Raw genomic sequence first — 63,343 nt, forward strand, 5'->3', positions numbered from 1 at the left:
ATACCTTTGTGTGCACTTATTTCCTGGGTAAAAATAGGATGGAGCACCAACCCCATTCCAGGAAGAGGTCCAGTCTGCCCCGGGTCAGAACCACTTCTATAGGTAAACGAGGTTGACAGTTGCATCGTGACACAGTTGTTTGCTGTGTATCTTTATTTTACATTTGTTTGTTTGTATAGCCTCCAATCACAGTGGGTAACATTGCCAGGAAGCAGAACAATTATACTTTTATACATTTCCAAATGACACCCACAACATCTGACATCTTAGTGAAGACAATACAAAAAACACCCACAAATATTTTTCAAAGATCAGATATTTTTTGTTGCATCCATTTCAAATGTTTACAAGGATTGTGCAGGAGTATGACAAAAGTGCTGTTGTCAGTTTAGAACCCAATGTATTGAAAAAACAGGAAGAGGATCGACATCCTTTTGTAAATATGACTGTCATGCATATATTAGGTATTTGAAAGTAATTATTCAACTGTCTTCTCACTGCAGCAACTACACAACTGTGTATGCACTTATCATTATTGATAGCCAGTCTGAGCCAGAAGACACAATGGAGCAAAGGTATAAATTGTTACTATTACCACTTAATTTTTCTATTCTATTCTGTAAATCTTATTACTAGCTTCATCATTTAATATTACAATACATCACTTTGTCTTTCCCAGCACAGAATACCTGACTGCGGCACACATTGTTGCAGAACTCTCTGCAAAAATAACAAATACATCTTGCAGCAGGTTCAATATTAATAGAGCCAGTGTGTGCGATGGAGCAATCCGCGGCTTCAAAGGTGCCTCATTCGATCCCTCTCATGAGATGTCAGTTAAGTTCACTGATGATGAGGGACACACTGAGGATGGAGGGGACAATGGTGGTCCCAAGCGTGAGTTCCTGACCCTCCTTATGGAATGCCTGAGAATGAAGAAAACATCACGTCAGCAACTGTTTGTGCCCCATGGCGGTGTGACTTTCCCAGCCGCTCACTGTCTCAAAATCTGATTCTAAATATATAATGTTCTCTATAAAGATAGAACTAATACACAATTATGAATGTATAATATAAGCTGTTTTGTGTATTTAATCATGCATTGGTCTACAATTTAATGATGGCTTCTACATATTTCACATAAACAGACAATGAAAAAATGTGTCCTTCATGCTGATAACTAGTGTATGCATCTGCCAATTCGTATTCTAAACAGAGTAGTGTGTTGAATCCTTATTTCTTGCATTTGAAACAGATACAATAAAAAAAGTGAACTTACTGTTGTGTTCAACTTCTGCCAAAAACTGTACATGTTTGCCACAGGAGCCACAGAACACTTGAACTGTCCCCAGATGCTGGCCACAGAAAGGACAAAACATGGCGGCCTGAAAAGACATACATTGATGTAGTAAATCCATTTAATCAAGTTAATCAAAAACACAGTCTAAATAGTGGTTAGCTAAATAAATAGAAAGATACATCATGTTTACCGTTGAATCTGTGTTCTCTCTCTCCTTGAATGTCTCTATATTTGTTCTTGAGCATGTCTAATGCACACTACTCTCCTGTCATTACTTTGTCCCTCTTCACATGTTGTCACATCTCTCTCAATTCAATAGCTTTATTAGCATGACCATAGTTACAGGTAATTGCTAAAGCTCTGTATAGTTGCAACATCTATACACAAATATATACATATAAACAAACTGCTAAGAATTCAAATGTCCTTTTTCCGCGGTACTCACTATGGCCCGTGTTATTTGCCTGCACTTGATTTGTCATCTCTTTTTTAAAAATGTTCTTCCCTCACTTTATCTTCTCTTCACGTGAAGCTCTCCTCTCCTCAGCTGGTGTAGTAGTTAGGCACGCTAACGCTAGCTATATAAATATGACGCTCTATGTATTAAAACAAAACGTACCTTCTTATATCTTTCTCCACTTAAATGAACTTTCTTTCCTCTCGATTTCCATCACTCTTGTTCGTTCCACGTAGCGCGCCCCCTAGAGGCCTGGAGCAATTCCGGAATGTTTTTTTTGTATGTGTTTTGGGATTTGTACGTGCTTTGGACTTTGCATATCATTTTGGTATTTGCAGCGTTTTTTTGTTGCGTTTGTTTTCGGGGTTTGTGTGTTGTATTTAGTTTGCAACATTTCTGTAAATGCAGCGTTTTTCTGTTGTATTTGTTTTCAGGGTTTGTTTGTTTTTCATTTCATTATTTGCAGCTGTTTCCTGCTTATGTATGCGTTTTGGGCCGTTGTTCCGCGTTTGCACCTGCCGGCCACCGTAAGAAAGCAATGCACGTTTACTCGCGTGCGCGGTGTGTTTGTTTTACAAAAAATGGCGAAGCAAATTAAGTTGTTTGACTGTGGGGTAAAAAGTTCTGCCAACCCGTCAACATCTCAAACGAATGTTCAAAGTGATTCAACAGATGAAGCGCAAGGTGAACCCGAACGAAAAGCAAAGAGGAATGTTGTCCATTCACTTCGGGTAAAAGTTCCTTCAAAATAAGAGTCCCAATCTTATTACTACCAAAATAAAAGTGCAAAACGAAACTTTACCATAGAAAATATTGGCACAAAATTATAATCACTTCTATAAAAAAGTAACACATTTTAAATATAGTTAGACATATTAAAGGTAATTTACACTATTAATAATTCTTAACTGTGAATGGTTTTCATTTATTTAACATTAGAAATGTATTAGTCTGGCCAATCCAAGACTTCAATGCTGAAGGGCCAATGGATCTATGGTGGGGGACAGCACAAAGGTCAAGAAAATCCACCTTTGAAGGGGAGACAACGGATGACCAAGAAACTAGTGACTTGCTCAATTCATTTGTGAGGGATCTGTGAAGAACATGACAGCAGCTGCACTATTGGTATTTTGTATACCAGCAATTGAAGGTGGACAAGTTTACTACCACTTAAGTTTCAAATAATTGTGTTCATTACTTATTGTAAAGCATTTGAACATTCTTTTGTATCACATGTTCATTATTAAGTTGATGTATAACTGTATAGTATCTTAATTATTTAAAATATAAGGTGTCTAAAAATGGCAACCATATTTTCAGTTTTGGCAACCAAAAGCTGATGCCTTGTTGCCAGCCTGGCAACCACTTTTAAAAGTTAGCGTTGAGCCCTGTGTCTGTATAGGCCGTTGTTGTGAGTGTGTACGGTCGGAGCATATACAACGTTAGCTTAGCCAATCTCCATTCAGAAAGCATGCATTTTAAAAGGTTTTTCGCCTGCCGTCTTGTCTGCAGACTTGTCAAAGCATTAATTCATGGTTTTTACTAACCGGTATCAGTATGTTGTTACTTCGGGCATAATTTTGAAACGCGTATTACAATTAAATCACGGTCAAATATGTTCATCTTGTTGTAGCCCCCTTGCCAGCGATTCTCTCTCTAGTTTAGCATACTCAGCCCGACTTAGCCTGGTTGTTGGCCCGGAAAGAACCTCGATTTTATGGGGCCAGAAAATCTGCAAATAGTACCCGCTAGCCGGTACTACACTAAGTGGAAACGCAACCAAAAACGGGCCCCACACGGCTCTGCACGCTTAAAGCGAGCCCCGCGCTGTAGTGGAAATGTGCCATTAGTGCCTCCTGCAGACATCCTGCTGAATACACGACCCAGTCTCACGGCATTTCGTGTAATAGTCACGAAATAAATGTAATCTATTGATTCGTGTTCACCAACACGATTTCCCCATTTTGTTCGTGTCACACAGAACGGTTATGAAAGAAATGTATTTCTATTGGTAGTAGCCTATGTTTCGTGCCTGCCTGAAATCGTGTTGGTGAACACGAATCAATAGATTCATTTCGTGACTATAAAACGACATGCCGTGAGACTGGGTTGGTTTTGCAAGACCAGAGATGTAGTTCATTGAGTGGTTTCACACAAAAAAAAAGTTACATCACAGTTTTTACGGCAACATTTTTTTTTATTACTTACATTTTCTTTTAAAATTGACGAACATCATATGTGTAATTCGTGGCACAATTCAAAAGGAATCGAAAGAAAATTCACACCATTGACTTCAATACATAATTTTTCCGAAATAAGGTCCCGTGGAGGTCCACCGGAAAGGGAGGGACTTCGGCTCTCTACAAGGCTACAATAGAGGGGTATGAGCAGTATAAGGCATGGCTACAATGGGTGATCTGTTTGGTATTTTAAGCAAAAAACTTCACAGACATGTTTTATATAGGTATGGCCCTACAATATATTTTTCAAATATAGCATAATAGGTCCACTTTAATAAAGTAAATACATTGAGACATTTTAAGATTTTTGGTAGCAACCAACATGCAGCCAAAGGATTTATATAAACAATAAGCTGAGGTCTGTTGTTTTAGTCCACTTCCTCAATAGTGGGGCCCTTGGAGTTGCCTCCTGCCCCGCTGCCGCAGCTTCCTGACGGTGCTGCTCCCTGGTACAACTTGGTGACAACTGGCTTGAACGCTTTCTCTAGTTCTTTCTGCTGATGCTCATACTCGTCTTTCTCTGCCATCTGGTTGTTCTCCAGCCAGGAGATTGCCTTGTTGCACTTGTCAATGACCATCTTTTTATCCTCCTCGCTAATCTTTCCTTTCACGTTCTCGTCCTCCACACTGTTCTTCATTTGGTAGGCGTATGACTCTAGTGAGTTCTTTGCTGTAACCCTCTCCCTCTGCATGTCGTCCTCAGCCTTGTACTTTTCTGAGTCTTGTACCATCCGCTCTATGTCCTCTTTGCTGAGGCGACCCTTGTCGTTGGTGATGGTAATTTTGTTTTCTTTCCCGGTGCTTTTGTCAACAGCTGACACATTCAAAATGCCATTTGCATCAATGTCAAAAGTCACCTCCACCTGTGGTACACCTCGTGGAGCGGGGGGGATACCTGTGAGCTCAAATTTGCCCAGGAGGTTGTTGTCCTTTGTCATGGCTCTCTCCCCTTCATACACCTGAATGAGCACACCTGGCTGATTGTCCGAAAAGGTGGAGAAGATCTGCGTCTGTTTGGAGGGGATGGTGGTGTTACGTTTGATGAGAGGTGTCATCACTCCACCTGCCGTCTCAATGCCCAGAGACAGGGGAGCCACGTCAAGCAGCAGCAGATCTTGGACGTTCTCTGATGTGTCGCCCATGAGGATAGCAGCCTGGACCGCTGCGCCGTACGCCACAGCTTCATCTGGGTTGATGCTCTTGTTCAGTTCTCTACCATTGAAAAAGTCTTGCAAGAGCTTCTGGATTTTGGGAATTCTTGTGGAGCCACCAACCAAGACGATTTCATGGATCTTGGACTTATCCAGCTTGGCATCTTGCAGGGCCTTCTCGACTGGGTCCAGTGTTCCCCTGAAGAGCTCAGAGTTAAGCTCCTCAAAGCGAGCCCTTGTGATAGAGGTGTAGAAGTCAATGCCCTCAAACAGAGAGTCGATCTCGATGCTGGCCTGGGTGCTGGAGGACAGGGTTCTCTTTGCCCTCTCACAAGCTGTGCGCAGTCTCCTCACCGCTCTCTTGTTTTGGCTAATGTCCTTCTTATTTTTCCTTTTAAATTCCTCCATAAAGTGGTTGACCATCCGGTTGTCGAAGTCTTCCCCGCCCAGGTGAGTGTCTCCTGCAGTGGATTTAACCTCAAAGATGCCGTCCTCAATGGTCAGGATGGACACGTCAAAGGTGCCTCCACCGAGATCAAAGATGAGGACATTGCGCTCTCCTCTTTTTCCTTTATCCAGACCATAGGCGATGGCTGCTGCTGTGGGCTCGTTGATGATCCTGAGGACATTCAGTCCAGAGATCGCACCGGCGTCCTTGGTGGCCTGCCTCTGAGAGTCGTTGAAATATGCTGGGACTGTGATGACTGCATTTGACACCTTCTGTCCCAGGTAGGCCTCTGAGATTTCCTTCATTTTAACCAGAACCATGGAGGAGATTTCCTCTGGGAAGAAGGACTTGGTCTCCCCTTTATACTCAACCTGGACCTTGGGCTTTCCGTTATCGCTGATCACCTTGAAAGGCCATAATTTCATGTCGGACTGGACAACAGAATCGTTAAACTTTCTCCCAATAAGACGTTTGGCATCAAAGACTGTGTTGACCGGGTTCATGGCAACCTGGTTTTTGGCAGCATCTCCAATGAGCCTCTCTGTGTCTGTAAAGGCCACGTAGCTGGGAGAGGTCCTGTTGCCCTGGTCGTTGGCGATGATCTCCACCTTGCCATGCTGGAACACCCCGACACACGAATAGGTGGTGCCCAGATCAATGCCAATAGATACTCCCTTAGGTGAGGACATTATGATTCTTGCTTAGAGTTCCTAGGATGAAAAAGGAGAACATTACATTTCATGTTCTAATGTTACACGAGAGCTCCGATTACTGCAACCTAATATTATTCAAAATTACTGGTTCACCAATGTATTGTTGTCTTTCTTGTTATAAGAGAGACCTACAGTATATTAAGCGAACAGTTAAAAATAGAAACTCTGACTAACATTATCATTAGTAATTCAATGCTAAGGGCACCATCCCATGGCACACTTCAAATCGAATCTCTTTGCTCTACAACAGAAGTAACAAATATATATCTTATAAATCGTATATATCAATGGAAAATATAATGATCAAAGTATTGCCTAAATATTTTCTAGTTTGAAATTGTCCCAAACCAAACTCAACATCATTACTAATGAAGAAATTGTAAGACATTTTCTAGAATCAACTGTTTCTCTGAACTGGGAAATTAACTTTTATTATACACGCATAAAAAAAAAAAACACAATACAGAGCAAAGTTGATGGGTTAGTAAAGCCGAATATGAATACATTATATAATAAGTAATGTACTACAAAAGTTGATCAAAAATAATGCCTGAGGAAAACCCCCTTAACCATCAGATGTTATAACATTAGATAGACAACAGTGAGGTTACCATTATATTAATTTAACCACAGATAATTTGCTACTTACTTTCAGCGATGAGCCTGTCGCGTCTTAAAGATTCTGAAGGATCTTAGCAGTCTCCTTAAAAAGTTCCCTTTGTAGCAACTTTTGCCTCGGTAGTCTTCTTAAACTAATGCCCAAACTGAGTCAGGCCTATTGCTTTTATAGTCGTAGCTACGTTTCCAGAAGCTACTAGTCCCCCTCCCTACTCCTCCAAGTTCAGTGAGTCATCTGGTAATATTAGCAGGTGGTGCAGCTGGCTGGTGCGAGAGAGCCGGTGAATGTTCCAGAGCGGGACAGCAGTGTGACGCTCGGCCAGCATGGCTGACAGCGGGGGAACACAATGTGGACACTGTAGCAGTAAGGCACATTGAAAGGAGGTATGTGGAAGTGTTAACAGGCATGAATACATCGAATTTATCCTCTAAAATAAATAAAAGTAGGTACTATACCTACCCAAACACTCATCTAAAGAGGCTTATTCTATTCAGTTTGCTTAGTATAAACACATGTTACTTTTTTCTGTTAAAAGAACTTGTTTTATTGCTGATTTAATGCATTCTTTTACATAGTATACACTTGTGCATTTTGATTACATGGAATTTTACGTATAGGTGATCCTGTTCAAATTAAGACAGCAACAATCATATGGCAAACATAAAAGTCTAATATTTTTCTCAACACGGCTTATACATAAGAGTGACAGTTAATACCAGAAGCAGTGGAAGGAAGACATTAAATGTGGTTTTACAAAGAGGAATGTTCATTTAATTAAGGTCAGTGCTGAGATTTAAGTGTTGTTAATGATTTAAAAAGGCACATTCATGCCATGGCCATTAAGGTATTATCCAGTCAAAACACTTTAGAACTGACCACGCTGCTCATGATTGAGACAGATCTCAGCTGGGCTTTGAGCGAATGGAAACTTAGAAGTAAATGTAGAAAGATAAACTGGTTTTAAAATGTTTCACTCCTCAACCTTCTCAATACTTCCTTTTTAGGAATACATACTGTTATCTTTATGAAAACATCCTAATCTGTTACATCAAACATCCCTTTGGTTTGAATGTACTGTGTTGGGTTGAGTGCCAACACCAAGAGTCAGGAATTCAAAAAGCACTTAATAAACTCTTATAATAAACCACAAGTGCTATAATTCATCACTGTATTTGTGGCTGTGACTGGATGATACCTTTTAGGGCATGTATGCAGATACCATTCAATGACATTATTAAAACACATGTAAAACAAACGTTTCTATAATAATGTACATAGAAACGCAGAGATTGTTTTTGGCTCAGTCCAAATCCTGGTTAGTGGAATGTACTAATAAAATCTTAATGTTATTGATGGACAAAACAAATCTGTATCTGTTGCATTCATACGGCCATCATTTGGCACTGTGCGTAAATAGGATAAACAAACAAATCAATAATCTAGAAACAGAAGCAGTAGCAACTAAATAAGTACATACACATTAAAGCATGCAAGCAGGCTTTTCCTTTAAACACCTGACAATACATATAAAATGGTAGTTGGTTATACATCGTATGTTTCCTACATGTCTTATTGTTTTAAATGTATTATATTAACACTATTTCTGAAGTGCTATTAATAAGTTACATTCAGCATAATTAAAATAATTCCTCCATTTTGTAGCAATTTAGAAAATAAAATAGATATCTCTGTGTATCCCAGGAGAACTATGTGTTGAGGGTCACAGCATCGGACACTGTCATTAATACCTGTGAACAAAAAAACAACGTTATAGTTCCTGAGAACACATCATAAATGTTAGCAATCAAATATAGCATTATACGATTAAACCTACCTGTAGTAATTGGGTTTAAAGGGGCCGTTCTTGTTGAGGCCCATGTACTTGGCCTGCTCATCAGAGAGCTCTGTCAGGTGGGCATCAAAGTTAGGAAGATGCAAACTGGCCACATACTCATCTGAAGGAAACATACACATAGAAATCCACAAGGTCAGGGAAATACTTGTTAATGTGTATATCTTTTTTAGCACACACGGTGGTGTCATTTCAAGTCACAAGGTGGCAACAACAAGCAAAAAAGTGGCTGAAGATTTTCTTTAAACTAATGTTCTGAATCAGCTATTCTGGTATGTCTGGTAATCTAGGGGGCTGCAGAGCTACTGCCAAATGGTTAGATTACATTACAAAAATGTATTTTAAGATGGAAAATAGGGTAGTTATAATGTTCTTAAGAACAAATTCAAGTGCATACATTCAATGACCAGTTTCATTTGAGTATGGTGAGAAAATATCACAGTGAATTTATTAAACTTGGATTCATAATGACCGACAGTGATGAAATAGGGTAAGCAGATTATTTACTTTAGTCATTAAAGCCGACAGTGGAAAAACACAGATTTACAGCTCAGTTTATTATTTCTTCTTTTGTTTTTATCGTGTTGACATTTTTTCCTTCTCATTTATTTAGTAAGGTAGGCCTCTTAAAATGTTGTAACAATATGAAACAGCATTAGGTTGCAACATTTTTTAAACCAACATGATAATTGTTATACTAAATAAATTGTAAGCAAACATCTAAAGCAAAGCAAATGTATATAGCTTACCCATCTTCTTGGGCAGGAGATACACATCCTGTTTGTAACGGCCCTCTGGAGCGTTGAACAACTCAATCAGGGCCAGGGCCTGCACAAAACACAGAGCACACATCCGTAAGACTCCCAATGAGTTACAGGGGACTACAAAGGAGTGAGTGAAGGTCTCCACAGAGAGCAAACTACTCGCCTGGGTCGTGGCAGTGATGGACAACACAAACGTAGGCACTGTGGAGCAGCTCAGGTTTAAGAGACGGCCCTGAGAAATAACAAATTACAAACATAAACGGCACTGTAGAAATTGAGTCAAAAGTGACACATTATTAGGAGATAACATGATAGCATGCTGTATGAACACAGAGCACACAGTATCAATTGGCTGGCTTACAGTGAGACACCTGTAGGCCTCTTTATACTTGAATACCCCACAAGGAGAAATTAACCAAGAGGTTTATTTATTTAATTTATTAAATTACCCGTCCCCTTGTGTGTTATGAAGGTTTTTATGCATGTAAACGGTGTGCAGAGTCAAAACCCTCAAAGTACACCCTGTAGCGAGTAAAACTCTAACACAGAAAATACCTCCCCAAAACGCCTCGTTGGTGAAACGTCATCATCCATTTGATTCTTCCGGGTACGAGATTACATAAGCACGTACCCGGAACTAAATGGACCAATCCGTGGAGCCGCTACGTTACGTCCGCGGAGCCGTTACGTTAAGCCCCCGCTAATTGGTCCAAATTGACCAATCCACGGACTTCCTCACACACACACACACAGTGCAAGCAGCTCTGCTGATTTCTCCTCCCTGTGCAGGCTGATAACAGACCGTTGGGATCGCGGCAAAATTCTCTCTGCAGACCCATTCTCAGCGTTTATCAACCTTTTTCTTACTCAATATCAAGCCACACTTATTGCTTTTACTTCGGCTGTGACTTTGTGTGTGCTCAGGGTGAGTTTGGCTGTGTATCGCTAAACAAGGAAACAATACCTCCACGGAGCTCAGCGCGATTCACAACGTCCCGACCAATCAGAGCACACTGTGCTCACAGGGAGGGTGGGGCTGGAGCTATTGGAGCTACAACGAGCCGTTAAAGGCAGAGAGTGAAATTCAGTGAATACACGTCGTTTACAGAGATGCTGTTTGAGAAACCAATGTGAGTTTGGAAAATTGCACAATATAAATCTATTCTAGTAGACCTCAACAATGGAATTATGATCAGTGGAAACGGCCATGACATGTCTCCTTTAAGATTGAACCCTACATGCGAGACAACCATCAGTTTAATGAGAATCTGCACATTAGTATTAAATGACCACAATATTTCAGAACAGAAATGCTTCCGAGCTTGGGGTAAATACAACATGTGTTCTGAGTTTTTGGCCGAAGAGTTTGGTTTTAAAAGCCATTAGGTGTGATCAAACTGATCTAAAGACGTGAAGGCACACAGTTTTGTAAGTAGGGCTGCAGAGGGACATTACCTCTGCGAGTAGCACTACCCTCTTCCCATCGGGCCAGATGATGTGGTCAACCTGAGAGCGGACCCTCTCCCAGGTCAGCTCAGGGCTGCGCAGACTCGCCTGGAAGATATGACAGATTGATAAGAATAAAAGGTCAAAGAACAATGCGAGAGGATTTTAAGCAACACAAAAGGTGATATTTATTTAATAGAATGTGGAATAACATTTATTTAGAGAAAACCATATGTACCAAACATCAAGATAATTCAAACAAAGCAGAGCAGAACATAAAAGCAAAAGATGGAAACAAAAAAGAAGAAATCTATCCCGTAGCATTGAGTTCAAAATAAAAAGAGGAACTGAGAATGCATGTTCGTCACAGAGAGGGGATATTTAGAGAAGTTGCTCCTTGAAAGGAGGCATGCTGGATCTCTAAATTGGGCATCTTAAGCCCTGGAAAGTTAAAAGAGGAATTTGAAAAGATGCCATATTAACATAATAACAGGATTTGGAACAGTTGGAGATGTCCATAAGGGTTTACTGTGTTAAGATTAACCATAAACATCTGTATACTGTGTTTGGAGAAATGCAGAAATGTGTTTGTTTTGTTGTGTTAATATGCTATTTATATTTTCAGTGATGATCATAATATATACTATTTCATCTATCTACGTTTGATCAGTACTGTATATGAGGCAACCAGAAACAGCATTGATAAAGGAAAGAAAGCCAAAAAACAGTTGTGTGACGTGTTGTCATTTTTTGCATTGAAGCTCACACTGAAACTAAATAAACACATTACCACATCAATCTCAGTATTGGAGTGTCCCATATTGCAGACGATGCAGCCATTCTTCATCCGGTCGAGCTGTTCTCTGGTGACCACATTCTTGTTTCCTATTCAAAATAAACCAAGAATAACAATAATGTACTATGTAAACAGAGTCACTGAGACAGAACAAGTGAGATAAAGTCATGTCTGCACAGTTTCAGAGTGCTTCTCTTTCTGTTATAAGAATGGATTTACAGCTGTATGGGAATTGTGATTACAGCCATCTGAAAAATACGCAGATCCGAGTATTTAGCAGTCAGCTGTAAGGTCTGTTTTGGACCGAGAGACCTCTAATGGCATATTGAATATTTGCTGGAAACATTGTGATTATCAAAGCAGAAGTAATGAGTGTCTCTGCATGGGGTACAGTACCAGTGCAGGTTATCACCACGTCCATCTGCCGGATGACTTCACTCAGCTTGACCACTCGGAAGCCGTCCATGCTGTGTGGATACACATATGGAGGTATTTCATTACTTTAAGCAGCACAAACATAGTTAAAATGACATGAAACCAACAGTTATCTATTTTACCACATGGAAACACTGGAGCACAACATGGAGCAGTGTTGTTAGTGACTCACCATCCCTGCAGGGCACAGATGGGGTCAATCTCTGTGATGCACACAATGGCTCCGAGGGCCTTTAGAGCAGTGCAGCAGCCTTTTCCAACCTACACACAGGACAGCGCAATAGTTATCTATACATAATACATTGAACAATTCTGCTGCTGAAATGTAGTCATTCCATGAAAAGTGAATGTTTTAAAGCCTGAAATCAAAGATTCACCTCTCCATAACCACACACGACAACTTGTTTGCCTCCAAACATTATGTCCGTGGTCCTCTTCAAGCTGGAAAAGAAAAAATGACACACTTGTATCCATCTGCACGACTCAGAACAGAGATTTTTGTTTTGAAAATAATAGCTGGCTTTCTAAATGATGTAATTCTCCTCACCCGTCCAGGATAGATTCACGGCAGCAGTATAGGTTGTCAAATTTCTGCTTGGTGACAGAGTCGTTCACATTCATGGCAGGGACACACAGCTTTCCGGCCTTAGACAACTGGTACAATCTGATAGGACACATAAGGAGACACATTCAGGCACACACATGCATATATCCACTCATAAAGTGAGCTGCAGCCCTGTGTGACCTTATGCTTTCTTCAGTGCCTCAGTAATTGATTCCATTGAGACTCGTACATGCACAGCTGCTGTGACCTGCACTCCACCTCTGTGTGTTCCTTAAATAGGCAGAAGTCAAATCTGGCAAGTAACCTTATCACTCTACAGCATCAGTGTGTATTAATATTACTGTAACTTATATAATTGCTTGGGCTGTTTGCGCTGACTCGGTATGCATCATTCATCAAGGTGCTTTGGTTGCTTCCAGCTCAGCGCCATCTAGCTGACAAAATGATGTGAAGACCTCACAAAACAGGATTTTTTAAGCAGCTTCATACTTTTAAAAGAACAGTGCATCAACAGTGTTTGTACTGAGTTTGAATATCTTTGCTCATTAGGTAAAAAAGTAGTCAATATTTATAACTCCACCAAGGCCAAATCATATGCGCCCAAAGTGAAATGCATCACTTAAAAAAGCTGCTAAATTATGTAGTGAGTAACATTGTGAAAATTCATGACAACTGTTTGTGATATTAAAAGTAACTCCTTGTAATTGCATAGTTATTCATGAAGTTTTTACATTTGTATTACCACCTTCTTTAGTTTGTTGTAATGGGACACAATATCAATAAGAAATAACTCCCAGGTTTGGATGGATGCTAATAACTTAAAAAATATTGCCACAGTCTTTATTATTTAAAGTCCATTACGGGATGTTATAAGCTAGGCCACAGATGTCAATGTTGTGATTTCTAGCTAGCTAAAAGATAAATGCTTTATATCTCGAAATGTTATGCCATTACTGTATCAATCATTATGCAACGATACACCCATTATGTTACATAGATTAGTCACTTTGTCTCAAATGGTGTCCAAAACGACAAACAACTGTCATATGGTATATGTTAAATTCCTTCTTTTAAAACCCCCAAATTCAATCAATCAAGCCCTATTTTACCTGTGCACTCCAGTGACACTCTCCTCCACGATGCCCCGGACCTTCTTGAAGACGCTGGGATACTTCTTGTAGACCCAGTGGGTTAAGTCTCCGCCATCGTCCAAGATCTGAGAAAAATCATAGGAGAGTTAACTGCACGAAAAACAAACACAGCAATCTATAGCACAGTAGCGCACATAGACTGTTATCTTCTTATCTGTTCTGATAATTGTTGTTCAAATTTGACATGGGATTGACAAATTGATACCATGTTAGCCTGCCAACCCTCCGTGTTGACACAGCGATCGATGCACCACCAGAAGTCGTCCTCTGACTCACCCTTCCACGCAAACACAGGTACGCCTGCAGGGAACAAAGCACACACCTAATGGAAAAGACAGCAGAGCAGGGGAGGGCTGGCCCGCTGCATGAGCAACAGCTCCATTAGAGGAACATTACACAGTGACACACACGCACACGGGTTGCTTTACCAGCATTGGGCTTTGCACTTTACTCTAACACAAACACTGAAAATAAACGCGGTTGTGATAAAGTATGTATCAGTGTAAAGGCATGGGTGTGTGTGTATATAAAGATGTTTACTTGTATTATGTACAATTGTGTATAGCTACATTTGTAATTTATATTAATGTAAATCTAAGTTAACTGTTGTCATAAATGCTGATTTACTCAAACTGAGGATCTTACCTGTTTCAGCGAGAGCAGCGGCCACCTCATTCTGAGTGGAGTAGATGTTGCAGGCAGTCCAGCGGCACTGAGCCCCGAGGGCAATCAGGGTCTCAATCAGGACCTACACAAAGAAAGGGAATAGGCTGTTAGGTAAAGAAGAGAAGGACAGAGTAATCACAGTGATCTGCAGCGAACAGAATAAGAGGACATACCGCGGTCTGAGCAGTGATGTGGGTGCAGCCGACTATCTTCGCCCCAGCCAATGGCTTCTCCCCCTGGGCTCGCTTCCTCAAGGAGATAAGGGCAGACATGTCTGGAGAGGAACAGAATGGGCATCAGCTTAGTGGAAGCTGGAAGGATGTAAAGGTCAGGTTTTGTTTTGGGAAAGACAAGAGTGATTTTGAACACACGAATAAGCCCTTTCTGCGAGGTGGATGTGCAGTAAATGGCTATAAAATGGAGACTGATTAAATAACAATGTCAACAACAGCTGTTTTCGCACTGGCTTAGAGCCTGAAGTTCTCAACAAGTACACACCCCTACGTCACTCACAAGAGCAGAGTAAACAGTTAGAGAGACAAGTTTGCAGACTGAGAATATACAATAAATAAAAACACCAGAGATGGAAGAAGCCGTAAAAGGAGAAAATAAGTAAGACAAATATAGAAAAGGAAGAAAGAGCTACGATCACATTTCATGAATTATATTGACAGTGTCCTCGGCCTTAGGTCATACATTTGAAATAAGGAGGAGAGGACGAAATAGTGTCAAAGCAGCAAAACAGATGCCATGTGATACCTATCTGGGAACAACAGGTAACACAAAGCTCTCTTTGTATAGATGGTAATGTTAGCAAGCATCTTAGCCAACTGTATCACAATTATATCACAAAAATAAATACTTTCCACATTGATACAGCTTGCACATGAGTAAAAGGAATTCCATAGAAGACCAACAACACCCACCTTCTTTGCTAAAAAGGTTTAAATTCATTTAAAAAAGCATAATCTCTGAAACACGAGTGTGCCTGTACTGTCAGATATACCTTGTTCTGCAATTTCAATTTCACGGCGGCCAAATTCGGCCTGCTTGATGTTCTTCACACAGAAGTCGCTGCTGCCCTGGGTGTTGACCTGGGCCTTGTCCCGGGGGGAGGTCTCATCATCGGAGCTGTCAGTGTAGGACGCAGCTATGAAATGGAGAACACAGAAGGTCACTATTGTGGAAAACCTTTCAAAAGACCCAATTATGAAATATATACTTCAAACCCATTGTGTCTCCGGTGGTGCTTGTGTTTATAAGTGTACTGTATGTGTTTATCTTCTAGAGACTGTAAACTCACAAAATGAACAACAAGAATTGTAACCAGGACACATACTAAAAAGATGATTTCACAGTTGTAAAATCAATGCTGTTACAAAATTGGTTTAAACCCTGTTTGGTATTTCTTTATTGGCCCATTTATTTGATTGTATATGTGCTATTTGGCAAATATGTTGCTTCATTTGTGAATAGGAGTAGATACATCCAGAAGATGATACAAGGACTTTCTTACAAACTATTACTATGATGAGTATTTTGTGAGTAGAGCGGGTACAAAGATCTATCCTCTCAAGAGCCAACATGAATGCCCACTGTCGGTGAAACAACTCAGGAAATGTAGGGAAACCTTTAGATGTGCAGTACCTGAGCTGTAGCTGTCAGTAGATGACTGAGAGATGGAGCGAGAGAGGGAGCGGCGGCCCGCCTTGGTGGGGTACTTGCTGAACTCTTGCTTGTCCTCAGTGTTTGCAAACTGGATCTGGAGGGAACCAGAAAAGAATGCACAACATAAACATAAAATGCAAACAAAATCGAGACATTACTGACTTTGGGACTTTTATTCTGTCTGTATGCACTGATTAATTGTAAGGGCGAGGAAGAGCAAGTACCATCATCGTCACAAAGAACACAGAATTTATTTTTAACGCTTAAGGTCATTAGTTCATTATTTTACTGATGGCCTATTTTGCGCTCTCAGCCAGTAAAACTGTGCTTTCTGAGGTAATTTAGCTGAGTCTGTTACAGTAAATCACAGGTGGATCGAGAAAAAGGGAGCCGATGTCTATTTTTAGATGCTCCCTCCTGCTCTGTGATTTATGCTTTGTTCAGAAACAGAGGCCTCATTTGTTGGTGTGGACCATCGTGTCAAACCAACCCTTCAACGCGCCTAGATCAAAGACCTGGAAACACATGAAGTACATCAGCACACAGCTAGCTTTGCTATTCTTCAGCCCTTAACATAAAGTCTTTGAGGGGCTATTTTACCAAGCCACAAAGTTGATAAATGTTTAAAATGTTCTATTATTCACCATTTAAATACAGCACTTGTGTGTGAGTAATTAAGTTATGTCAGGCTACAATTATACTTAGAAACCTGACGAACCCACTAATGGCGCGTTTCCACTGCAGCGGGGTAGCCCCGTTTAAGCGTCCCTAAGCGTCCTCGCTCTGGCCTCGGGCTGCCTCGCTGGCCGGCCCAGGCCGTGGCGCATTTCCATTATAGTTTAGGACCTGGGCTAGCAACGCAGTGTAGGCGGGGCGATCAGCTTTTTGGCGGGCTTTTTGGGCGGAGCGACGCTGAGATAAAACTGCAGTGGCGTCATCTTCAATGCGACACAACTCACACACAACAATGGAGGATATGGAAGCGATCGTGTACTTGTTTCTTGGTGTGTGTTTTACATTTCTCGTTGTTCCGTCGAGCTCCCGCTGGATTTTATCATCCCCAATGAGATGAAGGAACGTCATCACCTCCTCGGTCGACCACGGTGTGCTTTTCTTAGAAGTAGCCATTTTTGTAGCTCCTCCGTTTACAAAATGCTGTGTATAAAAATGCAGCAAGCTTGTTTCTAGATATATATATGCGACGCTAGGGATGAACTCGCGCGCAATCTTGTGACGATTCTCTCTGACCAATCAGCAGTCGAGAGTGTCGACGTCACTAGTTCAGCCCTGGCTCTGGTCTGAGGGAACCACGATTTTATGAGGCCGGAAAAAGAGGGAAAAAGTACCCGCTGGCCGGTACTAGGCTATATGGAAACGCCACCAAAAACCGGCCTGGCCGCTTGAGGACGGTTAAGGACGCTTAAACGGGGCTACCCGCTGCAGTGGAAACGCGCCATAAGTGTCCTTTTAACACCCTGAAACACTAACATGCAGATAGTTGTCAACAGTAGACACCTAACCCTCATGTCCTTTAGTAAACTGGGTCACTTGGGACAAAGAAGACTGACTCACTAGAGCAATCAAACTACATCGATCTTGTCAATAATAACAAATGTAGAGGAGTCACAAACAAATTAAATACAGAAATACTCTATTTACACAGAAGTATAAACCCTGGTGGGCTGTGGATTCTATTTTGCACCTGGAATTGTAAACGAACAGGCCTGGAGGTAAGAGACGTCAAGGGTAGATGAGTTGCTCAGCATTTTACTGAAATAAGAATTATGAAGCAGAGTTTTTGAGCTTTGAACCTCAGAAATGTCCTTTAGTTTTAGACCCTCTGTCTGGCATTGACTTAAATCATTGATCTGTTCCATAAAACCCCATGACATCTGGACAACACTGTTATCTGAGCAATGCCGGACTTCCAACAGGCCTTAACAGTTATTTTTCAATATTTCGGATACACATTTTGTTTTCCTTCTTGAATGAGAAATAACTGGAAATCTTTTGGCGTACATTTGAAGAATATGAATATGTTTACATTATTCATATGCTTTTATAAGTTAAAGACTTTAAAAGCCACTGAAATTCATATAAAGTACCTTTTTGAAATGGATTTCACCAGTGCATGGTTTTAGTCAATATCTGTGCTTTTCATACCTTTCTACAGAGTTTTCAAATGTATATGATCAGTAAACGTTGCCATTAAGTTAAAGGAGCTTTGATTGTTTCGAAAAAGTGCCATTGTATCTTCTTGTGATTTGTATCTACATGTATCTTATCCAAAAGGCACCTGAAAGAAACTCTGTTTGACTTCAGGAAGCTATCAACCCTTTTTTATTTACTTCTACATAACTTTGTCGTCTTCCTTAAACATCTACCCTATCTCCTTTCAAAGATCTTTGTAATTGAGACACTATGGAGGGATTTCCTTGTTCTCTTATTTTCAATGTCCATAGAATGTGTTTGGACTCAAAACTAACGTGCCTGCCAGCAGAGTTGACACAACACACAGATGATAAATCCAGGAAGACACAAATGCCAGACTAAACAGAGAGTTGGGTAACATTTGAGTAGGATGTGCATATACGGACATCAGCCCACAGCAATCTCCTATAGGTGAAGCCTAGTGTTAATGATAATGACCTTGAAGAGTAATGACAGGAATTATTTACACTGTCAGACACATCACACTAAGAGGAGTTTAAACTCACAGATGGGTGAAACATGACTCAGTTTCCTGGTAGTCACAAGGAAGCAGAGGCTAATGTGAGGGGTTAATGAGTCCAACAACAAAAAAATCACTTGTGATACTTAAAGAAAATACCTCAATCATTATATCGCCTTATTGTCAAAAATGTCACCTATAATTTGAAAAGAATTGCATGGTTACGGCCGTGCAATTGATTTTAAATAAAGTAACTGTAGCAGAAATAGCTAAAACAGTAACACCTTCCACATCTACTGTCAATATAACGAAACTCAAGAAGCTTGTGAGACAGTGCGAACTGAAGAGGTCTCTGCATGTCTGTGTTTTCACAATTGAGAGTTTGCTCTGTCTCACACACTTGCAAAATAGTTCTTTTTTGTTTGTTTTGCATCAGTTTCTGCACTGTCTTTTAAATGTCGACATGTTCCGCCAAATTGATAGACATCAAAATCAGAGAAAGCTTTTCTTATGGTTACAGCACTAATGAAAACAAGAGGTTAATCTGATTAATGATTAAGACAGCATTCTGTTTCTGCTACTGTCCAAGAGTAAACGACACCAGAGGTGAGCTCTTTGAAAATTGTCAGCCTTTTGAGGAGAACACTGAACTTCTCCAGCTCAACATTTTTGTTGCAAGTAAAAGAGAAAACACTTCCGTGTGGTCTGCATTGTTGCATAAGACAAAGATTTGTTTTACATAACTGTAAAAACAGGAACACTTATTATGACATGGAAAAGTTATTGTGGCACATCTGTGTGTGGGATATTCTGTATCTTTAAGAAGTAAATGTGCTGGATGAGGAGCGACTCACCCTTTCTCTCCCGTGCCCATGTTTGTTTGCCATGGCTGCCAGTACCTCTGCAGTTTTCCAGCCTACTTGCCTGTGTCCTCTGTGTGATGGTACTAGGTGTCCCTGATGCTATTATCCCAGAACACTCCCAGGCCGAGCCAGGGGGAGGTTCCCACCTATTACTGTGATTTCTAATGGCCAACCTGGAGAGAGAGAGGCCTGGAGAGAAGGGCTCTCTCTCTCTCTCTCTCTCTCGCTCTCTCTCTGCTACTACATTTGGAACACTAAATGAAATGGGATTGACAGGAACGATTAAACCCTTTTTCCATTAGCCTCCTGCTGCATCAATAAGCGGCCCATCCACTCCCTCCTGCAGCTAAAAATACCAATTCTCTCTCAGATAGCCAGCCAGGTCACAGACTTAAGCTGTAATGGGACTGTCAGCGGGGGGGGGGGTGTAGAGAGTTCAATGTGGGCATGGCATAAGGTGACATTACCTTCTTACCACTTGTGCTCTACACAGCACCATTTAACTGAGAGTCATTGCATTCTAATACTGTAAATCTCTGTATACTGACATGTCATTGGTCATGTTCAAAATGAAGACATAAGGCCTTTACCATTGAGTAAAAGGGGTATGCAGAGAGAAAGGCATTGAAGGTCCTCAGACTGCTCTTCCTTTGGTCTGCAAAGACGCCTGTTTAGATGTATGCATCCATGACGGATTACTGTGTTGTGAAAAAAACCTGCAGTGCACTAATCCCTCCACAGTTTGACGTATTATCATGGACCTACATCTTCAATGAATATGTACAGATGTTTAATATAAACAGGGAAGGGCACCCTATATTCTACAATATCAATGTCATTTTGTTCCTAAAGTTGGTAAAAGAGAAGCCAGAATATTGGTGACAAATAGCCTACTGTAGTTAAGTTAAAAAGATGCTTTTAAAATACCAAAAAGCACTACTGAGAACACAGTCTGAAAATGGTGGAACTAGTCAGTATGGATGTGTTATATTTCTCAGCTTATGGTGACTTTTCCCTCAATGTTAATGTGGGGTCCCACTCTGGTACAAACACAGTACTTTACTTGTGTGGAAGACTGAGTTGGAAAACTGGAAAGAAAGCGTTGTCAATATTGTCAATTGTATTTTGTAATAGACTGACTTAAAGCGCACTGAGGTTTTTAATCCAAAAGGTGTGAGGCTAAGGCAGCGTTTCTCAAAGTGTGGGGCGCGCCCCACTGGTGGGGCGCAGAGATGGACGTGATGAACGGGAGATTATTATTATTTATTTATTTTTGGACCTCAGGCCGGAATTGATCCTGGGTCCTCGCGGGCGGTAGTGGACTGTTACCGCCGGAGATTCGCAACGGGGGGTGTTTGTGGCACCGGCGCTGTGAAAGGTTCCACGGCGCCCACCTATGCCAGAACACACACACACACGTTTGCAGTCGGAGAAAGAAGAAAGCAATGTGGGAGCGGTACCTCACCACTTTCCTAAGGAGAGGTTTAAAAAACCGTGACACTTTTCGAAATCCCGTTTTGTGTCCCCCCACTTTTACAAATAGGCCTATGTTTATTATTATTTTTTACGCAAGCTGTCATCGCCCAAGGAGGAGCACACAGCTGCGAGAAGAGAGAGAGAGAGAGAGAGAGAAAAACAGGAAGAAGACAGAGAGAGAGAGAGAGAGAGAAGAGAGAGAGAGAGAGAGAGGAGAGAGAGAGAGAGAGAGAGAGAGAGACGGATAGAGATGAGGATCGAGAGAGGACTTTTTATCTATTTACTATAGGCCTAGTTGTAAAAAACATAAATTAAGAAATAATTCCTCCAATGTGTACTATATGACAGGTAAAAAAGAAAAAAAAACTGTTAAAAGTGATTAGTTAAATATGCATAAAATAAAAAGAAAGAATGCTAACTAGGAAACATAAGATATAACCAAAGTTTGAAATGATTTGTTATTAGTTGTGATCATATTCTGAAGATGTTTGGATTATTGAAAAGTATACAGCTCCCTTGAGTGTAGAGAGCTGTATCCAGAAATGCACTCTGTGCTCAGATTGATGCATTTAACTTCAACATTTAAAAGAAAATCTTCCAACAGCACACAAAGGTTAAAGGCAAGCATATAATAATGTTAACATTTGCTAAATATATATATATATATATATATACATATACATAAAAAAACAAAAAAGAGGAGTAAAAGTAGCTCACGACTTGTTTTATTTCTTTTGAAAGTAGCTCTCATCCTAAAAAAGGTTGGAGACCCCTGTTATAGAACAATACATTTGACAATTTTAAGCTTGGCCTACCATTTTATTGGAGCGATGAGGAACAGGTGGGGCTTGAAAAGGCCCACCTGTTCAAAGTGGGGAATGAAAAGGTTGAGAACCACTGGGCTAATGTGAGTCCATTTCTTTTTATAACATAAACTGGACATATCCATCCATCCATCCATCTTCTCCCGCTTATCCGTGGTCGGGTCGCGGGGGTAGCAGTTCCAGCAGAGAGCCCCAAACTTTCTTTTCCCTGGCGACATCAACCAGCTCTGACTGGGGGATCCCAAGGCGCTCCCAGGCCAGCGAAGAGATATAATCCCTCCACCTGGTCCTAGGTCTACCCCTTGGTCTCTTCCCAGCTGGACGTGCCTGGAACACCTCCCTAGGGAGGCGCCCAGGTGGGCATCCTAACTAGGTGCCCGAACCACCTCAACTGGCTCCTTTCGACGCGAAGGAGGAGCGGCCTCAACTCCGAGTCCCTCCCTGATGACCGAACTTCTCACCTTATCCTAAGGGAGACACCAGCCACCATGTGGAGAAAACCCATCTCGCCGCTGTATCCGCGATCTCGTTCTTTCGGTCATGACCCATCCTTCATGACCATAGGTGAGGGTAGGAACGAAAATGGCCCGGTAGACAGAGAGCTTTGCCTTCTGGCTCAGCTCCCTTTTCGTCACAACGGTGCGGTAAAGCGACTGCAGTACCGCTCGCGCTGCTCCGATTCTCCGGCCCATCTCACGCTCCATTGTTCCCTCACTCGAGAACAAGACCCCGAGATACTTGAACTCCTTCACTTGGGGTAAGGACTCATTCCCTACTTGGAGTGGACAGTCCATCGGTTTCCTGCTGAGAACCATGGCCTCAGATTTGGAGGTGCTGATCCTCATCCATATCTATGTTTAAACTGCCGGAGGGAAGGAAAATCTAATTTGACCTTCACGAAACACTGCCATAATGTTGGCAGACAAACAAGATGAGATAGTGGCGGATATGTTTGAGAATGTATGTAAAACAGCCCCCCAGGGATCAGATAGAAATGATGATGATGCATGAACAGATTCACAGAGAATGAGTCCTGATCCCAGGGGGCGTGTTGTGTAACAGATTCAGAAAGAGTGGAGGAAGAGTAGTGGCGTTTGATTTGCCCACCCACACACACACTCATTTCAGCATTGATTGTTTTTGTTCGTGGCACCTCTCACTAGATAATGTGACTAGGCACCAGCCTCATAACTTCAACAGACATCTAACTTTTCTTTTTATTTGTGATACTCGCAGGGATTTTAAATAATCTTATCTAGTTTCCCAATCATTTTCAGTATTTGTTTTACATATTCATTTTTTCCAGGCAAACAGGTGGCTCGGCTTGACTCTGGGCTCTCACGTTTATTCATAACACACTGCTTTGTTTTTCATAAGCGGAGCACACATTCCTACCATCCAATATGTTTTCAATCAGGCTCCCCGAGGTGAGTGCGGTCCACACAGTATTGCCTCGACAGACAGGGGGTCTGAGCTGATATTCTGAAGTCTGTGAGCCCCGCTGCTGGGAAAATAAATTCTTTATTATGCTCATTATTTTGTAAATTTGTTGACATACTTCTACTTTGATTCAATCATTTCACAAAGTCAGCTTTACAAGAAGTATCATTGTGTATAATGTATTCTATGTATTTTAGCAGCTCCTAACTGTATTTTGTCAATGTTCTTACATTTTGTTTTACACTGGGTTGTCAGAATGACAAAGAAATACTCAATTTCATGTTATGTAATGGAAAATAAAGTATGCTTATGTTATTTATTTAATCTATTATCCCTACTGACTGACAAATAAATGGTCCATTACTAGTCAAATTCAGATTGGTGAAGCTCATATTTTGTAGTTTTGTTGAGAATGTCCGATATTTTCGTATCCATGGTGATTTTTAAGACTTTGTTTGTTAGTTTATCTAACAGGAACCAGATAAACGTTGATAGGACAGAAGAACTAGGTCATATAAGAGCAAAGCTGTTTTACAGGCCCCATGTTTGTTCCTCAGGAATTAACTTAAACATTACTGTCTTAGTCACAATGGTGCCGTTTGCTTGTGATTCGTTGACTTCCTCTGCCACTGCAGTGTTCCTGTGCTGGCACGTGTCATCATGAGATTTACCCACTTACCCACATTTCATAATTCTGCAATACTTGTGACTAATTTATGCACAAATCCAAACAACAGCTTTTGTTACTCACAGCCAAAAAGTCAATGACTCACGTTAATCCTCCTAACACTAATAAACAATGTATTCAAAAGAGGTGCTAGATCAGTTGTGTCCAACACAAAGCGGCACAGTAAGGAGGACAGGTGTCATAAGGTCACCTTGAAGGTAGAACATTCTTTTTTGACATGGCAAATTTAAGAATGCTGAGTATAATGGAGCCTTCACTTATTTGTTCCATGTTTACCCTCTGCCTGTTGCCAGCATTTACACAGCGTGGTAGATCTGAAAGCAGCACCTCAAGGGAGTCTTTCTTATAGATGATTGTGCTGTGTAACAGCCAAGAAATTCAAGGCGATTTCTCATATGCGCACTTTGAGCTGCTAAAACATTTCTATCATGCTGTTCTTATTCCTAACAATGATGATGTCAACACATATTCCTGCGAATGACGACATAAGGATGAGTTCACTAAGTATAGATACCATTTTGTTATTAAAAATGGAATTTCCACCACCTGCTATTCCTGGAGGATTGAGATTATTCTGAAGGCAAAGCCAACACAGCATTTAATACCACTTGTGTTGCGTGCTTCAGACCCCTGTCTAAACCTGTTAGGGCATTTATGACTTTACTTTGCAGAGGCCTTAGGTGAGAGGTTTAAGAGCTCAACTTGGCTTTTAGTTGTTTCCTGCCCACAGGATGTTGGCATGATGCAGACATTCTGATATAAATAAACAGGAAAGCATTTTTTTTCTAATCTTGATGAAAGCTACTTTAAAAGTATATGGTTTAGTACTCAAATACTGAAAGCACCTGAAAAACAGCGAAGCAAAGCCTTTGTTTCTGTGCACTAACTTCTCTAGATGCTTAGTAAAATCTGACTGATATAAATGGGAACATTTAACTTGTTAGCAGCCTGTCATGGGGTGGAGGGAGCCCTCAGTGTGACACCGCAGCATTGCATGCAACATTTCTGTCTCTTATGAGTGCATAACTCAACAAACGGTACATTTCCTGGCCTTGCTGCACGCTAGTACTTCACTGCAGTGAGATGCGTACCTCCTCACATGTGTCTGCCTACAGTGCTCAGTCTCTTTGCCCAGAGGCACTGAGTGATGGCGAGCATCTCGTTTCTTACCTTTTTGACGGATTTCAGAGTGGGCACCGCGGTGAACGCTGCGGAGGGCATCTCCCCGACGTTCATGTTCACATCGCTGCTGTTCTTGCTCACAGTCATCGCTGAATATTTCTCTGCTACGTTTTCGGTCTCTTTGACATATTTCGTGGCTTGTTTCACCTCGGCCTTGCTGTCTACAACCGAGTCGGTCATTGTTGCATGCAAGAGATGTGGAGACTGAGAAATAAACGTGATTCAGTTAGCGCTAGCTTTGTCCGTCGTCTTCTTGCTCTCTCTTCGTTAAGCTTCGAGGCTTAAAATGACCGAACCGTCGCTGAAGCACTTCCACTACACCGTCAGTGCAGAGCAATAATTAGCCAACTTTGAACAGAGATTAACCCGTTTTCTACCTTCTCTACAGTCTAAAAGAGCGGAATGAACACTTGTTTCTGTCCTCCAGGTCTGCTGTCATCCACAGACAGCAACCTCTCGGAGGGGAGGGGGCGGTGAGGCTGTCATCTGAACCAGAAGCGTGTGGGCGGTGCGGAGCAAAATGCAGAAGTAACGACTGACGCTGGTTTCAAGAGCAGCGCTATCTTGGGTTAATTGGACTGCATTTATTTGTTTCTACTTGTGAGTCGGTGCAAGTGTAACCTTTATGTTCTGTTTCAATAGCTGATGTTTTTAAATGACCCTGGCTTTGACAGTGGAGGCTGAGTACAAGTCCCGCCTCCTTCACTGTGATTGGCTTGCTGTGATACGTCTATAATCTACAGCGTCTGATTGGCTGAGCCTGCTCGGGACAGTGGTAAACCTGGGATGTAGCTCAGAGAACAGACCAAAGGATTTCGTCCCATATCGGGAGACACATTTATTTAATTATGTTAAATTGTTATGCCACTTTTAACAGAAATACAAATATTTACAATTTGAATGGTGGTAATAATTTGGTTAAAACCATTGATCTAGAGCAGAGGTTCCTGCAGAAGTGGAGCTCCAGAGTATGTGACTTGCATTGTAAATCGAAAGGGGACTAACATTGAAAAGTGTCTCCTTTGTGAAAAACAGGAGCCATGTCCAAGCTATTTGTACTTTTGAGTTTCTAATACCTAGATTCATAAAAATGCAGTAGGATAAAAAGATCTGGAAAATAATCATATGTTTTGCCATTTATGTAATAACTTTTTGGGGAAAAAATATCAGTTTGTTTGAATGTGAACAAACACCCATGGTTACATTACATGTCACTTGTTAGACGCTTTTGTCCAAAGCGACTTATATACATTCAATACTGTGGGCAATTCCCACATGAACAATTTAGGGTGAAGTGTCTTGTCCAAGGACACAGTGGAATGTTGACTGCAGCAGGATTCGAACCAGTGCCCCCGTGATCCGAAGATCAGCGCACTAACCACTGAGCCACAACCTCCCTAGATTGAGAGTCGAAAACATTTCTGGTTGACAACATTTTTGCAGACAGATAAACCAAGTCTATTTTGTAAACAAGATGCTTGTCAAATAATGTTCATTCTCTTCAAATTACTTGATAAGATATTTATTATTCTGTTTACCTTTGTACTACTGTTTTTATTCTATGTTTCTACCATTTGGTGTAGTCTAAATAAATCAGAATATCAATTAAATATTTATCAGTGCTGTACTTAAAACTAGTTTGGAGTACTTGTACTTAACTTGAGCATTTATATTTCTGGCTACTTCGTAATTCTAGCACACTCTATTTCTAAAAATGATATATATTATGTTGATTAAACTACCCAAAAGCAAAATATTGAACTACAACTTTTACAGCATGCCAATGGATATAATTCAAAGGATTTCTTAACTAGCCAAAACTGGGATTGAAGAAGTAACCACAAACAACCTTGAGTCACTTAATGGACATAGGTTTCATGAATCTTTTACCCTTTTTTCCATTATAAAAAGAACAAAACATTGCAGTACTGCATTTGATGGGTAAAAAAAATCTATTATCTACAATGAAAAAAAACAACTGAGAACAATAAGGAAGTAACTACATGGATATTATGTGTAATGTAATTAAACATTTAGTCATTGTGTTTCTACAGACACTGTCTAAAATGCATCCACAGAAATGGGAAAACTAATTAGTACACCAGATACACACGGAGGGGGGGAAACAAATTTCTGTACAATATGTTCACATTAGTTCTCTTTTCATTTTCTGCTCAGTGGACACAGGTTGGACTTATGATGCTGAGTCCGTCCCCACCGTAAATGGGTTGAAAAAAAAGGGAAATATATGGCATCACATAAAAGGTTAAATCCATGCTTAATGAGTGTCTCTGAAAATAAATCTGTACCATTTACAAAAAATATTAAAAAGCAATAATTATTCACTGGTAGCAAATTGGATTTTGTTAACGGGGTCCGACAAGGCTTCACAGAGGTTATTTGAAGTGTGATTAGCCCTAGTTACCCATAACTTCCATTTTCAGTAATCTGAACAAATCCTTATGAAAATGAAAACCTGTTTATAAACACTTAACCAGATAGGCGGAGAAGGAAAGGACCCTCCCTTTCAGAGAAGCAGCCACACAGTCAACTGCCTGGAAGACCAGTGTAGGAAGGGAGAGATATCAGAAGAGATCTAGTGGTGGCGCTGGCGTTTGGCATATGACAATCAGGCAGGAGAGAGTAAAAGTGAGGGAAGAAGGTGCGGCAGATCAGGTTAGCTGGGATGAAGAGTTTCAGGCAGCGCAGAGTTCACAGGCAGAAGTGTTGCGGCGGTGCTATGAGACTCGGATCATCTGAGCCACCGTCTCCTCTCCTGCTGCCTGGGCCGCTTCCTGCTGTTGCTGCAGAGGAGGATAAAGGATCAGTGAGGTCAGCAAGATAATTCATGAGGCGTTTCATGCCCTAATTCCATACAAGAGAAAGTTTGTCCGTTCTTAGATGAAAATGTATTATTTCTTACCTGTGCCAGAGCCAAAGCCATTTCCTCCTTGTCCTTAGGTGAAAAGAAACGTCCTCCATCGCCTCGCTTGCGCTGCATGGCGTGGCGGTGGCGAGACTCGTGAAGGTACTTTTGCTAGAAAATAAGTAGTACAAGAGCATGACACATATACAACAGTGCTGATCCAAAGGTTATTAAAAATACTCTCAGAAAACAAAACACATTTGTGTACTTTCCACCCAGTACATGGTTAACTACCATTAGAGCAGTGTTTCTCAAACTTTTTCATACCAAGGACCACTTAACCAATAAAAAAAACACTTACAAAAATTACAGCCTAATAATGACAGTTTAACCTTCTCTACATCGCCTCGTTCACACATTAAATCAATAATACAAATACAGATTATATAAATATTTTTGTTCAAATGCGATTTAAAATGCTCACAGGTTTTATACCTCTTGTAAAATGTAGACTACATTTATTACGGAGTTCATATCCGAGCCAACAGACTCACAGATTGTTGGCTACTGAGAGATATGTAAAATACACCGCATGTAGTACGACTAGGGGTGTAACGGTATACGTACCTGTAACGAAATGATTCGGTACGGGCCCTTCGGTTCGGTACACATGTGTAAAGAAGTGTACCGAACGAATATAACGTTAAACGTAAAAAATTGAGAACGTGAACAACTTCTTGGAAGTAATCTCAGGTGCTGCGTCGCAGCATTCAGAGTAATTTGCTCACATTGGGTTCAACGCGTCATAGAGCGACCAAGTCATTTCATTGGACGAGAGGCATACGATGAGAGCTGGTCAGAGGGATGCGTTCAAATTTAGTCAGTAATTTGAGGAACTGTCGAAATGGCGAACGCAGATAAAGTTGAGCTCGAAAATCCTCCAGCATCATTGAAGTCTCCGGTTTGGGAACATTTTGGTTTCGCAGTTACGTACAAGGATGACGGACAAAGACAGGTGGACCGAACCAAAGCGGTTTGTCGGCATTGTTCAACTAAAATTGGTTACGCGGCTGGCAATACATCAAACTTGCACACTCATTTGAAAAGGCATCACCCGAACGTGAATATCACCGGTACCAAAAGAAAAAAGACTGAAGTGCAAACCCAACTCCCACTAGCATGTAAGCCTCCACCACTCGCAGAGAGTTCAGACCGAGCCAAAGCTATTACAAACACCAAATATCCTTATGTTGCCATGTTAGCAAAGCGCTACCTGGCTGTATCTGCTACCTCTGTCCCTAGAGAGGGTGTTCTCCACAGCAGGAGACATTGTTAGTGCCAGCAGATCTGCCCTTTCAGCAAGCAATGTGGACAAGATCATCTTTCTTTAAAAAAACATGAAAATACAATGACAAGCAAGTCCTAATGTCAAACTGGCTGCTTAGGTGCTAGTACAGTACAGTTCAAATACAGATTACTTCAGTTCATCGAAATGCTGCACCTTAATGCTTATTTTATTATATTTTGTATTTATTTGAGTGAATACATTATTCACAGTTTAATAATAATTAAAAAAAAAAAAAAAAACATTTTATGTTTTGTGATAAATTGTTCTGCTGCACCGAAAACGTACCGAACCGTGACCTAAAAACCGAGGTACGTACCGAACAGAAATGTTTGTGAACCGTTACACCCCTAAGTACGAGATAAACCTCCGCTATGGATTTTCAAAACAAAATACAGTAAAACTATGGTCGCAGGCCCAAGTTTAACTCTCTGAGGTCTAAGCAATTTTTTCACATGTTAGGCTCGTCTGGGCTTTTTTTGTAAAAATGCTATTAAAACATGAACCTTGGTGACCATTTGGCTGGCCTGCCTACAAAAACAAATACAAACAAGTTTTTGCAGCCCCAACAACAGCCTCTGATTCATCAACAGACTTCATGCAATGCTTCATTGGATGCATATATTAGATAATAATCTCTATCTAACTCCTAAAACATCTAAATCTACTTCCAGCATGGATAAATGTTCATAAAAGACATCCGTTGTTTTGGTCCGCGGACCACACTTTGAGAAACACTGCACTAGAGGTAAGGTGTTTATTTTACTGACTGTCTTATGTGCAAGTAAGAAATTACCTTTATTAAATGAGAATGAATTAAAGAGGTGCTGTATTTTTTTAACTGTGGAAGTGCAATGAAAATATCAATTAATTGTAACTGATCAAAATATTTTTGATTATCATTTTGGCCATGATCAAGCTGCCCTTCTTAAATGTGTTTGCATGTTTGGTGCATGGTGACCACTAATTGTCCTTACCCTCCTTTCTTTGGGGATCTTGCCCTCAGCCTCGAGCTTGGCTCTAGCCTGTCTTCTCTTCAGGATGCGGTGGTACTGTTTGGCATTGACGTAGAGAGGTTCCTCCTCCAGCATCTCGGCCCCTGGCAGGGGGATACGCTGCATTGTAGGAACTGCACCACCGCCAGGCACCATCTGAGAGAGGGAGAGATACACACAGGGAAACCGTGTTTTAGCCTCTGGCAGAGAAAGGAAACAATTATTTGCTGACACAAAGAAGTAGTTACTTTGCATATACAGGTGATCTCAGTCATTCTAGCTATAGACATCCATAGGGTGACACTGGGAAGACTAATGATTGGAATTGCATGAGGTCAAAATATCTTGAAAAATGTGTAAGTTGTTCTGCCCTAACAAGTGTAGGAGAAGTAAGGGAGCTGTCAATCTAACATGTTCTGCAAATGCCTTCAAAGTCCTGAGAAGAGGTTTATTCAGGCAAAATATGAAAAAATGTATGTAGTTGGGGGCTTTGAATAAACATAGTAATATTCACTGAATGTATTGGCATGGTTCAACAAAGTTAATTTAAGTTAGATATAATAAAAAATGTTCATGTCAGCTTTTTGATAAAATTCACTGATTCAGACAACAAAGTTAAGTATCACCAAATAATGAATTAATCACATCCAGATTATGATTACTCGCATACAAACTACACCCAATTTCTACAGATTCACAATGGATAGACAAAAATATGTTATGATTAGCAAAACAATTATAGATTGAAAAATTACATTTGGTGCTCTGAAAAAAAGTGACCTCCACCAAATCACAAGTTTAGATTCAAAAATATAAAAAAACTAAATACAATGGTAAGAAGAGTCTGATACCTCTGCACCGGGTCTTACCATGACCATTCCACCTGAATTGACCATGTTACCAGGCAGGGTTACGGTCACAGTGCCTTGGCCGCTGTTAGTAGTGTTTGTGTTGGCACCGCCTGCCTGCACAATCTGGGCGCCGGCCAAACTGGAAGCTGGAATTGTGATCATTCCTGCAAGAGGGGATTATCATCACGGATCAAAATCACAACTCAGCAGTGCTCCTGTTCGTAAAGTATACACAGGCAAAGGCAGAAAAGTACGAGAAAGTTGAGTTTACCCTGCTGCAGGACAGTGCCATCTGCATTGACAGGCTGATAGACGATGGTCTGTCCGTCGGCCGTCTGTGCCACCTGTTGGCCCTGCACGCTGATCTGCTGCCCCTGAGGGACCACGAGGTAGGAGAGCACATACTCAGTAATCATATTAACGATTTGTTAAATTGATTTGCCACTAAACTGGTCAGAATGTAGTACCTGGTTCTGTCCAGCAATGGTGGCTTGCTGGGGCTGCTGGATGATGATCTGCTGGGGCTGACCCTGCTGGCCCTGCAGCTGGATGGTCTGACCGCCCTGCAGCTGGATCTGACCCGGCTGCACCAGCTGGATCTACACACGGAAAAAGGACCACACACAGATTCAGAAACATCTCAACATTGTGTCTCATTTATATTTAACTGCAGTGACCTAAAACACTCACACAAAGGAACTTAGTGTATCCAATATGTTCCTACATCTGCTTACATAAACTCAGTGTGTTTTTCCCATACATATAATTACTATCCTCTGCTTGTATAATGGTTCCCACGTTTTCCTCAACATGAAATTCAAGGAGACACAGCCATGGCTAACAGGTCAGGCAGGAGTTCAGAGAAGTTCTCAAAAGCTAAGAGACAAGTAAAAACCAGATAAGAGTAGAAGTGGTGGATGGAAACTTCACAAAGCTGAGGGGGGAGATAGCAGGTCCTCCAGATACACCATATGAAGGTGGCAGATTTCAGCTTGAAATTAAAATCCCAGAAACGTATCCTTTCAAGCCACCAAAGGTGCGTTTCATCACTAAGATCTGGCACCCTAATATCAGTTATGTGACAGGAGCAATTTGTCAGGACACTTTAAAAGACCAGTGGGTAGCATCTATGACCCTGAGGATGGTGCTGTGGTCTCTACAGGCTGTCCTTGCTGCAGCAGAACACAATGATCAAGGTTCAAGGATGCAGTCGTAGCAAACCAATACAAGAAGAACCCAGCAATGTATAAACAGACAGCGAGGCAGTGGTCTCACGTCTTTGCAGGCGCACCTGTCTCGACTCCAACCACAAAATAGATAAACTCTGTTGCAGAATGCAGTAGTAGCAGCATTGTCTTCAAAATCCTGGGATGTGGAAACGGCGAGAGAGCTGCTCCATAGAAAACTAAAACGTAGACAGGTGTGAGGATCCCCAACTCCCATTGTCATAACATCAGCTCCCCCCCCAGCATCCATTCCACCATTGCCTTTTTGCATTTTAAACAATGCCAAGGAAGTCCTGCATACTGCTCTCACAGTACATCACCATTCGCTCTCCAGAAAATGGTTGGCCCTGGTCTTGCTGTATTACATCTACTGGACTGGATAGTATTCTGCAAAGAGCAATATAATGGATTTTTCCTGAGCAGTTTCTCAGATGCTTTAATTAAGAGGTTTTGTTTTGTTTTTAATTGGTAAATGTAGGTAAGATCACACAAACATCTGCACAGAAGTTATCTGTAAATAGATGTGTGTACATTTGAAAATACAATGGGATATACTTTTTTTTTTTCTTACATGGCATTGTAGAACAAATGATGCCTGGTTTACAACTCTATGGAGATATCTTTATATGCTTTGTGATTTACGAGAAAGCCCTCTGAATGGCCTGTTTCTTTTCTCTTTACTAAGATTGTTGTTTAGGGTTGGCACAACATCCTAGTCCTAGTGGGACAGGAGCTGAGAGCCAGCTCAGGGCCCTGGAGGTCATAACATCTCTTTGCATGTTCTCTGCTGCGTTTTATTTGGCCTAACGATGTGGTGATGTTCAGTGTTCAGTTCAACATAACCTTGTAATCAGTGAAGAAAGACACCTGGAAGCTCGGCAAGCAACTGAAGCACTCCCAGTTATATCCGTAGGGAACCAGTCTTTTCTGTTGAGTGTGTTGGTGGAAAATCTTCTGAACAGTTTTGCACGGCACCAGCAGAAAATAGTGACTCTGGATTTCACAATTGTTTCGAGTTTGCAATGCTGTGTTTTTTGTTCATTTCAGAGCAATCACTTTCAGCCACGTATCAAGGACCTGCTCACACTCAGTCCTGCTGGTGTAGAACATTTAGGGGGGAGCTTTACCGCTCGTCACTGATCCCATCCCGCAGGACTCGATCAAATACTTTGGCCATATATAGGGCATCTCAGTGACTTATTTTCCTCTTTTGTTTCCTTGAAAGTGAGCATCAGCAGTATAAAAAGCATGGTTATTTATTGTGACAGTGTCATGTTTCTTTGATTAAAAAAAGTTGGGGGAAAAAACAAAAACCATGAAATTCAAGATCTTTTTAAGGACTATTCAATTTTAGTATCTACATTGAGGTGAGCCCCAAATCAAATCAAGTTTTATTTATATAGCACATTTATAAACGATTTTTGGTCGAGCCAAAGTGCTGTACATATAATAAAATCCTTCTGTCCCCCGTGCCTAGCTCAAGTGAATGGACCTATGCAGCAGTCAAACTAGTCAAGTAACGCAAGGCGATAATTAGATTTGCGTTTTGGGTAAACACATTGTTAGGAAAAATTAGTTTTTTGGCACTTTAAATTGGGAAAAAACTCACAAGTAAGAATCATTTGTCAACAGTAACTTGTACAGGAACTATTCAATAACTGAAAGCAAGGTCATGTTTAAATCTGCCAATTATATTACAGGAGAACACAATGTCCTTGTACAACATATTGAAATAACTAAGACTCATCTCTTACCTGCTGTAACCCCTGAGCTCCAGACACAGGGACCTGCATTATGGTTTGACCCTGTCCCCCCGACATGGCCTGCACCATTATGGGTTGCCCTGATGATGTGATGAGCTGCCCGCCGCTCACCTGGACCATCAGAGGCTGTCCCTGGACCTACAGAGAGATACAGAAAGCTGTTACAGCACCACTTCCAGTGTTTGTTACCTCAATATCACTGACGTGTGATTAACAAGACAAATGATTTAAAATCAGAAACATCAAGGATACCCCACCATGGATAAATATTTGATGATTTGCTGCTCTGCTATATACAACGATGAAACCATCCAGTTCAATAGTAAATCCAAACTCAATGTACAGTTTATCCTTAACATACAATTGTGAAATACCTGCCTGTAATCAGTATTTATTTACTGTAATACTGATACTGAACCAAATGGTAAATCATGTTTTTTGTTCAGTTTTTTTGCTTAATAAATCGAATTAATTTGAATGCATATATCCAACTTGAAGAATACAGAGGTCCAATTGGCATCAATTATAAAATATAAAATGAGTGACTGCAAAAGACAACTGAAAGCCTTTGGCCGCAGTTGTACCACATGGAAAAATACCAGAGTTTAAGGAATTTACTGCCATTATGCCACAACAAGACAATAAGGAAAATATAGCTAGATGATGAGAAGTGACAGCGAGTAATGACTATGGATCCATGCTGGTCCTTCTAAGTTCAAAACACATCCACAAGGCTTGTGTTTCAGATAGATTTCATCCTCACTGGGTAGAACAACATCTGACTTGCATATCTTGCAAGAGACAAACATAACTCAGACAAAGAGGAGTCATGAGAGCAGGAAACCTGAGGCTGACACACAACAAACTGTGCTGAGGAACATGCAGCTCAGGCAGCTTTAGAACATGCTAGGGAGGGAGGATGAACCAAACAGTACAGAGATGGGTCATGAAACACAGCCCTGGTTGTAGCATGCAACTGGTAGGCTGTAACACGGTTGTAACTCTGACAGGGCGGCGGCGTTGACACCACTACCTGGAGTGTTTGCACCTGCTGGCCTGAGGCCGTCACCACTGGCGCCTCTGTCTGCAGCTGCACAGCCGTCACTGTGCCCTGTGTCTGCAGGCAAGGCAGGATAATACAGGACAATACAGTCTCAGATAATAATAAAAATAATTATGAGGAAGAGAGGCTTTGTCTGGGATCCACTGGAACGCTTTAATTGTGGGTGCCTGTTACCTGTGATCTTATCGAATACAGTGCAAGTGTTGTAGACATTTCTTTATCAAAACCACGTTTTTTCAGAGTAAATCCTGTTACCTGCTGTTGGATCTGTCCATTGGAAGTCTGCACAACTATTTGCTCCCCATTAGAAGTGGTGGCAGTGGTGTACTGCTCCATGGCTTGTTATTTGTCAAAAATCTCTCTGAAAACCTAAGAAAAACACATACAGTATGAGCTTGAATTAAATCTATGATTCTTAATCATGTATTTTTGTATTTGTACATCATCTCACAACCTCATATCACCCATGGAAAAAAACAAGGGGTTTCCAAACGATATCTAAGGTTAGTGCTGCCAACTCATTGTTTGATTAGACAATATTTAAAACAGGCACGGCCTTTTATATTTCCACTAATCCTCGTATGTCAAATGTAATGTCTGACATTTAAAGGATATTGATATTAAAGGACTGATTGTTTGATATCAGCTGCTGGCTTGGTTTAACGAGGTGTTGTGCTAGGTGTCGTGGGAGCTAAATGCTAGCGTCAGTCAGCTAGCGAACAGCGTGGTAAACGCTAAAAAAGCAAATAAGGGAGGATAGTCAAGCGGTAAAAAGCTACCTTTAGGTGCACGTTTAGTATGAGGTTAGCTAAAAAATAATGATAATTTGCCAGGCGACGTCTACTGATGGGAGGACGTTGGCTTTTTCAACCCGCCCTTTGTTTGAGATTCCCTTCAGCTAACGTTAGCTAAGGCTTGTCGACCACCACAGATCATGTTTCCTCACAGCAGCCGAAAACAAGCAGTTATTATCAGTCTAACCGGTCCGGGACACAGTGGTCGAAATAATACTGACATTCGATTTTTTTGCATTTAGCCGGGTTAGTAATTTGGTTGGTCCATGGCAAACCAATCCGTGCTGACAACTGCGAATGCCTTCAATCGGGTTTCCCTTACCGTATCTTCACTGTCCGGTTTCCCTCTGATTGGCTCCAGCCTCCAGTACAGCTCGCTAAAGCCCAATCAACAAAGTGAGCGGACAAAATGGCGCAAATGAAACAACTGAGCCTGGGAGGAGGTGCGCAGCTGCGTGACACACGAGTACCCGGGGACAGCGTGCAGGGCCCGGGGCGCCCGGCGGGGGGCGCCGCTGGGCTACCAGGGCTGGGTTTTTACAGCTCCCTTGGGCTGCTATGTTGTCACAAAGTAAAAATAAATAGAAAGTTTATAAATAAAATGACATAAATAAATAACTACGGTCTTCACATTCCATCAATTTCACATACTTTCTGAATGTGTTGATAGTTTTCCTATGAAATATGAAAAATTACAATAACAATGACTATATTCATCCCAGCTAACCTTTAAATAAATGTGCAAATGCTTTATAGTGACATTGATAAAGATTTTTTGAAATATAGCATATTTAAAAATACAAACAATCATGTTTTATGATAACCAATGATATTAACCCATGAAAAGCAAATAATATATATTTTAGAACAAATAGTACCCCTGTAATTTGTTCCAATGTTATTTGACCAACTGTTAATGCTTTACATGTCAAATACATTTTAAATTTGTATTGAAAACATTCTCATAATGTTGTGGTTTACTGTAAGGTGCAATATTTTCAATGTTTCTTTTTAAAGTAATCCAAAAGTACTGATATGAAATTACACTTTTTTGTGTATATTACCTTGCACATTTAGTACATTTCCATGTATCTTGTACTCGGTACCTGGCTGCCCTACTTTCCTAAATAACACTTACCAACACTGCACCTCCACTCCGGCAGGTGGCAGAACGGCGCCGCCTTCCTGTAGTTACAGTCATGTTTGCGGAAGTCCATGCAAGAGTTTCATGCTGGGATGGTGGCATGACAGTGGAGGAGGTATTCTTGTTGAGTTAACCTTAGTTAACAGAACAAGCAAGTTATCTAATTGTTATGAACATGTGGACAGTTTGACTTCTGGACGTGCGTTATTGTGTGTCACTTAACGTGTGTCTCCCTCTCTGGCTTAACAAGCTCGTGACATTATCTGAAAAAGGAGCACACAGCGACTGTGAGCATGGCCAGACCTCTGCAGGCCCTCTCCCTCCTCTACAGGCTCGGTGCTCGCTCAGTGATGCCCTCTGTTTCTATGACCAGCTGTCGATTTGCGAGCAAAGCATTGAACAAGGCACAGAGTCATGTGCGCAGAGACAAGGTTCCCAACAGAGCCCAGAGAGACAGCGAGGAGATGTATGACATGGAGCTGGAGGATGTGGAGGACAAACTCCAGGTCTTGTTTGAGTAAGAGTCAACATTATTCCACCATGAAATAAACAACATAATATACAATGCTATGTTGGTTGTCTTTTTATATTGCCTATAACTTCGTATTCCTGCATTTTACTTGCATCAATATCCTTCGCACTTTTTTTGTACATATTTGTATGTCCTAGAGTAAGTATATTGTATTGTTGGAGGAGCCTGGGATTATAATGGCCTAAAATATAACCATGTCTCCCATGTGTTTCAGTGAGCAGAGAAAAAAGCAGAAGACTGTGAAATATCACATACTGAGAAGGCAGATGACTCCACCAGGAGCTCCACAGAGGAAGCTCACCTGGGATGCTATCGAGCAGATCAAGTGAGGGTCTTTCAATACTAATGCACAACTCCCAGTTTATGTCATGGACGCCTGGATATAAGTAAAACTCCTATTTAATTAATGGAACCTTGCAAAAGCCTATAGATGTAGCCTACTTCAAATTATTTTTTTAGGTAATGATATTTTGGATTTTTCTCTCAATTCGGGTGAAATGTGTATCAACATTCAAGAAACCCTAAGGATACATTGAACATTTAGTTGCTATAAGTTAAGTTGTGGAGTTAATTAAAATAAATAATGTTTTATGTGAATGAAAAATCACATTTTGCTTATGTGCAGTATTAAATGCAGTTCTATGACATTTAAAGGTTATCTGGTCCTGCTTCATGAAGATATTTGACTGCATATTTTCCCAAGAAGGATGATTTATTTTCCTTGATATTTTTTCATAGGATAGTGTTATTATTAATTGCAGGTATGTTTTAAAAGGGTCATGTAATAACTTAAAAAAATAAGAAGTTGTTACATGATTTATTTACTCAAAACTGTGCCATGGAAGTCTTGGTGAGTTGGTATCCAAAAACTCCTTTGTAATCTCAGTTTAACAACTCTCTTGATGAGTTTTTCTGTCTTCACAGTATTTGTATAAATGATGTTTAAAGTGATACTTTATTTTTCAGATATCTGAAGCAGGAGCAACCAGAGGAGTGGACAGTTGAGCGTCTGGCTGAGGGATACTCTGTCAGCCCTGATGTCATCCGGAGAGTCCTCAAGACCAAGTTTCTCCCCACTCCTGAAAAAAAGTTCAAACAGGACACCAGAGCATTGTCCGGACTCGGTCAGCAGGTGCTGCCTTCAGGAGCCGCAGCAGGGCAGGACAGGCTGAAACTGTCTGGAAACCGCACAACAGCGCTACTCCAACCTGGAAATGTTGAATCTGCCGTGGTGCCTGTGGCTGACAAGACTGTGATGCTTCGTGGTGAAAGCTCAGGATTAGTCACTAAGAGTCCTTCCCCCTTTTCTCTTGTGCCCGCCCAGTTCAGAGCTGATGTTAGTTATGACATCCCTGTGACAACATCAATAGAAGAGGACAGCATTTACAACACAAATCCAACAGAGGAAGATGAAGATGACGAGGAAAGCTGGGATGGACGGCTGTTCACAGAAGAAGAACTTGAAGAGATTATGGAAACACTAGAGGCTTGCCCTGTGGTGCAAGATGGCAATGACTTCTTTGATGCAGAGGGAAACTTTCTGTATCGAATCTGATGGCTTCCTGCGTTGGACCGTTTCATGTACAGTAATGGATTACTCAGTGACTTGGTAAACGATATATTATAACATTGCTATTAAATAAAAATCATGTGACAAAAATAGAGGAACATATGAATTTATTGGCAAACCCAAAGAAAAAAACCTCAAATATACATAAGAGAGACACAAAGATGTAACCTTGTATAGTTACAGAACCATCACAATGAATTATTAATTTATACAGCAGTTTTAAATCGTAAGAAAAAATGCGTTACATTTTTATGAATGCAATAAACCCATAAAAAAACCTTGCCAAGTGTCTCCCAGTTTGTAGCAGCTACATAATAACCCTGTATGGAGTTTAATCTCGTCAAAGTTTCACTCAGAATTATGTATTGTGCCAAGACATGACAGAGAAAATAACCTATTTATTTTAGGCTATTTTCTTTACAAAGCTCTTTTGATTTAAATATCGAAATGTAACATGCCGTTCAGAGGGAGCTGGTATGAAACACGTCTGTCACTGCTAAAGGATTCATGTTAGACAACAAGAGCTACTTCGGGGTGTCACTGACAAACTTGATATGACTGGTTACACATAAGTTGATGCAGATCATTTTCAGTAAATAGATGCTGGCCACACATTAGGAGGGCCTCACATCTTATCCTGACACCAGGCACTTGTATAACCACATCCAATTTACTGCACTCTGAACCTGCAAGTCACAAATAAATAAAACCTGCATGAAAGCATTGTATTTCAAATAAGAAGGACAAATAATTTTGGAACAAATGTTAAAAAGTAGGAAAAAAGAGAATCCCTTAAAGACTTGAGACAATAGTATGAAGATCATTTTAAAAAACAGCAGTTTTCTGTGAAATGAGAAACCTTCGATAATAATTCAGTGTATTTGCTCAAACTCAGATGCAAATGCAAATAAAAAAACACCACGTCCGTTAACTCTAATAGGCTACATTGTTAAATATGCTATACAACATTTCTTATTGCTTCCATGCCAAATCATATCAATGTATTCAATCATCGGAATCTGATGTAAAAAATAACTGTAGATATTTACTATCAAACTAGAATTATTTCGTACTCTTGACTTCTTTGAATCACAATTTGTAACAGTTCAAAAGTGTGTTAGTACAAAAACTGCTCAAATTACTATAAACATGATGTGTGCATGACTACAGTGATTATTACAGACTGATCGTTAATCATTAGGTCACATTAAGGAAAAATGTCAAATTACAAACTCCTAGCATACAAACGACCTTGTGCTTTGGGCAGTTAGAACTGCAGACATACACAAATCCTGTCTTGAAACAGACACACCTTACCCCCCTATACAGTTATGCGTAATGTGTTTCACACAATGACCATTCATCAAAAGGAACAGCTGGATAAATTAGAGATATTGTGCCAATGGGATTATTTCACATGCACGGACAATAAACTGAATCCAAACATTGTTATTGCTATCAAACCTAATGCAAAAATGTAAAGCAATTTCCACTCGGGTCTTATTACTTCATCCGTGGTTCTAAATGCCATGGAGTAAAAGTACACTGGCTTTTATTCCAAATATACACTACAACAGGGGATTTCACAAATCTGTGCCAACAGAGGAGAAGGCTCAAAAACCTCACATTTACATACTCCTTGCTGTCAAATACCTTATTTAAAGATGGGATTCAATTGTTTTGGAGAGTTATTAACCAGCTACAAACAGCAATCGTTATAACACCTAGCAAATTGTCAAAAACAGCAAAGAAGAACAGGTTTATGTACGAGTGCATGAGAAAAAAGGTCTCGGATCTTCAACCAAAATGAGAAGTATTTCGAGCGCTCCCAGGTGATGGGCGAAGCAGGACCCATAATGCAGTGGTGGATTTATACAAGTAGCTTCACTTCAAACCCCATTACTCTGTCAGCAGTTTAAATTACTGCATCAGTACTTCATTCCTTAAAATAAATAAGTTAGAGACTTAAACTCAATCAACAGAATCAATAACTGAAGCACAATACTACAAGACCCCCTTCCTCCCCCACTGTGGAAATAGTCCCAGGAAGCTTCCGTACATTCATCATACTTCATAGATGACAGCAGAGCAACGCAGACTCTCCATCTGATAGCTGAGGCCAAACTTCATACTAGAAGGTGAAAGGAAGAAGTAGTTGGAGACGAAAGAGACAGGAGCAGCGGCCAAAAACTGGAAGCTCAACTGTTGCTCAGTAGCATGTCAGGTTAATCCTGTTATTCCAGCATGTCCTGTACAAAGAGAAGAAAATATCAATGAAGCCTGTAGCCAAGCAAACAAGAACATCCATTATGGTTTTATTTACACATGCGCCCAACTCAGTTACTTAAGGAGCTGTGTTCTAGGTGTAGTTAAGGACATGACTTTGTAGCGATAATTTAAAGTCATTCCCTTTTTTAAGCTACAATGAATTCTCTTACACCGGACCAATTACTGTTGTATTTAAAGATTGTATCATTTTTGAGGAAATTATATGTGAAAAAGGATTTAAACTTGCAGAGTATGACTACGGCTAATGATAGCTTATTAATTAATCTTTTACATTTTTTTTCTCGTATCAGCACATACATATGTCGGCAAGATTTAGCAGTACAGAAATTCTAAATATTTATTTAACATCATTTAGCAAGAATAACATTATACTGTTTGTCCACCAGAGGGCCCTGGCATTTTTTTTACCAGTATCCTTTCAAGTGTATTACATTACTTTCTTTCCTTCTTCACCTCCACCACCATTTGTTGTTACAGCAGGCTGTAGTTAAAGTAGACCGAAGGACTCAAGATTCAACTTGTATCCAGCATCAAGTTGTGCTGCAGATAATTTTTTGTCTGGTTTGTTTGTTTTTTCTCTGTGTCACTTCTTTATTTCTCAGAATTTGACATTCCAAGCAGCATGCTTTAAAGAAATACACACATGTTTTGGGTCTCAGCAAACAACAATGGCCCAATCTTAATAGTACAAGTGTATTTGTTTTTATCTTATCCTGAGTATGAGGGAGTGAAAAGTATCCACACTGTACCTCATCTGAGTCGTCGTGAAACTCTATCTTGCCATTCTGAGTGTGGTCTGTGTCCAGGGGGTCGTCCATCCCTTCAACAGCATTGTCCTCGACATGCTGCTGCAGCACAGAGTACCTGTGAACCAGGAACCTGCAGGGCACAAAATAAATGATCCGGTAAATGTGTATCTGGAAAACACACTTAAAAGACATGATGGAGATGAAAATAAATACTGAATTATAAAGATAGAGTCTGCATTCTGAACAGGCTATCCTGTATATATATATATATACACTATACACTAACCTGCCACCACAGACATATTTCTTGATGAAGACGACTCCGGCTGCAATGCTCAGCACCATGACGATGAGGACTGTTATCACAATGGGTACAGACTTGGAGGAGGGACCGTCGATCTGTACAAATAATGGCAGGGGCAACTGTTAAAACTTGTGGGAACAGACACACTGAAGGCAAGCATACGACTAGAACCAATCAATATACGTAACATTTTACACAAGTAGGCAGAGGTACTGACCAGAAGTTCAGGGCCCACCAGGTCACTCACACACCTCTTACTGAGGTCGATCTCTTTACGCTCAGGCATCTTTCCTCCCTCACATTTATCTCCGGGGATTTTCCTATAGCTGTGGACCAAAGACACATCAAGAGTATGATAGTTGCATATTTCCAACTGACACGGATAAACATTCAAATGCAGATCGGTCTATAGCAGTTAATATCACCTAATGTTAATTTAAGTTTAGATCACATCCCAGTCATATTGTCACCCACTAACTTCACACATGTATCATCTATTTAATATTATATTTTTTTTTTTTAAAGAAGAAGAACATGCCCCTTTTTTATATCAAAATGCAATGTTTTTTTTAAGATCCCTCCTGTTACTGTTAACACAGATATAAAATAATGTATACACCACTAAAGTATTCAATTTCACTGAGGAAAACGTGACAGTACAGAAGTTAAACACCAATTCACTGGGAGTTCCCACAACACACAATGGTCTAACTGGATTTTCAAGTCCAACTTCAAGTTAACTAAATAAACAATCTAAAGGGATGCAGTCAATGGCAATGAAAATCCTAAAACGCCCTCTGCCCTTGCTAATTAAACATATAAATACAAAAATGAAAGAAGATCTGTGAACCAAAAATGTCATTTTCCTTTATGGTCAACATTCACTCTTAAAACATTACACAGCACCATTACAATCCTTCAAATGGAGCCTTCGAGTGTGCAAATCATTTGTTCTTGTTTTAACTTTATTCAATTTGATCAAGCACCCGTTCAATGTCAGATCAGACTCTGAGATGTGCGTGTCCTTCTTATCATTATTTGTTTTCATTGTTCCTCATTGAAAGCATGAGAGTCACTCTCCCCCTCCTCTGCTTCCCCTGACTGATCTCTACTTCCTCTTCCTCATTACTTCTCTACTCGGACAAACACTGACAGCTATCTTCTGTCACTATCTACCATAAAATGTGGCAATATACATTGTTGAATATATTTGAATATATTGTAAATAGTGAAATGGATAAATACATTATCAAGCAGACTTATCATTATAGACTAGTTGAAGTGAATCATGTAGTGCTAATAAACACAGGAGAGGGTCCACACAGTCACTCACCCACTGGTCTGCAGTTGTTCCTCTTTGCCTTGCAGACAGAACTCCAGCACTTTGCCCTTCAGGTCCGGCTGCTCCACACACTCAGAGCTGTTCTCCTGACGGTAGTAACCAAAGTCACTGCAGAGAGACAAAATATCGTGAGTAAGGGTGGAAGAAAAGCCTATATGTCCTCTTGCATCTGTAATTAATTTGATTTACATGAACGTTTTAATTCTCACAGTAATTTCTTTTCTCAAAGGAAAAATACTTTCCCGGATACGTTTACACTGATAATCAATACAAGTTTGACACATTTAATATGGAATGTTTCTCAAGTTACTGTAGTTTATGTTTTAAAGTGCATCCATTTTTGTTTGATTTTTGAGTTAATCACATTTAATTGAGCAATCTTTTTTCCTATACTTTGCAAGACCTTTACACCAACAACTTTACTTCAAATTAAAAACAATTATCGCCAGTAAGCAGTAATATTAGTATGAATTTGGGGCACATGTCTTACCACAGGAAGTCATCCAGGGTGCACGAACAGGGGGTCGGCGACGTGTTGACCTCGAAATCTCGTCCGTTCCAGCAAACAGAGTCCTTCCTGAGACGCAGGAACTTCTCTTTGTAGCCCAGCATGCAGCCATCTTTGGGGTCACTGATGTCATCAGAGTGGGCCAACCACTGCACATAGTCATCATCACCACCTGCGTTCATCAATGTTTTGTTACATATAACTCAATCAGAACACAAAATATTGACAGTCAGTTTGTTGTATCAGACATATTCTCCTGTCACGCACAGTCTCTGGTGAGCAGATCCCTGAAGTCGATGGTGATGGAGATCCAGTGCTGGCTGAGGAGGGCGTCTCTGTAGCCCCAGACACTGACGTTCATGGAGCGAGCTCCCGGCTCCGAGGCCAGCCCAGTAAAGTAGATGGGGTCTTTGGTGAAGACGTAATTACGCCAGCACTGTCCTTCATCAGTAGAAAATCTGTCAGGACATTCATGAAAGTACAAACATTAGCATAACCCCAATAAATATTAAAGGTCACCTATTGTGCAAAATCCACTTCTTCATGTCTCTTATACATAAACATGTGTCCCCTCTGTGTAAAGAGATTGTGAAAGTTTCAGGAAAAAAGATTCTCTCTCTTTTTGTCCTGATCCATTTAATAAAAACCTGTCTGAAAATGAGCTGATCAGATTTTGGCCACTTTATGATGTCATCATGTTTTTTTGGGTTGTGTAACCTAAAGCCAATAACCAACCGAGGTAACCCCCCCACCTTATCACCTGAATCTCCTCCTAGAGCACCATTAGGCGCTTTGACACCGCAGTACTTTTCCCACAAAGGTTCATCAGAACTTAGTTCATGAAAACTCTTTAGTTCTGATGAACTAAGTACAGATCGCGTTCACACCGGAATAAGTCCCTGGGGTAGGATTAGGCAAATTAAGCCTTCTTCTTCTGCTTTGGGTTTACTGGCAACTTCACGGCGTATACTGCCACCCGAAGTCCCCGGCCGGAAGTCCCCGGAGTTGGGGACTGGCTTCAGTAGAAGCTGCTGGGACTCCCAGCAGCTTCTACTGAAGCCTTCCGAGTAAATCGCCAGAACGCCGACACCTCCTCATCTCCACCACTCCCATGTTTTATTTTGTGTTGCCATAAGTTAGTCTCTCTGCGTTTGTGAGCTGGGCTAATGCTAATGCTAATGCGAGGATAATAAAATGGCGGCTTCACAAAACTTTTTGGGAGTTTTACGGGGCGTGGTTTGCAATCCGCCCAGCCAATCAGAAATAGGAACCTTTTTCTCCCACGAAAGTACGTGCTCTCTAGCAGGGACGGAAAAGGGGGTGAAAAGGTTCTCATGAACTCATTTTAGTTCCTATTTTTTTTGGTGTGAACGCAACATTTCGGAACTATATCGGAACTAAAGTGGGAAAAGTACTGCGGTGTGAACGCGCCTATTGTGTTTTTGTTTAACCAAATATCTCGCAGAGGGCGTGGGGAGTGGCAGTTCATTTGTATTTAAAGCTACAGACACAGAATCAGCACTTTTGAAACAGGGCTGAAACAGAGGGGATTATGGGATGCTACAATGGGTGATCTGTTTGGTATTTCGAGCCAAACACTTCAGAGACATGTTTTGTATATATCTGAGACCTATAATATATTGTTGAAAATCTGTTAAATACGGGACTTTTACAGTAAAGCTAAACCATATGTGAGAGAGTTGTACTGCATGCAGTTTATTACATATAAATCAGGTAAAGACAACACATAGAGACTCAAAGCATCAGCAAACAAACTGATCCATTCCCTAACAAAGACTCACTTGATGGTGTTGATAGGTTTAATGAGGCTTTGCTCCACAGCAACCAGCAGCCCTCCAGAGTCCAGAATAGCGTAGTGATGGGGCCCATCCAGGGCCTTTATCCATGTATACCCCCCATCATCAGACACATACACATCAGGCTTCATCACTGAGATGGCATCCCCAACACTCCCTGGTGAGATAGAAAGGGGTCAGAATGGAACAAAATAAATCATGTTTGTATTTTGGAAACATTCTTGGATTGTTTAAAAAAATGATAATGGTATAGAAAGCTCTGAACTGAGTTACCGTGAGATATGATGAGGCCCACAGCGTTTGGTTCAGTCAGAGGCAGCATGGGGACGTTCAGCTTCATAGCAGTGCTGTAGGCCGCATGGATGTGGAGAGTGCACTGTAGACACAAACACATAAATCTGAATGTTTACAGTTCAAACACTGTAGAGGTTGAAATAATACATTTAAAAAAAGAAACTTCTAATGTGCTGTGTTTAGCCTTTTTGACACTACAATACAAAAGCTAGTTTATCAATACTTATTTCATCAAAGTACACAGTTTCTATCAAGAATGATCTACTTTCTATCTTTGTTTCTTTTTCCTCTTTTCTCTGTTTACCTTGTCTGGGTCTTTAGCTGTAGCATCGCACTTGCTGTTGACAGGTTTCCTCAGGGGGACCCACTCCCCTCCCTGATCAAAGGACACCACAGACTGCACAGAGTTATCTGGAACAACAAGACATCAATATTATTCACAGGTAGTCTTCAACATTTAGCTAAACAATATGTTTCATTTCTGTTCAGTGTTCGACATTTTTTGTGGGGCAGTTTAGTAGGAAGTAAAGCACGTTTTATTTAAAGAAGCCATAATAAATGTCAGATATGGTATTAAGTAGCATCACATTCGAAATGTGTGTGTGGGTGTGTGTGTGTATTTCTTTATTCTTTCTTAGTCGAAACACACAGTAATAATGGATAAATTTGGCAGGATGAAAACGGAAAACTTGTCTTGTAAAATGGGTTAGAATTTAAGAAAAAGGAACAAGGAGATTTGTAAACAGACCATTTAGAGCGCCGCAGACAAGATGGAGTCAAGCTTTAGCTGGTGATGTGATATTTCTAGTGAAGTGTGAGCCAGCTGCATCAAAAAAAGCAGGACATCTAACTCTGAACAGCTAATTAAATATTGATTTGACGCCCTGCCTCTGGTATGTAATGAAGAAGTAATATGTATATGTCTTTCTGAAGGGAGTTTGAGTACAGGCATGTGTTTGCTATCAGTTTACCAAGCACAGGCATATGAATAGAACTACCTTTCGCCAAAACGCTGGTGAAGAATACTCCTCGCAGGGAGGTGACATTAGTGAAGTCGGTATCGCCCCCCGTGGTGGTGTAAAGGTGGCGCTCCAATGACTTGGAGTACACGGTGCCCCGGTCATCTGATACATAAATGGTGCCAAATCCTGTATCTGTGGATGTAGAGAAGAAACATAGCCAAAAGTACATGCTTTACATTCTCTACACGCTGCCTACTATTCCTAAATGGTGATGCTTTTCACAAGGAAACAGGTGAGTTTTCTGCACAGACTGACCTCCAGGCTCATCGACGTGCATGAAGACCATGTCGTCGTTGGCTGCCAGGATGGAGTAGAACTGCTCGTGCCCGACAGGGGGCAGCTGGGCCATGTTCCACTTGTCACCCTGGTCCACTGACACATGGATCATCCTGAGAGTTCCCTGCAGAGACAGGCGAGAAATATTTTTACTCTGGATGCCAGATCATGTTTCCTTATCTGCTGGTTACTAGGACCTGATGTATACTGACCCTGCCTGTCATCACAGAGGCAAAGAGGAAGCGTCCACCCAGACCGAAGGAGTAGATCTTACTAGCGACTGTCTTGACGGTTTTACCATAGTTGCTAGACCTCTTCAGATCCAGCATTCCCCGATCCACTGGAAAAAGAAACAATGGACTACTTTGAAATACATTTTCCAAGAGTTACTTAATAGTTGCATATAGCATTTAAAAGAAATATGACCCACAATCATGAAAATAAGGATATATTTATAAATATTTAGCTTTTTCATGTTAGAGTAATAAGTTAACATATGCATAAAAAAATATATGTATTTTTAGGTTTTGCTTTAAAGGTCCCATGTCATGTTTTTCTGGTTATTACCCGTCCCCTTGTGTGTTATGAAGGTTTTTCTGCATGTAAACGGTCTGCAAAGTCACAAACCCTCAAAGTACACCCTGTAGCGAGTAAAACTCTAACACAGAAAATACCTGTCTATGCTGCCCCAGAACGCCTCGTTGGAGATTTCTCTTTTTCTTCATGGTGACGTAACGTGACGTAACGACGACCCAAATGGACCCATTGGTCCAAATGGACCAATCCGTGGAGCCGTTACGTTACGTCCGCGGATTGGTCCAAATTGACCAATCCGCGGACTTCCTCACACACACACACTCAATCTTTTCTCAGCTGCAGCTCAGCCGATTTCTCCTCCCTGAGACGGCGGGATGCGGCGAGGCTGTGAGTCGGTATGTGAGCACACACACAAACTCCCAGCCAGGCTGCGGGTGTGTGTGTGTGTGTTCGGGCTGGGCTTCGCTGTCTCGCAGACGGCCACTGGGCTCATAGGGAGGGGGGGCAGGAGCTCCAACAAGCCGTTTAGGACAGAGAGTGAATACACATAATATACAGAGATGCTGTATGAGAAACCAATGCAATTTTGGAAAATTGCACAATATAAATCTATTTTAGTATACCTCAACAATGGAATTATGGTCAGTAGAAATGGCCATGACATGGGACCTTTAAGAAGGGATGACTTACCGCAGGATCCATTCCGGCTGGATGTGAAGAAAATTGTATTTTTCCTTCCCCTGGTATCACAATGAAAAGAAAGAATTTCAGATAAGCAGAAACACCCATTTTAGCCTCCAAAGTCAAGGACATTTAAGCTTACTACAGTAGATGTATAGGGATTTGTTGATGTTAAGTATGTGACAAATGCTCACGTTTCAATAAACAACAAAACCAGCACAGAGGAAATCAGGTCTCTCAGGATTCCTAATGCATCCTCTGTTTATTCCTATAGTAGGTTTTGCTTCATAGTGAAAATAGATATTGCATGACATAGCTTATCAAATGCAAAGACAACTCAGTCATGCCCTTACTAAATATTTACGTTTTTTTTAATGTTGGGCTTTGACTTTACAAAACTCCTGCCCAAGATTAAAATGACCTAACTTCCTCGAGCTTGTTCAAATGAACATCTTTGGGATAGTAATAAAAGTTGATGTTTTATGAACACTGTCATGTACATGCAGTTTTTCTCAGACAGTGACTTTGAAAACACAGATTTAAAGGTAACAATATACAGTATTTAGAGCTGCAAAGGTTACCAAGCAATACAAACCAGGAAGTAACTCTACTGTAAATCAACAAGAGTGCTGCAAGGGCTCGGCCTCAGCTGAGCTGGTTTTACAGTCACCGACTGTAATGCAATGCAGTTTTACTGCCTATTTTGGAGCAAAGATACAAGTCTTTGAAGGAAAATTATGAACATGTTGTCATTGAGCTTATTGAGGTAAACACAAATCAGCATAACTGTCAAAACAACACTCTGCTTTCATCCTACCTGTAATAATTATTATGTTGGAGGAACTAAAACAAAAGAAAAATATGACTAACAAATTCTATCACTTCTTGAATCGTTGCCAGTTGACACACCAATAAGAATGCCGTCTTTCAACTACTCCCTAATCTCACTGAATAGAAATGTTTACCTGAGACACATTTGGGGATTTTGAGTTACACTGCTGTTTGTTCACTGAGCACCTGACAAAGGTGCTCAGTGAACAAAGTTTGCCTCTTCTCTTACCATTTAACAAGACACACTGTGTCTTGGATCTTTTTCCAGTTGCTGCCAAAATCTTCAGACAGCCACAGTTCATTCTGAAGACGGAAAAAATAGATTTATTAAGTAATTAAATATTGGTTCAACTGCACTGTTAACGCAGCTCACACAGAACTTGGTACAGAACATGAGTTGCCCATAAATAACATTGACATGTTAATAAATGTGCTCTGTGCAAACAATTATTGACCATTGTTTTTATTCTTTCTATGAGGGAGTGAGGTTAAGGCCATTACTTAAGGGTTTTAAACCAGGTCACGCAAAAGGTTGTTTACTCTCTCTAATTAATGACAGATCTCTTATAACTATGAGATACACACATACTGTAAAGCTTTTAAGGTTTGTATAGACAAACTTACTTAAATCCCATATTGTAAGTTCCAAACAAAAGCTATTTTTAATGGATAGGATTGTTTCAATGCTTTTTTTTACTGGTTTTCCAAAACCGTCAATTTAATAGGAGACAATAAAGAGAGCAAACACCCCTTTATTTGTATACACACCATTGGCTCCAAGTATCAATAGACTTTATGGTACTTTTTACTTGTTTACTGTCTGTTGATTGTCACATATTATCATACGTTTGCCCTTGTTTAAATGTTTCATTTGTAGATGTATGAAATGTGCTCTATAAACAAAGTTATAAATAGCTTCTAACTCTCTATCGTTCCATTCTTACACTGTTGCTGAGGACCAGAAGCACATTGGAATTGTCAGGGTTGTATGTGATCTGCGACAGGGGGATGAAGGGCAGGTCGCGGTGGATGAAACTCTTTCCAAAGTCTTCAGAGACAAAGACCCTGGACCCAAGACCTCCAGAAACTTCTCCTGTCAGGATCACCTACGAGTCAGAGATCAAAATGTAGACTAATGAAACCAAACAAAGGCTAAAGGTATTTTACAGTTCGGCACGTCAGAGAAGTACAACATTTGATGATGAGGACATGACTTACTTTCCCACTGTTCCCGATAGCAATGCCGAACTCTGACCTGATGAAGGTGTTGTTGATGAGGGACGTCACATCTTCGAACGACTTCCCGTAGTTTTCACTAGCACATAAAGGGTTGCGGTTGATGTAAATGCAAATCAAATGCAAAACATGAGTTGTTTTTTTCCAGCAGGTTAGATGACTTACCTTCGATAGAGTTTTGACTGCCCGAGTCTAATCATGAAGAAGGGCACCTGAAAGGTCGTCAAAGCCAGAATGACCTGCCAAGAAAATAAGGTTTAGCTTTAAGAAAGTGGAGCCTGGATCTTTTATTTATGTAGATCAGACCCTTATGTGAGGGAACTCATTATGAAATCAACAAGGTTCTTTGCAAGCAGACTTCACAGTCACTTTCATGCAGTTCACTCAATATTCAAGCAAAGTTTAGTCTGCTCCCGTCACAGAGAAACAACACTGCAAGAGAGACAGGTTTGTGCAAAAAAACTGAAGAAAATAACACTCACCCCAGTGCCATCTCCAACCCAGGCCAGCGACACTGACCCACTCAGGTCATTGAAGGTATACTGAAGAAAGATTGAAAATAAACATATTACAAATCACAGCACTAGTTGAGCAGTATGTCTATATCTGTAAAAATACTTAAGTTTTACTTTAAGTTGAAAAGAAGGTATAAACCTACTAGGGCTGTCCTAGACTGCAGAAATAATTAGAAAATGCATTTCCTGCTGAAAATGCATGTGAATGCTGTAAACTGTGTACATTTGTTGCTGAATTTAGCTGAAAATGCAGAAAAAGCTGAATATTCTATTAGTTGAATGGTAGCTGCTTTTACCTACAGAGACCAAGTAAGTGTGTTGCTGAACTTAGCGGAGAAATGCAGAAAAGTGAAATTATTTGAATCAAAATGGTTACAGCTCAAAAGCATTGCAATGACTTTGTTCAAAACTTGAAAGTGAAATGTTAAACTAGAAGAGTAGGAAAAATAGTGAAGAAGCTTAATATTTAAAAGAAAAGGTTTAAAAAAAGGTATAAACAACAACATGTATATCCTCAATGTCCTGAAATAGCTGAATAAGTTAATAGTTGAATAGTTTCTGCAGCTGAAAGTAGGCTGAAGAAGTTATATATTAAATGTAAGTAGTAGTGAATGAATGTTTACAAACACCTGTGTGTGTGAGCCCAGAGATCAAAGGTTACCATGGTGACAACGTTATCAAACATCTGTGTACGTGAGCCCAGAGATCAAAGGTTTCCATGGAGATGTGCTGTGAAAGGGGAGCCTTTCCGTTGTTCTGAATGAGAGATAAAGCTCTTACATTTCTAACTATAGTTTGAAATCAGTAGCTAATATCGGTAAAATGTCAACGCGTGCAGCATTTCAGGACCCCGACGAGCGTCTGAAGTGTGCTTTTTGTGTACTTTCGGGTCAATAATGTGGCATTTTTGGCAGATTTACTAAAGGTGTGCAGCTGCTGCTCTGAGGACAGATCAGGCTTAATTTACAATGGGCCTTAATGGAGACATGTTGAAAGTCTTTGTCACTTCATGCCCTCAAGAGGCATTTTGTTAAAATGTTTTGCTTAATTTTTTTTAATTTTTCAAGCTCAGAGATGTTTTCCTACAATTCAAGCATACAATTATGTCCCAGGAGTGTAGGGTTTGGGAATTATGGAAGTTTAAACGGTTGTATCTGTTACTTTTCTCTTTCGTATAGCCCGTTCATTCACACGAGGCCATAACGGAAACGCGTAAACGGACCCCGCAAACGATAACGGGTCCCAAGGTGGATAGATCTGCAAACGGAACGCTCTGGGGGGGCAAACGGCTCCGTGTGTACGCCCTATATGATCATTTCCTGATAACGATGAAGCCATAGCCCCACCTCTGCTGCTCACTGCTGTAGCATGGTCAGTAGCTACTGCTACTGACCATGCTACAGATGTTAGTGCAAAATCTACAGCTCCTCTACCACAACCATCAGCAACAAGTGGACATGGAGAATTACATGAACTACATGTTGCTAAATCCACCGCGGGGCATAAACAGAAGGGCAACCATGGCAACGATGCTCGGGGGTCTTCTTCGCTGCTTTTGGTGTATTTTGTGGCAAAAGTACAGCGCCACTTACAGGCCCGACATATGTACTACAGCGTCTCCAGCGCTTTCGAGCGGTCTCGTGCGGGAGTACAGCGTCACTTACAGGCCCGGCACATGTACTACAGCGTCTCCAGCGCTCCCGAACGGTCTCGTATTCGGTTCGTTTGCGTTTCGTATGCGTTTGCGTGTAAATGGGGTCTAATACGGAGCGTCCACACAGCAGCGTGCGTTGACGCTTGGCGGTGGGCGTGTCTGAAGATTGGGGATTTTTTGCGAGCAATGCGACCAACAACCAATCACATGAATCTCCCGCCCCCGACATACAAAGCAATGGCAATGTTAAAACGAAGTAAACTGGATATATAATCCCCAAACAGGCGAAAACCTACCAGTTTCACCCTCTGTCTCTGCCACCTCCCCCCATGCCTGGCTCCTCCGGTTTGTATCCCTGTATGTAAAGAGGGACTGGTCATATAGTACCAGGTGATTCCCTACCGCCACGATAATTTTCTCCTCCATTTTTTTACATATGGGCAATAACTGCGGTCTGGCTCTCCCAACATACACGCGGTTTGATTGGCTAGCGCTTGTGCTGTCAGATTTGCATACGCGGGATTTGATTGGCTGACGCCTCCGTCGAGGCGGCAAAAGTAGAACATTGCTCTACTTTTGCAGCGAGCACCGCGAGAGAAGCTACGCTTTGCTCCCACAATGCAGTTCGGCGAATCGTGACGTCAACCCATTCAAAGTGAATGGGTTGTGCAGAAGTGCAGAAGTGCAGAAGCGAGCTGCGCAATACACACACTAATGTTAAAATCTGAAGAAAGCCTCTTTACCAAGCTCCAAACTAACTTAAATATCTCAAAAAGTGTAAAATATATGAAAAATCTGAAGAACTTAATGTTATAGCTGAAGGTCTTGTGATCATTTTAAAGTTGGAATGAAGTCTCTAGCTGAAAGTATGTGGAAGGAGTAGCATTTGGCGCACGGTGTAGGTAAAAGAGGATTTGAAGGTTCCTCTCATTGAGTTACATGTTAAAAAAATAGTTTAAAAAGCTGAATATTTCAAAAAGTATAAAATATTTCGAAAAAGTTGAAAGTTTCCCATCATGTGCTGAAAAGGCTGAACATTTTTTATATTTGAATGGTTTCTGTAGCTAAAAGTAGGCTGAAGTTATTCGACGGCAAAATATTGGTTGAAATAATAATAAGTACATTAAAGATTTGAAGAACTATAGTGGAATGCTGTAAACAGCATTCACACTAATTAGTCTACTAACACTTTTACGATTTTGCCAGCAAATTGATTTGTTTAATGGACCCACAGACATGTTTCTTCCACAAAGAATCATGCTAAAGCAACACGAGATGTGCTTATTCTTGGAAATAAATCATTCTGCTGATAAAAATGGTGAATGGACTCAAGAAATCTTAGACGACAAAGACCAAAACAACAAATTAGGCAACTGATCAAGTTAACAGTCCTAGCACTGACCACACAACTACAAACTGAAGTCAAATTGTGCATTTTGCCATTTGTTTTGCTCTGACTACCGTGCTTCCTTCCACTGATGACAAAGTAGAAACTGAAGCACCTCTTATCCGACTCATTTCAACAGGCGGAAAGCTCCAGTCAAACTGCTTTCAGGGAAGACCTTTGAAAATAGCTAATGAATACCACATTAAGACCTGAGGACAAGAAACGGACTTTGCTTCTGTTGATTGTTTTGTGCAAATCAAGTCAATTTAGCAGTAGGGCTCAAACTAAAATACTTGTCCAACTGCCTGATTATAAATGGTATTTGTGAAACTTTTTCCCCGTGTTCTTCAACCATGTGAACACTCACTACGTGTTTCAGGCAGGTCTCTACCAGCAGTTCATGCTGTAAACAGCTCCAGTACCAGTGGGACCTGCAACATTAACTCGTGGGGAATGACCAGGAATGACGAAGCTGAGCCTCCAGGAATTCTGTCGACTTTAGATTACCAGGGCAAGTATACAAAAACTGCGATGCAAAGTTGATCACATGACAATGAGGAGCTAGGCAAATACACTGGACTCTGCTGAGGTCAGCCTACTGTTTAGGAAAAGCATTGCATAGTTGCGTAGATACTTTATAAGCTGCATTAATTGGGGTGCTTTCACTTAAAGCACTTAAACCTACACATATGTTGAGACCAAATGTAGCCTTCTCCACTATTCAGGATTTAAGAGATAACAACTAAATGCTGTAGTCTCTTGGTTTCCAGCAGACTTCCTGCTTGCTAACTCCTTACACCACCACACAAACACAGCTTTTAATTACAAAATAACTACCACACAGCCAGTCACATGTATCCCACTGGGCCAATTTCCCAGTCAACATTAAGGCAGATTCACTGTCAGTTGAAGCAAAGAAAAGTGGGATCCACAAATACAGAATACAGCTGCATCCTTAAGAAGAATAAGATATAGGGCATGTCAATTATTGGAGCATTTGAAAGGTAAACCTGTCTGGTAGTGCTTCAGTGCAGCCTACGTAGGTCTTTAAGCATGAGGAAAATAGGCGTTGTTACTGTTTCACCACACTGTATTTCACTGCACCAAATGCCAAAGAGAAATCATGATGTAAGGGAAGATGGTTCCAAGCAAATCATTTCCAGGTTCTTTAAAACAAATTAAAAAAACAGAAACACAGTGCAATATCTTCGGGGTTAAGTCTACAGTTGAATGGAAACAGGCCGCCAGCTTTCTAAAGGCACATGATAGCTGATTAGGCCTATTATTGTTGCACCTGGTTAGCACCTGCGCATCCTCTGCGTTACGCTCATTTAATTATCAGTAACAGGACCTCAGTTGGTAACTTACACTGTGGGTGTTTTCTGCTAACTTGGTGTCAGCTCCTTTAATTGCTTTGCAGGAGTCGCCCTGCTCGGTGCTTCTTCGTTTTATGTTGTGGATTGGTGATGCAGCCAGCCATGCAGGCAGAGCTCTCTTTACGATGTTCGCTGCTTGTGCTTTAATGTTTGAATGCCTCGCAAAAAGCGACTGTCCGAAAGGGTTGGATTCCAGCCTAGAATCTAGACCGGCTGTGAAAGTGAAAACGGATAACAGCAGGGCACGGCGCAGCAAAAGTCCCATCATCGCTGCTGGTGTCAATGGCAAACAAAACAAAACAAAGACGAAAAAACACCCCAAAACAAGTCTTTGTTTATCCTGGTCTTGTCTGGAAATTGAAGGTCGCTACAGCTCTGCCGCGGATGACATCAACAATACAGTAGTCTCCTCCTGACAGCGATTATTTCGGGCTTTCAAAACACGGAGCGCCAAAGCTCCGTCTATTTCCCCGCGCAGCAGCAGAAACTATGTCAAAAAACGAAATTTTGAAAATGTACCGGAGTATTAACAGCGAATATCCGCGCAGCACTCCTTAGCCACGATCAGGCAAATTGTGTCTGCACAGGTTGTGGTTGTAACCATGTAATGCTATATGCAGAGAGACGACTCTGTGATTGGCTGTTCTTCTGTTCCGGTCCACCTATCCGCTTTTGAGGTTTTGAGGAGGCGGGACCTAACAGAGGAGCTGTCAAAGCCTGTCAAGATAGGTTGAGCATTACTATCATGTAACTCCATCCATCCAGAAATCAATTCAAATGTGATTTTTTTTTACAATTGGTTACATTTTGGGAGACAATAAACGTGTTATTTAAATACAGGTGGGCTAATCTAAAAGGGGGAGAATACAGAGTAAGTGCTGCTTTATAATTAATTGGCTCAGCCCATCTGGCTCTATCACTCAAAACAAAAGTAATAAAACGAATAGTTTGTTTTAAAGAAAAAGATGCTTTGTGTGTGATTTGTGTTAAATTCCCAGTGTTGTTGAATATGTTGTACTTTAACAATCTGAAAAGCCTTTCCCCAAGCATTGTTTCTCCTGCCATATAATAGTATTAGTTTATTATATGTATTTTGTAATTTGCAGTTAATTGATTATTTGAAATTTTTACATGTAAAAACACATTTCACATCCAAAAATGTTACCTGGCAAAATCGTATATGTCCTCACAAACAAATGGATATTCAAAAAGCATGTTGATGTTATGTCTCGTAAAATCTGTTAAGTTAATGTTTTTAGTTCAGTCTTGTATTCTGTTTTATTTTGTAGTAACCTTTCCTTCTTGTTGCAGATTACCTCACTTCCTCCCTTTGTGTGTTTTCCCTCCACGGTGATTGTCCTAATTGTCTGCACCTGTTCCCCCTTAGCCTGCGTATATATCTATGGTATATAGATTCTGTCTCCCTTGTCTTGTTGCCAGTTCGTTTCATCCCATGTGCCTGACTGCCAGCGTGAAGTCCATGTTTTCTGCTAAGAACCGAGTTTTGAAATGTACTTTATCCTTTGCATTTTTGATACTATGTTAACCTTTTCCTCGTAAGAGTGTTTTTTGTTACCTTAACCTGTTACCTCTACGGAGAGCTCACAGTGCTACTTTTTCAGTAAAGACTTTCTTTTGTACTTTGTTTGTCGAGTCGTGCTTTTGGGTTCATACTGGTTTGCCTAGCCGTGACAGTTGGCTTTGAATTCAAACTTCAATAGCCTTTGTTTGTAGGTGTGATGAGTATAATATGTCTGGAATACATAAAAATACATACTATAATAACATATGTATAATGTTCCATAATTGAATCTAACTGTCATTTCCTCATACTTGTGCCACAGTTCACTCAGCCAGGGATTAAACATCTGGGTCTGGTGTGATGTTTTGAAGTTTAAAGAAGAGATTAAATCATCGTGCCATCAATCAACATATTTTATGGCAAATATTTAAAATGATTTCCTAAATACATAGATAGACATTAGCATATGTTCAGAAAACTCTAACGTGAGTGCGTGAACTTATCATTGTCAAGAAGAACATAGGGAAATAAAGCTGTGTTTCATATGATATTATGATCTTAATTGTTAAGCCCCGAGCCTGTTTTTCAGCGAAAATGACATTCCCAGAACAAATGATCATATCTTCCCTTCTAAAAGGGTTAAATTAATAATCTTTTTTCTCAAAGCAAGGTTACACCTGTGAGTTGGATGTAGAAGTGTCAGAATCAATATAGATGTTTTTATTTTAAAGTAAATTCAGATTGAACACAGTAAAAAAAATTCAATTATTGTGCCCGTCCAAAAAAAAAAATTACTTATAGTGAAAACCACCCTTGAATGATGGGATGGTAGACTAAAAGCTTTAGGGATCCAAACTACAACATATAAGTACCCTGTATCAAGATTGATGCAAAGCAAGTGACCTTTTTAGAGAGATTTAGCAAAAAAACAACACTTCTCTGGCCCCCCTTGGTCGATTTTGCTGATTGACATCTCTTTCTAACAGTCAGAGTAAATGGAATCGAGGGGAACTCCCACATACTCCTTATTTGGTAATGTGTGTGTGTGAGACTGCCGCATAGCCAAGACCGGAAGCTGTGATAACTCTGGTGGCTACCATTAGCAGCTAATTTTTACTCTCCGATTTTTACATACAAATTGAATTATGGAATTATTACCCAGAAACATTATCAACCTATGGATTAACCGATTCAGCCGCGTTTTTTCTCGTTTTAACGCCATTGAACCAGTCTTTTGATCAGATTGACAGCTACGGTGAGACGATCTCCCGTAAAAGCTCTGTAAAGGTACGTGTTGTGATGTCTGTGTTTGCTTCTCCTGTCAAGAGTTCGGATCACTTAGTGATGATATATATACCTAAATAATCTGTGGAACTTCAGCTTTAATCGGATATATTGTATGTGCAGCTACGATAAGTAATAAGGGTATCTTTTATCTTGAGTTCTGTGCCAAAGTGCGTTAACATTTTTCGCTCAGCGGTCATTTAGATGCTTGTTATGAGACTTGTGTTTTGTTTTGGTAAAAATGGTTTGTATGGTCAGTTAGCTGAGATTATTCCCGTTAATCTGGTATAAAACATTAATAGGTTCTTAAATATTAAGATCCCCAGTGTCGTGAAAAGAAAAATAAGTACCTGCCGGCGGGGACCTTGGGGCTTAAGCAAAGAGACGTTTTTTGATATGGCTTGCTACATTGGTAAAATTATATTTCATTTTGTTGGTTAGAATGAGTCATGTTGGGTTCTTGATTAAATGTGTGCATGTGATGGGACAGTGCAGGTCATAACAAACCCATGACTACTGTCATGTGATGCAGGGGGGAAATCCTGTACCCGTATCCGCCATGGAACTGATTGAACATATTTACACTGCAGAACACAAACTCTAATCCCAACACTGCAATATGCAGTTAAAAAGTTCCCTTGAAGTTGCCAGTTCATCTACTCCATAACCTTTCGGTTGGGCGAGAGGATTTTGTTGCCTTGTCACAGCAGGACAATTGAAACTCTGTTGGTAAAACATGGGAGGTTCTGGATAAAATAGTCATGCTGAGTATTTCCTTATGCTCATCTCTAGCCTATCGAGTGCACAACCTGTTTGACAAGTTTGCAAGCTTGCAGCAACAACATAAAGGTGTCATCTCATGACATCTTAAAACGAAAAGCTGTTGAACAATTTTAATTATCCTGAAACCTGTTAGAAATTAAAATCAATGTTGATATGGCGTAATTTGAATTAAATACACTATTTAATTTAAATCAGTTTTATTCTGAAAAACCGGAAGTTCACACTAACTATTAACTTAATACTTTTATTCTGAAAATTATTCACTTCCGGTTAGCATTAGCATGTGGCAAAATGCTACATTTTCAAACCGTTAATCAAAGGTGAAATGACATGTGATGTTGTACACTGAGCACACTGGGTTTAGCACTCATTTATTGCCGCTGAATAATGTTTATTAGGGAATGTTTAAATAACCACAGACACCAGAATGATGTAATTTAACAACAGAAAAAGGCAGGAATTGCATTGGACCCGCCCCCCAACGACGACGTTGTCTCACTACAGCGTTTCCTCGGTATGGTTAACTACCTCGGCAAGTTCATCCCGAACTTCAGCGACATCGCAGCACCACTGAGAAAACTCATCCACAAGGACACTGCATGGTGTTGGTTCCAGCAGCATCAGGATGCATTTGACCTTCTTAGATCATGCTTATCAAGTCCACCTGTTCTGTCATACTATGATGTCAAAAGACCAGTCACGCTCACCTGTGATGCGTCATGCTACGGACTTGGAGCAGCGTGCATGCAAGATGGCAGGCCAGTAGCGTTTGCATCACGCACCCTCACTGACACAGAGACGAGGTATGCACAAATTGAAAAAGAACTGCTAGCTGTCGTGTTTGCCTGTACAAAATTCAAAGACTATGTGTATGGAAAGCCTGTAGTGGTGGAGACTGACCACCAACCTTTAGTGACTATCTTAAAGAAGCCCATCCACACAGCCCCTGCCCGTCTGCAGAGAATGTTGCTCCGGCTGCAGAGCTACGACATCAGTTTGGTGTACAAAAAGGGCAAGTATATGTATGTAGCAGACACTCTTTCACGTGCCCCAACCTTACAAACATCTCAAAGCCCTGCTGAAAATGATGCTTATGAAGTTATGTCTGTGAGCTACATCTCCACAGCCCGCCTGGAAGAACTCAGAAAGCACACAGCAGAGGACGAAGATCTGCAAGCCCTCAGTGCATTCATTAATAGAGGATGGCCCATCCGACAGAATCAGCTCCAACCTGCTGTCCGTCTCTTCTTTCCCTACAGAGATGAAATGACAGTAGAAGAGGGAATTGTCATGAAAGGCCACAACACTGTCATTCCTCAGTCCCTGCACAGAGAGTACATCAACATAGTGCACAGAGGACACCCCGGCATTGAAGCAACCAAACGCAGAGCAAGAAGCATCATCTTTTGGCCAGAAATGTCTAGAGACTGTAATGGCAAACTTTGTATATATGTAGTTTAAGGTTTCTTATAGTGCAGACTTTCCCTAAGACCATACATGGACACATCCACTGCAGTTCCTAGAATGATGTGTTCTGCTTGTAACCTTTACTAGCACTTTCAGCAATTTCTATAATAATATATTTCTGCTTAGGACCTCTGTCAGCATTTTGCAAGTGTGTCTGTAATGATGTATTGACACTCATGACCTTTAAAAATGTCGAAGTAAGGTCTGGGTGATGTGTTTTAGTTCATGTCCTCTGTCTCCCTGGAAAGTGACATTTAAGGTCGCCTGAGGTCTGAACTTGATGAGGGGGCTGGGTACCAAGCGCAGGGCAATGGGCAAGTTCCTGTTTAGTTTCCCTGTCTTATAATCAAGTTCCCCAGTTCTTAGCCCTCCATCTGTTGCTGACAAGTTTCCTCACTTCCCTCTTGCTGAACGGGCCCCTGGTTCAATCTATTAGTGATTGACAGTTTCAGTTCCTTTGGAAAGCTTATCTCTCCTGCCAGGGCCCCTCCTAATGAGTGACGGGATGTTGTTGAACTGACCAAAATCCTATATAACCTGTATGCATTTTCTACTCTGCGCGCACTCTCTAAGGATACTCTGTGTTCTGTGAGACCTGTGTCTTTGAGGCCTCAAATAAATAACCCGAAAGACAACTCTGTCTGTTTCACCATTTATTGTTTGATATTTCTGACTTGTGTATCTCCACAGTATTGACTAGGTCTAAAGATTTCCATAACAAGACATCACTGAGGAGTTGCTTTCATGTGCAGTGTGCAACAGCACCAGATCCCATCAGCAAAAGGAGCCCCTCCAGCTTCATCCTGTGCCAGATCTCCCATGGTCCACAGTGGCAACAGACATCTTCGAGTGGCATGGAAAACGGTATCAGGTGCTGGTTGACTCATACTCTGGCTGGTTTGAAATCGACCTTCTCCGGGATGTGACCTCATCAACTGTGATAACTAAATTGAAGAGACATTTCTCTGTTTTCGGCACACCACACACACTCATCTCTGATAATGCTGGACAGTACGCCAGTCCGCATTTCAAGGACTTTGCAAAACAGTGGGACTTTGTTCACATCACCAGCAGTCCTGAATACCCACAGTCAAACGGACTAGCAGTTCGCAGTGCAAAACAGTTGATGGAACGTTCACACAGAGATGGCACAGATGTCTTCCTCAACCTGGTAAATCTCAGAAACATTCCCCGTGATCTGACGTTAGGCTCTCCTGCTGAATGCCTGATGTCGCGACAAACACGTGCAGCCATCCCTGTGAGCACCAAACTGTTACAGCCAAACCCAAAAGATGCACAACTAATCAGAACACAACTCCTCAACAAGCGGCTCATCCTAAAGCGCCACTATGACATCTCAAGTTCTCCTCTGAAACCCCTGGCAGAGGGACAAGTGATCAGGATGCAGACCCCAAAAGGATACGATCGGCTTGGCGTTGTCAAGGAAGTGAGCGAGAAACCACGCTCTTACATAATCCAAGCCAACGGGACTTAATACAGACGGAATCGTCGTCACATCATTCCTGTTCCCGAGCCGTCGCCCCAGCAACATCAGCCTCAAGATTTCGACCCTCACAACACCGACCCCTCTATGATGGACTGTGTACCCCACACACCACAAACACCTGAGAGAAACAGCAGGCTGACACAGAACAGTTCCCCTTCACTACGAAGACACACATCACATTTCCCTTGCAACAACAGTGACACACCATACATAACACGATCAGGTCGCACATGCAAACCAAACCCTAAATATGTGCAGTAACACTGTTAGACAATCTTGTTAAAGTGATATGTTTAGTCATTTCCTTTTCCTGTTACCTGGTAAGGTATTTAGTAATGGTTTATTGTTTGTGTCACCAAATGCTAAAGGAATGTTCAATATCATCTGCCTTAAATGTT

The 63,343-nt window shown here is 40.9% G+C and overlaps 5 protein-coding genes and 1 pseudogene across 18 annotated transcripts; 2 read left to right on the plus strand and 4 right to left on the minus strand.

Moving 5' to 3' along the window:
- Nucleotides 1-3,933: 3,933 nt before the first annotated feature.
- Nucleotides 3,934-7,242, minus strand: hspa1b (heat shock protein family A (Hsp70) member 1B). Its single transcript, XM_034209279.1, has 2 exons — nt 6,959-7,242; nt 3,934-6,306 (listed from the first exon to the last, which is right to left on the minus strand). The coding sequence occupies exon 2, from the start codon at nt 6,283-6,285 to the stop codon at nt 4,366-4,368; it is 1,920 nt and encodes a 639-aa protein (XP_034065170.1). The 5' UTR covers nt 6,286-6,306; nt 6,959-7,242; the 3' UTR covers nt 3,934-4,365.
- Nucleotides 7,243-7,447: 205 nt separating this feature from the next.
- On the minus strand, nt 7,448-25,984 carry ahcyl1 (adenosylhomocysteinase-like 1). Of its 3 annotated transcripts, none has more exons than XM_034209280.1 (17): nt 25,404-25,941; nt 16,251-16,365; nt 15,610-15,753; nt 14,777-14,877; nt 14,583-14,685; nt 14,143-14,237; nt 13,896-14,002; nt 12,769-12,885; nt 12,599-12,662; nt 12,394-12,482; nt 12,183-12,253; nt 11,781-11,875; nt 11,000-11,098; nt 9,708-9,776; nt 9,530-9,608; nt 8,763-8,883; nt 7,448-8,676 (listed from the first exon to the last, which is right to left on the minus strand). In XM_034209280.1, the coding sequence occupies exons 1-17, from the start codon at nt 25,593-25,595 to the stop codon at nt 8,670-8,672; spliced, it is 1,668 nt and encodes a 555-aa protein (XP_034065171.1). In that variant the 5' UTR covers nt 25,596-25,941; the 3' UTR covers nt 7,448-8,669. The 3 variants fall into 3 exon arrangements, with proteins under 3 accessions (XP_034065171.1, XP_034065174.1, XP_034065173.1); XM_034209283.1 differs by lacking the exon at nt 25,404-25,941 and adding an exon at nt 19,797-19,883; XM_034209282.1 differs by lacking the exon at nt 7,448-8,676 and having other exon boundaries at nt 8,759-8,883; nt 25,404-25,984.
- Nucleotides 25,985-26,228: 244 nt separating this feature from the next.
- On the minus strand, nt 26,229-36,801 carry nfyal (nuclear transcription factor Y, alpha, like). 12 transcript variants are annotated; one of them, XM_034209288.1, is made up of 10 exons: nt 36,641-36,792; nt 35,780-35,893; nt 35,495-35,578; nt 34,453-34,599; nt 31,940-32,071; nt 31,744-31,846; nt 31,473-31,636; nt 30,604-30,777; nt 28,339-28,452; nt 26,229-28,219 (listed from the first exon to the last, which is right to left on the minus strand). In XM_034209288.1, exons 2-10 carry the CDS (start codon nt 35,858-35,860, stop codon nt 28,154-28,156), a joined length of 1,065 nt encoding a protein of 354 aa, XP_034065179.1. In that variant the 5' UTR covers nt 35,861-35,893; nt 36,641-36,792; the 3' UTR covers nt 26,229-28,153. The 12 variants fall into 12 exon arrangements, with proteins under 12 accessions (XP_034065179.1, XP_034065181.1, XP_034065175.1 ...); XM_034209290.1 differs by having other exon boundaries at nt 31,491-31,636; nt 35,492-35,578; XM_034209284.1 differs by having other exon boundaries at nt 35,492-35,578.
- Nucleotides 32,260-32,937, plus strand: LOC117541849 (annotated as a pseudogene).
- Nucleotides 36,802-37,532: 731 nt separating the features above from the next.
- Nucleotides 37,533-39,654, plus strand: ngrn (neugrin, neurite outgrowth associated). The gene is made up of 3 exons (XM_034209127.1): nt 37,533-37,979; nt 38,209-38,319; nt 38,961-39,654. Exons 1-3 carry the CDS (start codon nt 37,756-37,758, stop codon nt 39,547-39,549), a joined length of 924 nt encoding a protein of 307 aa, XP_034065018.1. The 5' UTR covers nt 37,533-37,755; the 3' UTR covers nt 39,550-39,654.
- A 2-nt stretch (nt 39,655-39,656) lies between these two features.
- On the minus strand, nt 39,657-56,995 carry sort1b (sortilin 1b). The gene is made up of 20 exons (XM_034209125.1): nt 56,375-56,995; nt 51,933-51,992; nt 51,616-51,689; nt 51,433-51,529; nt 51,159-51,320; nt 50,444-50,517; nt 49,393-49,442; nt 48,378-48,505; nt 48,145-48,289; nt 47,866-48,021; nt 47,172-47,278; nt 46,847-46,949; nt 46,559-46,730; nt 45,024-45,214; nt 44,739-44,928; nt 44,240-44,356; nt 43,124-43,232; nt 42,889-43,001; nt 42,603-42,732; nt 39,657-41,813 (listed from the first exon to the last, which is right to left on the minus strand). Exons 1-20 carry the CDS (start codon nt 56,648-56,650, stop codon nt 41,799-41,801), a joined length of 2,469 nt encoding a protein of 822 aa, XP_034065016.1. The 5' UTR covers nt 56,651-56,995; the 3' UTR covers nt 39,657-41,798.
- Nucleotides 56,996-63,343: the final 6,348 nt, after the last annotated feature.

The sequence above is a fragment of the Gymnodraco acuticeps genome, unplaced genomic scaffold (genome assembly GCF_902827175.1).
Source record: "Gymnodraco acuticeps unplaced genomic scaffold, fGymAcu1.1, whole genome shotgun sequence".
In the NCBI taxonomy this organism is placed as follows: Eukaryota; Metazoa; Chordata; class Actinopteri; order Perciformes; family Bathydraconidae; genus Gymnodraco; species Gymnodraco acuticeps.

Bases quoted from the DNA above. Each gene is read 5' to 3' on its own strand.
- nfyal (XM_034209284.1), bottom strand. From the start codon at position 35,860: ATGGAGCAGTACACCACTGCCACCACTTCTAATGGGGAGCAAATAGTT. The intron at 32,072-34,452 runs GTAAGAGATGAG...TTCCGTGTGTAG, and splicing joins GAGCTCAGGGGTTACAGCAG to ATCCAGCTGGTGCAGCCGGG. The intron at 31,847-31,939 runs GTACTACATTCT...GTGGTCCCTCAG, and splicing joins CCATTGCTGGACAGAACCAG to GGGCAGCAGATCAGCGTGCA.
- sort1b (XM_034209125.1), bottom strand. From the start codon at position 56,650: ATGATGGGACTTTTGCTGCGCCGTGCCCTGCTGTTATCCGTTTTCACT. The intron at 47,279-47,865 runs GTAGTTCTATTC...TTGTTGTTCCAG, and splicing joins CACCAGCGTTTTGGCGAAAG to ATAACTCTGTGCAGTCTGTG. The intron at 43,002-43,123 runs GTCAGTACCTCT...TTATTTGTACAG, and splicing joins TGGTGGGCCCTGAACTTCTG to ATCGACGGTCCCTCCTCCAA.
- ahcyl1 (XM_034209280.1), bottom strand. From the start codon at position 25,595: ATGACCGACTCGGTTGTAGACAGCAAGGCCGAGGTGAAACAAGCCACG. The intron at 12,886-13,895 runs GTAAAATAGGGC...GTGTCCTATCAG, and splicing joins AGTGTCACTGGAGTGCACAG to ATTGTACCAGTTGTCTAAGG. The intron at 8,884-9,529 runs GTAAGCTATATA...TGTTTCCTTCAG, and splicing joins TCTCCTGCCCAAGAAGATGG to ATGAGTATGTGGCCAGTTTG.
- ngrn (XM_034209127.1), top strand. From the start codon at position 37,756: ATGGCCAGACCTCTGCAGGCCCTCTCCCTCCTCTACAGGCTCGGTGCT. The intron at 37,980-38,208 runs GTAAGAGTCAAC...CATGTGTTTCAG, and splicing joins AAACTCCAGGTCTTGTTTGA to TGAGCAGAGAAAAAAGCAGA. The intron at 38,320-38,960 runs GTGAGGGTCTTT...TTTATTTTTCAG, and splicing joins GATGCTATCGAGCAGATCAA to ATATCTGAAGCAGGAGCAAC.
- hspa1b (XM_034209279.1), bottom strand. From the start codon at position 6,285: ATGTCCTCACCTAAGGGAGTATCTATTGGCATTGATCTGGGCACCACC.